The sequence below is a fragment of the Xenopus laevis genome, chromosome 8S (assembly GCF_017654675.1).
Source record: "Xenopus laevis strain J_2021 chromosome 8S, Xenopus_laevis_v10.1, whole genome shotgun sequence".
NCBI lineage: Eukaryota > Metazoa > Chordata > Amphibia > Anura > Pipidae > Xenopus > Xenopus laevis.
The window spans coordinates 76,100,559-76,172,647 of NC_054386.1; the positions used below are offsets into that span (position 1 = coordinate 76,100,559).

Sequence of the window (72,089 nt, forward strand, 5' to 3'; positions counted from 1 at the left end):
AACTATAACAAACAAGGGAAAGTCGTGCTCACCACTATTTTTTAAAACCATTAGGCGGGGGTGCAATGAGGGTGTGACCACAAAATACATATAGACAAATACAAGAGTCCTCTGCACTCAACCCATTATCAATATATTTAAGACAGAGACATTTTGTGCATACTGCTACTAAAAAATGCCTTTCTTTAAACTATGCAGGGGCTTGTGCCTCAAAGAACACTTCAAAAATTGACATGAACAGACCCAGGATGTGTCTAAGCTTCGTTTGAAGAGTCTCTTTACCCCTCCGCTTATACATCCCACCATTAAACTTTTTAAACAAGCTGTTGAGCGGGATATAACGAATAATCTTCCTTTGGAATATTCAAAACAGAACATTACACAGTTGGAACGTGCGGCTATTAAATCGCTGCAAGAAGATACAAAACTTGTTATACGCCCGGCTGATAAGGGAGGGGGCATAGTACTCTTAAATTATTCTGACTATAGGGATGAGATAATGAGCCAATTATCGGATAGAGATGTGTATAGAGGTTTGCCAAGGGACCCTATTGTTGGTTTCAAATCTCAGATTGATGCAGTAATTGATAAAGCATTCGATGATCAAATTATCAATATAACCCTAAGAGATTACCTGAAACAAGATTATTCCATTTGTCCAATCCTCATAAAAATAAAAATATGAAAAAACCTCCTGGGCGCCCTATAGTGTCCAGTAGGGGCTCTCTATTTCACCCTATCTGAATGTACTTAGACACCATACTTCAACCTGTAGTACAAAGTACCCCTAACTATTTGAGGGACACCCCACATCTGTTAGAATGTTTGAGATCTTTAAAAATTCCTAAGGAACAGAAATGTTTGATGGCTAGTTTGGACGTAATCACAGCTAAATGGAAGAGAGTAGCACAACACCATTTTTGTTGCAGGTGGGGAGCTTCCCTATTTATTTTTCATCCCAAGCAAATCAACGTTTCGGGGGGGTTTTCACCCACCCTTCATCATGACCTAGTTTGGCCTTTACACATGTATTCCACATGATGTTGGGGTTGAGGCAGTCAAACGTTCACTTGAAACGTTTGAATCCTATGAAGGACCCCCAATTGCATTTATATTGGAACTTTTAACACTGTCTTTAACAATGAATTATTTTCGGTTTGAAACCAATTTTTTTCTACAGGTTGCAGGGACGGCAATGGGGGCTGCCATGGCACCCTCATACGCCAATCTGTTTATGCATCAGTTTGAACAAACCGCAATAATGCCTCAATATGGCAGTAAGATACTCTCGCTACATCGACGATATCATTATCGTTTGGTGTGGCACGGAGGAAGAGTTCCATTTGATGGTTAGTGATTTGAACACACTTGAGGGCCCTGTTAAATTTATCTATGAAATCCATACTGAATGCATACATTTCTTGGATGTGGAACTTTTGAAGAAAGACGATCATATTGATTTCACTCTGTACCGTAAAAAGACAAAAATGTTCTTCTTCATTATATTAGTTGCCATCCAAGACCTATGATCAAATCACTACCCATCTCACAGTTCTGTAGCGTTCTAAGGAACAATTCAAACGCATTAGTGGCAGAGCATCAGCTACTTGAGAAGTGGGGTAGATTTAAAGAACGGGGCAGCTTTCTACATCCGCAAACAGGCAAGTGGTTTGCAATAAGACATCACATCACATGTACCACAACCCACGTAATTTATATGATCACATGCCCGTGTGGGTTATCATACGTGGGCAAAACTGATCAAACCTTACGCTTGCGAATGGATGGACATCGTTCTGCAATAAGCACAGCATTTCGTGATGGCCATACAAATAAACCGGTGGCTAATCATTTTTTTGAGGTTGGTCATAGGTTACCTACTTTACGATATATTGCGATTGATCATATTCCCCCTCCCAGGAGAGGGGGTGATAGATCTAAAATGCTGCTACAACGAGAAGTATTTTGGATTAAAAAACTGAATACCTTAGCACCAGCAGGGCTTAATGAGCATTGCTCTTTTCTCTGCTTCTTGAAGCAAAGATAAGGGCTACATCGTTAAACCTTTTGCTCTAATTGCAACAAATTTTGTGTATGCACAATATCTGTGATTTAGTTACAATGTATATAACGACAATGTTGTAGTGAGCTTGTTTCTTCCTTTTCTTTTTATGTGGTTCAGGTGGTGACTATTTTAACCCCTGGGAGGGGTGGAACTGCGCATCACATGTCCCAAGGGGCGATACGGGGTTGGGTGAGTGCTAATTGGTTTTACTTATTTATTGACAATATGTTTTATGGCGTGTTAATGGTCTTGATAAAGGTCTCAGGAACAGACCGAAACGTTGACCCATTTAAAGCTGTATTTAATAAAATGAACCTTTTAAACTAAACAAAAGTTCCCAGTGTGCACCTCACTTTTTGGATTTTTATATATATATATATATATACTGTACATATATACTGTATATATAGTCACTTGTTTTTTACACGTATAAGGGGAGGAAAGAACAATGACGTGCAGAGCTGCACAGTGGCAGAAAGAAAGGAAATATTCCTTTCTAGAAGGTGGAGTTAGAGTAGTGTGGGAGGTTACTGTGTGGGATGATGAAAAGGGTGTGTGACTTCATATTCTGGGAAATGGAAAGTTTCTGTACAGAACAGAACTCATATCCGTCCACTTTGCTGTGGGATAGGAGCCGTGTGTGCCGGGTTGGGAAGTGCCAGTGCCAATAAATAAGCGGGGCATTTCACTGTAGCCTGGGACGTGTGACTACAGGAATGGGGGGAAGGCAAAATCATATCATTTCAGCCGTACTGTGCCTGATCTCAGTGCTGGGCTGTACAGGATCATTCGCTGTCACTGCTCAGCAGGGTGAGTGCTTTTACACTTTTTCTTTTAACTTTAGAGGAAATACAGTTAAATGAGGGCTTGGAAATCATCTCCTACTAAAGACATGAGTTCATGGGCCCCTTCTTTTACCCCTGTATGTTCCAGCCATGGTGGGGCAGGTTTATATAAGTGAGACTAAGGCAGTAAACTCAGCTAGTTTTCATATTTATATCTTTACAGCCTGGCAAAGCAGATGCCCTGTATGTGAGCACAGAAACACTGAATAATTTGTACTGAAGTGGCACAAACATAAGAGGACAGTCCTTTCTCACTGTTTATATAGTAACGGTGGCAACTGTCACTTTGGGTGCAGGGGCTATTTTGTTGGGCAGCAGCACACAGCAGATTTAATGAGTCTGTCGTACTACAACCAAAAAATCCTCAGCGAGGGATGAGTGGGAACGAAGCTCTAGAAGTACTGATATCGGCCCCCGGGAATGGCTTCTCATGTCGGCTTCTGTAAATAGACTCCCAGAAAATAATGCAATATCCCTTCCTGGAGGTGGCCAGCTATCATCTTCTCCAGTAAAATTTTATTAACTGAAATGTATATGCTTAAAGGGGTGGGTCACTTTTACATTACCTTTTAGTATGTTAAAGAGTGGCTAATTCTAAGCAACTTTTCAATTGGTCTTCATTATTTATTTTCTATTTCTTTTTTATTTATTTGCTTTTTTCTTCTGATTCTTTCAAGCTTTTAAATGGGGCTCACTGACCCCATCTAAAAACAAATGCTCTTTAAGGCTACAAATGTATTGTCACTGCTACTTTTTATTACTCATCTTTCGATTCGGACCCTCTCCTATTCATACTCCAGTCTCTTATTTAAATCAATGCATGGTTTCTAGGGGAATTTGGACCCTAGCAACCAGATTATTGATCTTGCAAACTGGAGAGTTGCTGAATTAAAAGCTAAATAACGCAAAACCCACAAATAATAAAAACAAATTGCAAATTGTATCAGAATATCACTCTCTGCATCATACTGAGAGGGTTATTTATCAAGGTCCAAATTTATATCAATATCGGCTGCTATAAACTCCGATCTAACCCGCTCGGGTTTTTAATGCTTATTTATTATTAAATTTTCCCGAAAATTACCCTTATGGGAAAAGCTCAGATTTTCATGTTTTTTTTTGTTAATTTTACCTGAAAACTCTGAATTTTTCACTCGAAAGCTCAGAAAACATCGTGAAATTGCCTGAAAACCCCGACACAACCAAAAATCAATGGGACTTTTATGCAACCTCGACAGGTTTGAGATGCCGTGTTTTTATATTCTGACTTTTTAGCCCTCGGGGTTTAATAAATTCTGAAAAAATTCATGATTTTTTTAAAAGTCAGATTTTATAAAAAAAATCACGGATTTTTCGTATTTCGGGGAATTTGGGGTATTCTGAGCTTAGTAAATCACCCCCTAAAAGTTAACTCAAAGGTGAATAACCCCTTTAAATCCAAACCCTGTTTTATGCACAAAAGAAATAAAATTCTAAGCAGCTTTCCAGTTTATATTAATTGCACATTTTCAATGGTGCTATAAGGTTAGTACATTTAACTGCAATTGGAAATAATATCTGTCCCTTTCTGTTCCCTTTGCACTGCTGGTTCTGACTCATGGCACAGTGCATAAGAAGCAGCTGCTTAAGACCTAAAGGAGAACTGACACTTGCTTATTATTTCAAGAGTCAAAACCAGAGAATGGAAATAAATACGGCTCTTAACTGCAAGCCTTTGTATTCATTTTTAATGAATATATATATTTATTTCATTCTGCAAAAATACAGTATCACCTGTAATAAATGGGCAAAAGAATATAGTTTGAAGGAGAACTGCCCGAAAGTTATATTATTTCCCACATTTACAGGATGGACTCACTGTTGATTAAATGTGTATCCTTGGCAAGTGACACTTTTATATCTTGTGTAGACAACCTTGTATATATGGGGTACTTCTGCATCCATTCACGTCCATGTTTTTAAATATTAATGGGACATTCTCCCAAACAGAAACACTCCCTGGATACTGATAGGTAATGAATATAAGGGATATATGACATAGTTGAAACAAGTGCAGTGACATGTTAGAACTGAGACAGCACCTGCCATGACTAGAGTCGCTCAGCAGTCTCCTTCGGCAAAATAATCTCTTAAAAGTAATTGCTCTGAGATCATCATCTGTTTTTCATTATTGTATTTGTCTTTATCTAATTATAAACATATCTCAGAGAATCTAATATATTTTTATATTCTTCGGAATATATATTTAAATAGTTATGTACTTCCCTGGCCATTTCGTTATTTTCTGTCTCTGGTTTTGTACCTTTCAGCCCGAGAGCAATATCTACAAGCATAAACAAGTGTAATTCAGTGTACAAATGTCACGGCCAGCGCTGCAAACACAGTAAAAGATTCTCTTAAGAGTTTCTTCCTGTATGGTTCTTTTGATGTGCTCTGATCTGACCTGCTTCTATTTGTTCTAGAATATAGGATCTAATAAAATCATGTGCAAGAGAGATAAGGTGCAAAGATAGGTGCCTATTTATCACTGAGGTTTTCTTTCCCTTTATCTTTTGAAGAAAAAAGAAGTTATTGTTACAACTAGGTGGCTAGAGTGCTATCACACTAGGGTATATGCACAAAGGGTATATATATATACATCTATTTATAAACATGCCTCACGTCAAGCTTTTTATATGTATGTATATATACAGGTATATACATAGTGAATAAAGTACCCCCTCTTGTAAATTATAAGGATATTTAAGTTACCGAGGAGTTTCATGACCATGTAAATGACACCAGAACTCACCGTTTATAACGATATAATTTACATGATATTCATGGCTTTTGTGTATTATATATATATAATATATACTACAAGAGGTCCTCTGCACTCAACCCATTATCAATATATTTAAGACAGAGACATTTTGTGCATACTGCTACTGAAAAATGCCTTACCCTTTAAACAACACAGGGATTGTTTGTCCATATATTGGCCAGCTTAAATATATTGCAATATATGGACAAACAATCCCTGTTTTGTTTAAAGGGTAAGGCATTTTTCAGTAGCAGTATGCACAAAATGTCGCTGTCTTAAATATATTGATAATGGGTTGAGTGCCGAGGACTCTTGTAGTTGACTATATGTATTTTGTGGTCACACCCTCATTGCACCCCCGTCCTAATGGTTTTAAAAAATAGTGGTGAGCACAACTTTCCCTTGTTTGTTATAGAGAGAGAGAGAGAGAGAGAGAGAGAGAGAGAGAGAGAGAGAGAGAGAGAGAGAGAGAGAGAGAGAGAGAGAGAGAGAGAGAGAGAGAGAGAGAGAGAGAGAGAGAGAGAGAGAGAGAGAGAGAGAGAGAGAGAGAGAGAGAGAGAGAGAGAGAGAGAGATATATAAACATAAGGGCAGCACATCACCAAAATACACTCCTCGGGTGCATGTATACATATTTTAAAAAAAGACCAGCAACACTGAGATATTTTGTTGAAAAAACTCAAAATGTATGCATGAACAGCCAAGTGACGGTCCCTACTCGGACCTTTCTCAAAGGTCTCCAAATTTTTTAGTGGAAAAAGTTTCTAAGTCCACCCGGGTTCCCCACTCATTTTCTAACATATGGAACATAAACTATACAGTGGGCTCATGTTTAGGGCATTATAACAACTCTATTTTCTTTATTAAGGTTCCCTGGGCTTGTGTAGTATAATGTATTTGACTATGAAGATTTGGCGAAAGTTCGCCAGCGTTCGGCGCCCTGGACGCAACTTTGCATTTTAGTAAATTAGCATTGTCTGAGCAAATTTTTGACTGGCAATGGCTGCGGCACTGGCAAATTTTTTGCCACTAACTAAATTTACCCCATAATTTTTTTCTGCTGGATTAGTCAATTATGCAGATTTACTACAGTTTTGGTCACTTGAGCCCCTCTGTCTATTGTACTTCAGTGCCAAAATGTATATCAGAAAGAAGAAAAAAAGCTGTTATTTTATATATATATATATATATACATATATATATATAAAAATGCAATAGTTGACAGCACTCCAAGGAAAATACACGATGCTTGAATAATCAAATAGTGGAGGTTTTATTGAAATCCAACGTTTCGACTCCACACAGGAGCCTTCGTCAGCAGTGACGAAGGCTCCTGTGTGGAGCCGAAACGTTGGATTGTACTTCACTCAAACTAAGATATAATTAATCCTTATTGTAGGCAAAACTAGCCTATTGGGTTTATTTAATGTTTATACGATTTTCAAGTCAATTTAAGGTATGCAGATCCAGAAAGATATGGAAAGATCCGTTATCCGGAAAACCCCAGGTCCCAACCATTCTGGATAACAGGTCCCATACCTGTATATGTATATATGTGTATATGTTTGAGGTATTAGCAGATGTACATCACATTAGGCTGAACAGGTAGAGAATGTGACTCCCATAAGGCATAGTAGTCAAAGAGTACATCAATTCCCTCAGGCAGGTATACTTCAATGTGGTCTGGATCCCTCCCAGTGGAGTGGTCAGGGAAAAGGAGTCTAGCCTGACACCCTATCCACTGTGGTCGCTACACTAAAGGCAATTAAGAAGCCTTTGGGAAGCTATTCCCTGCTACAGATCCTTGATGGAGCACACAGCTGCTCTTTCTATATAATCTCTATAACAGAACTATCCTGTTCTAGCTAAACCTCATTCACGGGGTTCCCTGGTCCGAGACTTAAACACTAAAGGTGCTGTCCCTTTAGGGCGGTGGCTTTACTGAGCCTTGGTGTACTCAATGAGCACAACCAGTAGGTAAGGACACCAGCAGCCAAAGAGGAAGATCCACCCCTTTCCCGGCACTATATTGAAGTGTGGTAGGAAGTGGTCAATACACCTCTTAGCCAATAATACTGGTTATGCAAATAACTAACTAGATACATAAGGGCAAATTTATTAAAGGGCGAAGTAACTAACGCTGGTGAAAATTCGCCAACGTGACGTCATTTCAGGACTTCGCCGATTTACTAACGGGTGTAAATTCGCTAGCAAAGGAGATAGACTCTAGCGCTACTTCGCACTCTAAGGCCAGGTGAATTTTCGCTCTGGCGAATGGACTCAACTACGAAAATTCACTAAGATGCGGATTTTACTGAACGTTACCTCTTGCGCCAGACTTGCCTTCGCCACCTTAGACAGGCGAAGTGCAATAGAGTAGATAGGACTTCCACAAAAAAACTCTGGCGACTTTTCAGTTTTTCAGGGTGATAGGCTGCAAAAGATCGTAAATTTTTTTTAGGGTACCCAGCTTCCCCCTACATTTCCTTACATATGGCAAATAAACTCTACACTCAGCTCACGTGTAGGGCAATATAACAACTCTATTTTCTTTTATTAAGGTTCCCTGGGCTTGTGTAGTGTAATGTATTTGCTGCAACGTATACGTCCATTCAACGTTAACTTCCCACCGTATGCAAATTAGGCAACGCTATCGCAACTTCGCTTTGCTTGGCGCAGTAACTTCGTTTTAGTGAATTAGCGTTGTCCTGACTAATTTTGCCTGGCGAAGTATGGCGATGTGAGCGAAGCCGTCGCTGGCGAATTTCCATAGGTTAGTGAATTTGCCCCACAGGCTTTTGCGTATTTACTAGGGAGAAAGGGTATGCATGATGATTTTTCCAAAAATAGACTGCAGCAGTTATCAATTGAGTTCTCTTAAATGCTACATAGCAGAGCTTTATCTATCTGCATAATATTCCTTTTATCACTGCCAGGTTGGTCAGTATTCTTTAGGACAATGGCAACTCAAACTTGCCCTGTTGCTTTTGCTTTTCCAATTCTTATTGGGACCAGTGCAAGGTGATTTTGTTTGGTTTAGTGCAATATTTAGGCAAGTAAAAAACTGCACAAATTCACCCCATCTGCCAGTGCACCCTAATATTGTTCTTTGCGAAAGCCAGTATGACTAATTGACAACCCCGAAAAAATGTTTGTGGGATGTTTGCCGGACAGAACTTTGTGTGGCTCAGCTCTGGTACTGCTTTGGATAAAGCCAGATCTTAAAACATAAAATACTGTTAGTGAAGAGTTGGTTCATAGGTGATAGGTTAAAGCCTAACAACAGAACAATGGGAAGGTAACCAGATAGCAGCTCTCTAACACAAGATAAAAGCTGCCTGGTAGATCTAAGAACAGCACTCAATAGTAAAATCCAGGTCCCACTGATACACATTCAGTTACATTAAGAAGTAGAAACAACAGCCTGCCAGAAAGCAGTTCCATCCTAAAGTGCTGGCTCTTTCTGAAAGCACATGACCAGGCAAAATGATCTGAGATGCACCTACACACCAATATTACAACAAAAAAAATATACTTGCTGGTTCAGGAATGAAATTTTATATTGTAGAGTGAATTATTTGCAGTGGAAACAGTGGTATTTAGAAATAAAAACTACACCATAAAAATCGTGATAGAAACCCTTTAAATAAATGTACACGTACAAGAAAGAAACCAATATAGGAACAAGGTATCAATCCAACAAAACAATTATTCACTGGTAACATTCAATACATTTAGCAATGGATAGTAAAACAAAAAAACCTCCCCGAATATAAAAACAAACTCTACAATGCTGAAACTAGATAACCGTATTGAAAAAAGGAGCAGGCACATTCAAAGACCAATCTTCCAGACAGACTTGTAGTAAGATAATTAGTAGTTTATTTCGGGAAACAATGATACAGCCTTACGCGTTTGTTTCAGACACTTAAAAAATGAGCAGGCATTTCCTATGATTAATAATAGTTATCCGCTCCCTCAGCTGAAGGTTCAGGGCGGTGCACCTGGACTTCTTGTCGCAATTGGTGAGTTTTTACATGTTTAAGACCTGACAACTTCAATTTAACTGCTATCAACCAGTGTTCATTAATTTATTTGAGTGCTGAAACTAGAGCTGCGAGGAGGACCCACCTTAAAGTGCCAAGCTTGACATAATACAGGTATGGGACCTGTTATCCAGAATGCTCTGTATCTGGGATTTTCCATAATTTGGATCTACATACCCTAACTCTGCTAAAATATAATTTAAACATTTTATAAACCCAATAGGATTGTTTTGCCTCAAATAAGGAATAATTATCTTAGTTGGGATCAAGTACAAGGTACTATTTATTATTACAGAGAAAAATGAAATCATTTTGAAAAATGTTAATTATTTGATTAAAATGGAATCTATGGGAGACAGCCTTTCCATAGTTCAGAACTTTCTGTATAATAGATAACATACCTCTATAGCCAGGGCCGCCATCAGGGGGGGGGACAGGGGGGACAAGTGTCCTGGGCCCGGGCATGAAGGGGGGCCCGGCAGTGCTGCAGTTTTGAAAAGAGCCGGGTCCCCCTTGAGAGCGCCGAAGCCTGCGGCCATCCCGAACAGCCGAAATGCATAAGTGCCAAGAACAGCCGAAGAACCTGGAGCCACAAAATCAGCCGAAGCCAAACTCCTGAAGCGTTGAAAAGACCCGAAGTCACGAAAATAGCCAAAGCCAAAGTGGCGAAAAGACATGACGTCACGAAAACAGCCGAAATTGAAGTCCTGAAGCGGCGAAAAGACCCAAAGTCACGAAAGGAGGCGAAGTTTGAAGCCAGGAGTTCAATTCTACTGAACAGCAATGTTGGTTTTTTTTTTAATCCCCTGGCCACCATAGTATTATTTTAACATTCTATAGGGCCCTGCCACCAATGTTTTTTTTTAAAAATTGGGGCCCCAATTTTTTTTAACTTGTAAGGGGAGCTCTGGCGCCAATTTTTTTAAAAAAATATTTTTTGGGGCCCCAATTTTTTTTTAATTTGTAAGAGGGGCCCTGGCAGCAATGTTTTTTTAAAAAATATTTTTTTGGGGCCCCATTTTTTTTTAACTTGTATGGGGGGCCCTGGCACCAATGTTGTTTTTTTTAACTTATAAGGGAGCCCTGACCATCAATAGCTTTTTATAACTTGTGTGTGGGGGGGGGTTTACTTTTTTAGCGCTGATGTCTGTGTGGTCTTTGGGCGGGATGGAGTGGGGCTTGGGTGGAGTGGGCTGGATCTGGGGTGGGGCTTGAGCGCTAGTGTGGGCGGGGGGGCCCAAAAATTTAGTTGTACGGGGCCCCGTGATTTCTAATGGTGGCCCTGTCTATGGCAATATATACTGGTAAACAATAATGTATAATAACATGTCTATACTAGTATGTTTTGCAGCTCAGTTAGAATAAGAAATCCCAGAATGGAAGTTTTCAAACAAAAGTCACTGAGTGTAATCCTTGGTCAGTTGAAGCAACACATCGATCAACGTGTGAGTCATACAATATGAGTAGCATAAACAATAGCTTGTGTTTTCTTACAAATGTTGAAAGTTCAGTATGATCTAGAATCAGACGATGACATGAAACCAGCGTCTTGAAATGTAAGCAAGTACTATAGAGAGATACAGTATAAGTAGGATCTTTCTTACACAGTAGAAGAGTAAGGGACAAATTAGTTCAATGAGTTATATATTAAGAGAAGCTGTGTTGGATAATGGGCGTTATACCGCAGCTTGTGCAGACTATATGGTATACATTTGAAGCACTAGGGCTCTTACACACGGGTGTTTCTTTTACTTCGCTCCCCTGCGTTGCGATTTCTTCTGTTTAGCCGCAGGGGAGCGCATACATGCGTCTGTGTGAGTACACCCCCCTTGACAATAATTGAGTGCGTCTACTCCTGCGCTCCCCTGCGGAAGAAAAACACAGAGGAGCGCAGTAAAAACCACCCGTTTTGCATTTCCTCAATTTTAAACTTATTCAAGTTACGAATTTCAGTCTCCTGCCTCTTTTAAACCATTAGCTTTTGTGCCAGCACTTTACAAGCTCAAACACGTTAGAAATTCCAAGTGAAATTTGATACACCTTTATAATATCACAAAATAGTTCCTTGTCTTCTGGGCAATATCATTCATAAGGTATGCCAAGTAATGGGCCTTGGAGGTACTGTTGAATAAATGCAAGTTCATTGAAGGGTAAACAATGAAACCTGCTCCATCATAGGAGCAGATTACAATGTCCCTGTCACATAAGAACTTGCTGTCAGTCTACCATGACTGTCACTGTGGTAGAAATAACATTGTGCAGCAAAATCATCCTGTGATTTTAGTGGGCTGAGATATCTAAACATTCAGTGCAATAGACAATAAAGCTGCACCTGCACTGTATGTTCCCTGAAGGCACAAGTGGTGCAATGCTTAAATTATTTATGTCAATGAAATGGATGGTAAATTCTAAGGGCATTCGGTAGCTTTAAAAACATCTTCTGGCTGCATCTTTTCCATATTACTCATAAGTAAATATGAAACACCTCCATGGACAGCAGCAGGCTTTATGATGAGTAACAATTTCGGTTAATATCATGGTTTTGATCTGAGCATTATGTACTTCATTGGAAACATAACTTTTTTCTGTGTGTGTGCAACAAAGGCATTTCATCTGCCTGTAATATGAATCTGCAGGTATTTAGCAACAGTTTGGGCATTTACTTGCACATTATTGCTATTTGTTTTGGTCTACAATAAAATCATATGTTTCTGCATCTAAAACGTCTTTTGGAGTCTGTAAGGAACTTATGAGTTTCCCCCTAGAGCCTTGGCACTATATGCAACATCTGCATGTTCTCCATGGGTCTGTGTGGGTTTCCTCTGGTTACTCCCACAATCCAAACAGACAGACAGTTTAACAGTTTATACTGTGTGTGAATGTGATAGGCCCCTTATGGCTCGTAACTTGCACAGCCCAAAACGCAAGTGAGTACAAGCCCTTAGGCTGTGAGCTCCACTGCAGCAGGGAATGAAAACACTGCACAATATACTGGTGCTTAATAATAATAAAAAAAGAAACAAACAGTATTTATTTACAAATATATAGTAATATAATAACTTGCTATTAAGAGCACACATTTCAGGGGTTATTTACTAAGATCTGTTTTTTTTGGTCTGAGTTTTAAAGGGGAAAACACTATTTATTTGTGGAAATTTTTCAAGATTTATTAAACCCCGATGCTGTTAAAAGTCCGATATATATAAAAAAGTACTTCATCTGACACCTGCCAAGGTCATGTAGAAGTCAATGGCAGATGTCTCTGTTATAATTGGAAGATATCCTGATCTCAGTTGGGTTATGACTGAGAATCTGAAAAAGTTGTTTTCGGGGGTCAAAATCGCACGATTTTATCGAGTCTTCTCCAGCACTAGATTTTTTTCCAAGTTAATGTATTGATAAAAACGGTAAAAATGTGTATGGGGTTTAGTCAAAGTGGTTTTACTAAAATAATGAGAAATGTTTGGATTTTAGTAAATAACCCCCTTAGTGTTGACCTTTATAAATGACTGTCTGCGTGTAAACAGAATTTGTATGGGTCTTCTCATGGTCCCAAATCAAATAAATAAAGTTGGAGCAAGGCACTCTGTAAGGTCACGCACAGATCAGACCAAAAAGTAAAAATATGAACATTTTTTATTTATCTAAACATCTCACACCTAACGTTTCATGTCACTAGGACACTTAAGATGGCCATACACGGAGAGATCCGCCCATTTGGTGATGTCGCCAAACGAGCGGATCGCTCCCCGATATGCGCACCTTGAGGTGGGCAATTTCGGGCTGATCCGATCATGGGCCCTAGGGCTCAATGATCGGATCCTAAAGATGGGTAACGGGCGGTCGGATCGCTGGACTGCATCAATGAACAGATGCGACCGCAATCCGACGGGATTTTTAGTCTCGTCCGATCGACATCTGGCCGACTTTCGGCTAGATATCGATCGGGGAAGCCCGTCGGAGGGCCCCATACACGGGCCAATAAGCTGCCGACTTGGTCTGTTGGCAGATTTTATCATCCCATGGCCGGCCACCTATAGTCATAGGCATCTTCTCATGGTCCCAACCTACTTTGCTATATAATATTTTATAATGAATAATCCTCTTCTCCCAAGCCCTGAAGGAGGGCAAAGTTACATCAACAACTGATTGTACTTTGATTATACTGTCTGTACTATTAACCTATTCAAAAAATGTACTAAAGTTGCATATATAAACATATACTTATAAAAAAACATACACACATAAAAAAGATTCTTTATGAGATTTGCATTGAAATGGCATGGGGTGTTTTTTTGCTGCTCTTTCCAAAGTGATCCAATTTGCTTATTTTCTATTTAATTGGGTCTGTTCTGCTGTTGCTTGAAGAATGCTTTTGACTTGCAGCATTATCTATCCTGATGGTGGTGCCAATCTGAACAGAGGCTAAATGGGTTGCTCCTTACCATCCAATGTTCTTTTACAATCTTTAATACACACTGCCAAGGACAGTCAGACTTTACTATGGCACTTTATTTTATGGTACCATGGAATTTAACCCATCGGCATATTTATTGCAGAAATAAAAAGATGTTACTCATGTGAAGCAGTGTCCCTAGTGGTTATTTATCATGAAAATAGTCAGCTTGCTCAGAACCAAAAGTATATTCTGACCTATATTCTGAATACATTTGTGAAGTGGATTTGTTTTGTTACAAGTGAACTTTTCATTAGGAGGCCGGGAGCTTTGACATTGGGCTGCACAACAGGAAGTGAAGGCAGCCAAGGATATTTCCTTACTTTTAAAAAAAGATTCTTAGCAAAGGAATAGAAGTGATTCATGTAGCTTTTACTAAAGAATAAAGCACAATTCTCAATAGGAAATATCACTATTTTCCACATAAACCCTATTTTATTATGTTTCTCTGTCTCTTAGTTTGTACAACACCCAGAGAAAGAGGAAGGAAAAGTATAAAAACCATTTGTTTTTAATGACATTGTCTGCCTTGCTGGGATGCTTGTGGTTAAGTGACATGCTGTAACAAATGACTGTAAACTTCCTGGGCTTGAGTTCGTAACCCCCCCGCACATAAACACACAAACACACACGTACCATTATCAAATGCACCACTTCTGCCTACAGTATATACAGATTAAGAATGAGATGACTCCAGGGGGGAAAGACTGGACGTTGGATTAATGGCAGTGTATTCAGTGTGTTTACATTTATCCTAGGAGCAAAGCTGTGTGGTGTTGTATCTTGTAGGAATGCCCATTTGTATTGTTCCTGCTGTGGGTTTCAGCATCACCCAGGATCCCTACTTTTCTAGCTTTAGCCCAGATTCTAACCATGACAAGAACTAATGCTCTTAACACTAATAATAAATGAATGAATAAAATGAATAATAAATGATATAAAGCAATAGCCCACAAGGAGACGTGTGTTTACCCTGTGTGCTTGTGTGTATGTTTCACAGGAATGAGAATTGGTTTGGGATTGGCAGGGATTGCTCAGGGATAACAAAGATACCCTCGAACACACAGTAAGACCAGGCTGTTCCTTAGCACCTGGGTTGCTTGTGTGAAGCTTACAAATAGTTGCAGGTGACACTTTGTAAAAATTGACTTCGCATACATGCATCCCAATGCTACACGATAATTGCTGCTGGTGATTTATATGGAAACAGGTTATAATTAAGCAATTAATCAACTATACGTGTACATGGTCAAAAGGAAAAAAAACACCCTTACTGTCATGATACAGGCCTGTAATAGTTAATAAAACAGGCCAATGTATCATAAAAAACACATATTCCCCTAAATCAGGCACATAACAGGCCTCTCTTCACTAAAGTCTGGAACAGCCAATTAAGCAGCGGCCACAACCTATGCCCTTCTTCAAGCTCAGGCTGATAAGAGCCATTCCATATGGAGGGGGGAAGCCCAAGGAGGGAGAGCTTAAAGGACAAGTAACGTCAAAAATGCAGGAAAAATGCAGCATGTTGCGTCTCAACCTGCGTTCGGCGCTTACACGCGCCTGAGTGAGTACAGCCCCATTTGAAATAATGAAATGCGTGTATTCCTGCGCTCCCCTGCGGCTGAACGCCGAAAAATGGAAAGCAGGGGAGCGCAGGTCAGAACGCTCATGTGTAAGAGCCCTTAGTTAGTTAGTTACCCCTGATAGCCACACCTAAAGTCACATGCAGCCAGAAGTTCCGTAATTGTGACACTTACGTGTTGTTCAACTTTTATTGATTTTGCAGGTTATTAAATAATTGCACAAGTGCTTTGAATAATTCTTTCTAAAGACAGTTTCAATTTAAGTCTCACCAGAAACAGGCAGAAAGTATGTTCAGCACAAGCCCTATCCATTGTACTAATGCTGAAGGGGGTATACTGCCCTTTAATTGTGTAAAAGAACAATATCAGATGCTTTTTGTTCCATTTCTCATCTCATCTCCCTGACAGTCTATAACTGGTTACACAACCTAATGTGCAAGAGCTTTGTTATTTTACTATTTTATATTTTCTCTGATTCCTGGGTTCCCTCGGCGTGTGGCATCAAAAGACCATGTCTGACCATAGCCTTAAACTAAATGCTTATGCACAGACTAGAGATTGGTTCTATCTCAGCCAATGCAAAGTTGCATCATTACAGTAGTGACACACCTCTGAATAAGTGCTATTATTTATTGACATTTTTGCTTTTTTTGAAAAAAAAAAATCCATATGTTTTTATGAATGCAAAATGATCGATTGTTATTATTTTTGTAACAGATATTCTTCCTTCCCCAATTAATATCACCTGGAAGTTTGAAAATATGTTTACTTTGCGTTGGGAATGGAAAATGCCAGCAGGTTACCAACAATGTCAATTCCTCACTGATGTTATACCAAATACAAATCAAAAGGTAGAGTTCTTTTTTTCATAGTTCATATGCAATAACAAAGGTTTGTGATTTGTATCCTTAAGAAAACGGTGTTTCAGTGCTGGAAAATTATATCTTGGGAATCATGTTACTGTTGTACAAGTACTGTGTTAGTAATAGTCTCCTATGTCATGTCATGTCAATCACTAGAAAATCCATCATACTGAAGCATATCTTCAGCAGTCGCCAGGCTTATGAGCTACAGATGGGCTCATCAGGACCCATAAGCCTGAAAAAGAAAATCAATTAGACACTAGTTGGGACAAGAGTAATGACATATTTGGATACTCATTTTTCAGCACTTCCCATATGGCGTGAATATGGCTACCATCGGAAGGTACAAGGGGGGCTGTAGTTCAGGCACAGTCAAAGTAATGGTGGCTCTGTCTGCAGCTGCTTATAAGTTACAGGACCCTTTATAGTTCCTGGGGTGAACCCCAGCAATTGTAGGGTCAGTTTACGCTATAGCAACACTCCTGATTTTCAGTAAATTGATATGTTCGTTTGAATCATAAAAGCTTTGATTGAAAAAAAAATCATCTGCCTTGCTGGCTTTAGTTTTTTTTAGCAGAGAAACCGTCAAAAGCTGGTCTTAGCCTAGCCAAATATAACCAATCATAATTCATTTGGCTGCTTTTCTCATTCTTGTTGCTTTTATAAACTGTTTACATTCCTTCTATGACAATAATGTGTTTTGTGTTTATTATTTTTAAAGACCAAAACTCAACATATGTTCCGGACATTGGATGTTCACAAAGTGGATTTAAACAATCAAATTACCTTCAAAGTTGAAGCAGAATGTAACGGAACCAAAATCAAACCGGCAGAAAGCCATGTTTTGTTAATACCAGGTGAAATATCCAGAAGGTTGTTTTTCATTTAACCCATCTAGCAGTAATATATATGTATGTATATCTTAATTTATAGAACACTGCATGGATACACAGTACTGTACAATCTTTCAATGTAAAAATACATTATATTAAATATATATAGTATAACTATACACAGATTTAGTGTGGTAAGACATACAGAAGGAATGAGGGCCCTGCCCTGTAGAGCTTACATTCTATGCTGGTGGATAACATACATGCACAAATTAGAGGGCAAAAGTGCATAAGGTTTAGGCACTGGCCCTTAAGTGCCAGCACTGGACCAGAAAATGATAGGGTATTCCTTACACAGAAATTCAGGGATAGAATTCCAAAGGTACGGAGCGTCCGGCCTACCTCCCCCCGGGAAAATGCCCCTAACTTGTTAGTCACCCCTCCGTGCAGGTCCTCTCTTGCCGATTACATGGGCGCCATCTATGTCCGAGCGCTCTTCTCCCTGTGCTGATTGGCGGTTGGCGCGTGTGCCTGAATTTCATGAAGATCGGATGAAGATGGTGCCCGTGAACTCGGCAAGAGAGGACTTGCATGGAGGGGTGTCGCTATATAAATAAATGATGATGATGCCATCAATAGCCACATTTGGGTGGGAAGACCTGTTTCAGCTAGGGTCAGTTTGAGGTGGCGATTTAGGTCTGAATGTCAGCGGTTAGTGAATGGGTTTCTAAAGAGGAGATTTATCAAATTTAGAGGTTACAGTTTACCATCAAAAGATTCACCCACTTTCTAGTCATGCTTATGTGTATTTATCAAATGTTAAAATCATTGATAAATACTTCCACCCACTGATAAATACATTTCTAAAAATAGAGTAGAAAATGTTTGAGTTTTCCTGTGAGGAGCTCTAATCTCACATTTCGATAAATCTACCCCATAGACGGAGGGGGATTTTTGTGCTTGGAGAGGCTACTTAACCCTTTCCTTGTTTTAATTCTACCTCTCTGCTTATGCCTTGTAAACACAGGGCATATCATAAAAGGAGCAATTAATATGTTGTACTGTGTTAAGTCTATGATAGCGAACGCTCTGTTAGTACCCCAGTAATAAATAAACAAAATGCCAAGAGATATCTTTGCCTTTCACTAGTGGAGAGATGGTTATGTGTAGTGCTTATTCCTACTGCATAATAGACTGCTGCTTTAAAAACAGTGAAAACTGGGAAACTTATTATCTACAGTGCAAGGACCAGACATGGAGTTGCTTCAATTTCCCCTTTGAACGCCTAACCTAACCTTTGCTTAGCAATAATGAGGGATGTAATATTCATCATCGAAGGATTTTACACTGAGAACAGTACTAAACACTCGAAAAAATGCCATTTTAAGCAACAGATGTACACTAAAATTAGGCACAAAACACACAAACATTTACTCAATGCTTGTTTTCCTGGCAAACTACCCTTTTTGTATTCCACCAAAACACAATTAACTATATTTCGTCCATATTTTCATGTGAAAGCTTTCTGTTCCATGCAGACAGTGGATCTTTATAGATGTATGTTTTGGTTTTTTTTGGCAGGAAATAAAGTCTATGTAAAAAATTTTGCTTGCATTTATTTTGATGAGGATTACATGAACTGCACATGGGAACCTGTTGTGGATTCAGTGCCTGCTACAGACTATGTGTTGCATTACTGGTAGGTAAACAAAATATAAACCCCCCCAAATGAAATTAAGGGACAGATTTACTAAGGGTCGAATTTCGAAGTAAAATACTTCGAAATTCGACCCTCGAATTGAAAAAAAAATTGAAAATTGAATATCGAAGCCGAAGGATTTTTCACAAAATTTAGCCGTCGAACGATCAAAGGAAAATCGTTTGAACGATTCGAGTGATTTTAGTGTCCGATCGAAGGATTTTCCTTCGATGTACAAAGACTTAGAAAATAGTTGTAGAAGGTCTCCATAGGCTAACATAGCAGGTTTAATTTGGCGAAGTATTGAAGTCGAAGTTTTTTTAAAGAGACAGTACTTCAATTATCGAATGGTCGAACGATTTTTACTTCGAATAGTTCGAATCGAAGTCGAAGGTGGTAGTAGCCTATTCGATGGTCGAAGTACCCAAAAGATTACTTAGAAATTCAAACTTTTTTAACTTCGAAAATTCACTCCAACCTTTGTAAATCTGCCCCTAAATCTAATATGAGTTATTCTGTACTGGCAGCTTTAATGTGGTGGCACACATGCAGATACGGGGAGATTAGTCGCCCAGCGATTCACATTCTTGCTGGTGGGAATGCATTTCAGGGAGATTCGTTGCCTAAAGAAGAGAAGATTTGTCGCTGGGCTACTAATCTCCCCAAAATCTTCATGTGTGCCACCACCCTTAAATTAGTGATATTTGTAGGCACTTCTAAACTTAATTGAAATGACCTTCAAGTTTCAATTGGTGATGATAAAAAGGCCCAAGGCAAACTTCACCATTGTGCCGCTCTCCACCTGTTCCTAAATTACAGCTCTCATCTCATAATTTACAGGCCTTAGAGACAGTACAAAACATCTTTTGTAAAGTAATCGTTTTGATGATTTTATTATATAAATGTTTCTTTTTTCCTATAGGGATAAACAAAACAGCACTGCTTCTGAAGGGATTATCAATCCATCTGCAAAGTAAGTAAAGCACTTAAGCAAGGTATTTTTTTATAGCACAAGTTAATACTGAGTAACTTGGAAAACATGCATAATAAAATATACATATATATAAATGGTACCAGTTGGGAATGATTAAATGATGCTATGGTTGGGGTTAGAAAAAGCTGTTTAACCCCATAGTTTATTGTTTTGCCTTTGGGACTGAAGGTAATATCAATCTTTAGAGTACAATGTACTTATTTCCCTGAACTGTTACCTTGAAAGCCAGGGATATACTACTGCAAATTGTTATTGCATTGCCTTTGTATTTATCTGGACCCACTGAAATAGTGTATGATTTTATCCTGATTCTGGGGTTTCCTTCACTCCCATAGAGGTGCTTGTAATGATGCAGAACTTGTAGAAGCCATAGTTCTTTATATTAATACTCATCTTCCCCAAACCCCTTCTCCCAGTCTAAATTTGCCTGTACATGGGTGAAGAAGTCAGACTTGACATCAAGGGTTTATGGGGGGGGGACAGATGTCCTATATAGGGCAGCCTAGGGTGCCATGAATGAAATGATGGCATGCCGTCCAGCCTTATGGATGACCTGTTTTATTCCGGAGCGCTAGTGCACCAATATGATTACACACATACGGCCGATCCTTTGCAATGGAGGGCAAATTTGGCACTGAGTTCATGTGTGGTGGCTGAAAACTGAATGGCTGGTGAGAAATCAGATCACACAGTTGTGCCACAGCATTGAGACAGACCATAAGTTAATATACATTTGTTCCCATGTCAAGGGATACTTTTGCCAGTTAATTTCATAGATGTCTAGTTTTGAAGGGCTGAAGGATCATTGTTAGTTAGTTAGTTAGTTACGGGTTGAAAAAAGACAAAGTCCATCAAGTTCAACCCCTTCAAATGAAAACCCAGCATCCATACACACACCCCTCCCTACCTTCACATAAATTATATATACCCATCTCTATACTAACTATAGAGTTTAGTATCACAATAGCCTTTGATATTATGTCTGTCCAATAAATCATCCAAGCCATTCTTAAAGGCATTAACAGAATCAGCCATCACAACATCACCCGGCAGTGCATTCCACAACCTCACTGTCCTCACTGTGAAGAACCTCCTACGTTGCTTCAAATGAAAATTCTTTTCTTCTAGTCTAAAGGGGTGGCCTCTGGTACGGTGATCCACTTTATGGGTAAAAAGGTCTCCTGCCATTTGTCTATAATGTCCTCTAATGTACTTGTAAAGTGTAATCATGTCTCCTAGCAAGTACCTTTTTTCCAGAGAAAACATCCCCTCTAATCATTTTAGTTGCACTTAGTCTCTGCACTCTCTCCAGCTCATTTATATCCCTCTTAAGGACTGGAGTCCAAAACTGCACTGCATACTCCAGATGAGGCCTTACCAGGGACCTATAAAGAGGCATAATTATGTTTTCATCCCTTGAGTTAATGCCCTTTTTTATGCAAGACAGAACTTTATTTGCTTTAGTAGCCACAGAATGACACTGCCGAGAATTAGACAACTTGTTATATACAAAAACCCATTTATTGTATAACTTGCATTTATATTATTCTTGCCAAAGTGCATAACATTGCATTTATCAACATTGAACCTCATTTTCCAGTTTGCTGCCCAGTTTTCCAGTTTAGACAAATCACTCTGCAAAGTGGCAGCATCTTGCATGGAACCTATAGTTCTGCACAATTTAGTATCATCTGTATCAAATGCTTTAGCAAAATCAGTAAATCACATCCACTGCCATCCCAGAATTGAGGTCCCATATGACATTTTTCCTGGAATTCCTACGCGTACCTTACATACAAAACTGAGAGTATAGATGTGGTAACAAGGAAATCATTATTACTATCAGAAAAAAATGGGGAATTGTTCTAATAATAATTTAAGATGCAAAAAAAGTAAATTCCATTATCTGCCCGTGTACTATTCAGTGCAGGTTGGAGGATGGCTTGGCACTTCCTGCAAGTACTCACAAGTGCTAGGAGCTTGTATGAGCATAATAAGCTTTTTTATTCCTGCCAATGAAAAGGTAGTGGTCAGATAGTAAAGGAATGTACTGGGATGCAACTTAGGGTACATTTATGAACAATCACATTGCGATTTATTTCTCCAGAAATCTATAAAAATGTATGGTTTTCCATATATATCAAGTATAAAAACCACCAAAACTTCGAAGGTCGAGGTCCTATAGAATATAGGATTTTTTTCACTAGGAATCTTTTAATAAATACAATGACAATTGTGGCATGTGAGTTTAGTAGTTGTTTCAAAAACCTCTAAAACCTCTAAAGTCTGACCCTTAATATATAAATCTCCACATGTATCTGGGGTTGGCCATGTAAGAAATGTTCAATAATATATATATATATTGGGAGGTGTGAATGAGATATAAACACTATCTATTTCCATTCTCACTTTCAATTCTTTCCCCAATCTTTTTGGTCTTTAGGTGGCCAGTTATAATAAATATGCAAATATACAGAAATGTAAAATATGTAGCTGTAGATGTTCACTACATGCCTCAGATAATTTAAAAGGATAGGAACAACTTTTAAAAATGTAAAAGTTCTTCATCTTCTGCCATATATTTTTAGGTTTGATCAGTTATTGAACAGCGGAACTCCTTGCCAGCATTATATATATAAGGATGATATTCCTCTTGGTTGCCATTTCAAAACACTTTCTGTCACAAGTCTCTTTCTAATGGTGATCAGAGACAAATCCAACACAATTCGTCCTTTTGTAGCAAGTGTTACACCTGATGAAGTAGGTAAGTGTTACCCCTCATAACTCATGTACCAGTGTTAATGTTTCTTGCAGTTTCTAGCATTGGAATTCCTTAGGTGCATGACAGAGAGTAGGTCATGAAGTCATTGCTTTAAATATACTTGCAGCAACCTACTGGGCTTTCAAATAATGTCAATGGGAAGTGTGAGTCACAGCAAGCTTCAGGCAATGTTGGTTGAAATGCCAATTATGACTGCCATCAAAGCAGTTGCGTTTTAATTTAGTTACCAATAGTAACAACGGCTACTATAACTGTCCTAGATTTCCATTTGCCACTTACTGAGGAAATTCATTATGGCATATGGATAATGGGTTCTCCAGATAACAAATGCAATACCTGTACTAGAATTAGAACTTTTTAATTTATCATAAAAGGTTGTCTTGTGAATTTTACAAGTGGTGCATATACGGTCACACCCTCCCTGCAGCCTCCCTTTTATATAAAAATATTTGTAACGGTGACTTCCCTTTTGAGGTTATAAGGACAATTATTTTTAAACATAATTTAGGAAGCGAAGGCTTTTTCTAACTGATATTAAATTATTTTAACAATATTAGAGGTTGACTCCTACCTTCAGCCCCAGCAACTGTGTTCCACTCTTCTCCTGTTCTACGAGGGGCCCTGCATCATTGCACAAAACATTAGGGTTGATTTTATAAACATAGGTGCCAATAGTATCATGAAATAGGGGATTAATAGGTAAGTTTATTTTTAATTTCTTTCCAGACTGCTGTATTAGAGAGGTGGAGTGAAACTGCAAGCTTAGCAGCGGGGATGGAAGCCCTTGCAAAATTATTATTGTGTTTACATAAAACAATGACTCGTTTTAGTAAAGGAAAAAGAAAACATTGCATGGATAGAGCCACAATTTTATATAATCATGAAAATGAAAGTCATCTCAGGCTACACTGAGATTATTGCTGTTCTTAGAATAAAAGAATTCTGTACATACATGAGTCAATAGTGTTTTCAACAGAAGTTTGAAAAGAGCTAAACTAAGCAATAATAAATCTTATGAGAAATAAGCTGCCCATACATTGTATTCTATTGTAATTCATCATGTAACAGATGATGCATAAAACAAAACAGCCAGCATACAAATTGTCAACTCGATGACACAGTATATAAAGACAGTGTAATTAGTGCGCAGTTAAAGGAAATATAAATGGATTTTTAAGGTTAAACAAATTTGATAAAGATATGACAACATCCCTAAATTATTGACCAATAATCTTCTTTTTTCCCTTTCTCAGTAAAGCTAAGTCCTCCAGTCATCATCAACACAACAAGAGTACCCAACCATAGCATATTTGTGCAATGGACCACAACCTTTAAACCATCTTGTTCTTATATAGACAGTGAAGTTGAAATTACAAATTCAAAGGATAAAGAAGAAAAAAAAGAGGTAAGACTATAGCATATGTAGAGATTTCCAGCATTTTGACATCCAGGGTAATTAGTAGCTCAAGGGTATTCACTAAACGATTTATTTGTACCTCAATTCATTGCCAGTATGATTTGAAGTGCCTTGTCCCTGCCTCAAGTGCTTTGTCCCTGATAATTGCTGTGCACAACAAAACTACAAGAATCACCCAGTGCTCCATTGTCCTTATACACAATAATTCTAGGCACATCCCACAGGCAAATCATTGCAAATGGGAGCACTGGGGTGAAGTAAGTTCATGTGCTATTGACCAGGTACCAGACAGCACCCCCCAGCAAAGACCCTTACGGCCTCTGTTCCAGCTGGCCCGCCACAAAGAACAGTCACCTTAGATTAAAACATTAACCCCATATGTAATATAATGAGCTAAGTTTGCCCAGGTTCAACATGACCAGTAAATTCTACCTGCTGATTGGTTGCTATGGGTTACTGCCCCTGGGCAAAGTTAGTGCCCTTTATTACATAAACCCCTAAAAATGTTATTGCAAGGTGACAAGACAGCTTGGGAAAATCTAATTGCATTTAAAATATGGATTTTTTCTGGTTGGCTCCTCAACAACTTGTGCTATAAAATAGTCCTGCAAAAAGTTTCTAAACTTGTTCCCATTAACTATCCTGGCAGTACTGTTGCTCCGGTCAATATCTGGGTAATTATATTCCCCCATTATCATCAGGGCCGGATTTACATAGTGGGTGCCCCTAGGCCCAAGGTTGTTCGTCGCCCCTGTCCCCTCCAGGCGGACAGGAGCAATGGGGATTGGTGCATGGGAAATTTAAAAAATGGTTGTATCTCCAGCGCATCCCCAGTGTTTTTGAACCAATGTGGGTGTGGTTGGGAAGCATGCCGCCCCCCTAAAATCCTGCCGCCCTAGGCCCGTGCCTAGGTGGCCTTTCCACAAATCCGGGCCTGATTATCATTACTTTTCCCAAACTAGCAGTCTTTTCTAGTTGCATCTGGAGCTTAGCCTCCTCCTCACTTACATTAGGGGGTTTATAGCATACGCCTACAATTAATTTGCTTAACTCATTACAATCAGTGAGAGCTCCCCCTATAAGACTTCACCCCCTTCATTTTCTAACATCACCTCCTCCTTTATATTAGCCTTTAAATCCTGCCTAACAAACAGACAAACCCCTCCTCCTTATATTGCCTCTGTCCCTTTAAAACAGGGTATAACCGCTGATATTAACTGCCCAGTCATGCGACTCATTCTGCCATGTTTCAGGCACACAAATCACACCATATTTTCCCTCCAGCTTTTCCATTTTAAACATACATTTAAAGGACCAGTAACACAAAACAAATTTTATTAAAAAATCAATTCTACCCACACTAATAATAGAACTACCCTGAAGTTTATTAATATTAATGCTTTATTAAAAAAAATACTGTTTGAAAACACTGCTTCCTGTCTACTGAAAAACGGCATTAGGGTGACTCACTCTGTAGATCTGCCCTCCACATCTTCCCCCTAACCCGCCTTCTGCCAAAACATGAAGCAATGCAACTTTGGCAGAGGCAGGAATGTGTCAGTGATGTCTGCTATATAACAACGTGTCATTGTGAAGCTACTGCTGCAAACCACGTTGTAATCACTACTTAATGCAGCTTGTCACCCGCAGCTCACAGCCTGCCCACCTGACACCCCCCCCCTGCGCGCCTGCTCTCCTCCGGCTGGCTCTCTGCAGCTCGGCCGCTCTGGGCAGGATAAACCTGGAGGCGAGTAGAATGCCCAGAACCAGCCCCGGTAGAACACTGAGAAATGAGTGGCGACTTCTGGCAGCCATCCCTCCTGTTGCAGTGCGATCTCCACTGACAGCGGGCCAATGCGACTCTGTCAGGCTGAAATCAGCATCCAAATTAGCCTGGGAGCCCTCTCAGCTTGCACCGGGGCCCACTATCCTGGCAGCCTGTAGGTGCCTTGCCTTCGCCTCCTCCCTACACCAATCTCTCCACCACGCATTAATCTCCCTAAGCTCCTTCTTAACGTTGCTCGTGGCACAGGTAATATCTCTGAGAAAATTACCTTGGATGGCCTCGCCCTCAACTTTACACCTAGCACTCTACTTTGAAGTGCTAGGATCCAAAAAAGAATATTTGCTTTGGCCTTCTATAAGGATATCAACAAAATGCCAATCTTTCGTTGTAAAGTGAAGCCTTCTGAAATCAGAAGCTATTTACTTGTCTCATGCCATATACAAAGCACTGCCTTGATACCAAAAATGAGAGTTTTGATTCTCCCATAAGGAATCATGGGCAGAGACATGCAAATCATTCCTTTATGTCCCTTTGGCCAACTATGCATCCAGAACCATTGGTTTATAGCACAGATACAGCCTAATGGTTCAGAGGCATGTATCCAAACTTCCAGACAGCCTGTTTCGATCTTCATGCAGGCTTTTATATAAAGAGAAATTCAATGTGAACTCTGAGATACCATTGGATTAAAGTAAGGATAGTAGTGGTGCTTTTTGCACCCTCTCATCCAAGTGCAAAACAGGAAAGCACAAGCTGATGAAAGTCTCAGCAACAGAAGGAGTTATTATCTCAAAATTGGAAAATCTCCTTTACCTGAGAGGTGAGCCATTAGTCACGTGCCTAAAACATTTCCAGCTGTTTGTTGATGAATATTTTTTAATTTGACACTGGCACAAAAAACAAATTTCAGCTGACAGGAATCTGCACTTCTAGAAATATACATGACTTTTTTACACAGGCATACCTGATTCCACAGGTTCAATCTAATCATCATCATCATCATTTATTTATATAGCGCTGTCAAGATACGCAGTGTTTTATCTAATCCATGTTACCCTTAGGCTAGGGCCAGATGGGGCCAAAATCAGCCTGGTGAAACCCACAGCCCGATTTCAGCCTCAACCACTAGCTGAATCCTCTTTTCTTTTTGTGTCTGCAAGCCTTGTATTGCTCAGGTGTGAACACATTCCTCCATGTATGTACTGTATGTATGCACCAGAGCCGACAAATGGCTTCCAGAAGCAAACAGAGAAGAGGAATCAGCTAGCAGTCGGGGGCTGAAATCAGCCTTTAGATTTTCTGGAAAGCAGAGGGACATAAATTAGAATCCATCGTTAACATAATCCATTACCTCACAAAGGTACAAATTGAGGGAGGGGTTGAAAATGTAAAGGAAGGAAATGTATTATGCATAATCTATAGGTAGGACCACAAAACAACAATGTAAAATGAGGTAAGACTTAAAATCAGGGGATGTAAAATTGAGGTTCCACTGTATGTATTTTCAGAGGAGTACAACTGGTTAATTTATGATGAATAAGCACAGTAAAACAGTAAAATATTTTTGTATACATATAGAGAGTATCAGCAATGAGTAATAAAATGTATTTGTTTCAGCTGCTAAACGACTGCACCTATGCCAGAGAATTTAATGCTATACCAGAGCTAACATACAAAGTTCGGGTTCGGGTCAAACTATCAGCTAAAATCTCTCCAAGTTTATTGTGGAGTGAATGGAGCGAAGTACATGAAATTAAAGGTACAGTTGTATTGCAATGTATCCAAATTGCACTGAATTGCCTACACTTTAGCAATTATATTAACTTCACATTGACTGGAATAAGTTAGGAAAGCATCTATGTCTGACCAGTAATTAATTAATCATATCATATACAATATGAATATCAAAATTCCAGCTCCCAGTGTTTACCATATTTGACCATATACCGAAACAGCGTATGCTAAAAAAAAGTGCATAGTATTATAAAAGCCAACGACTATGGAAAAAAGCAAATAAATATATATATACAGGTATAGGATCCCTTATCTGGAAAACAGATATCAACTATGATATGATTGAACTATAGGAAAGATATCTGTCATGTAAAGTTCATGTAAATCAAGCAATCCCAATTTTACATGATTTCCCTTTCTTCTGTAATAATAAAACAGTCCCTAGTACTTGACAGAAACTAAGCTGAATAAATCCATACTAAAGCCTATTGAGTTTGAGTTGGATCTGGCACTCAGATGTGTACCTGTGGACCTGTCACCCAGACATAAAAAGCTGTATACTAAAAGTCCTTTTCAAATTAAACATGAAGTCCAAATTATTTTTTTTATTAATCCTTTCATAGCTGTAAACATATTTAAAAATCTCAGCTGTCAATCAAATATTGCCTGCCCCTCCTCTATGCCTTAGGCCAGGGGTCCCCAACCTTTTTTTACCTGTGAGCCACATTCTAAAATAAAAAGAGTTGGGGAGCAACACAGTTATGCAAAAAGTTCCTGGGGTGCCAAATAAGGGCTGTGATTGGCTATTTGGTATCTCATATGTGGACTGGCAGACTACAGGAGGCTCTATTTGGTAGTACACCTGGTTCTTATGAAACCAAAAGTTGACTCCAAGCCTGGAATTCAAAAATAAGCACCTGCTTTGAGGCCACTGGGAGCAACATCCAAGGGGTTGGGGAGCAACATGTTGCTCGCGAGCTACTGGTTGGGGATCACTGCCTTAGGCAGACAATTACTTTCACTTTCCATTCAGCACTTACTTTATGTCACTGCACTCCCCACATTCCCCCTTCACCCTGTAATTGTGTAGCCAGTACATGGGGATGCTAATCAGGTCCCCCATTCTGGTGCACAAACAAGATTTTGAGATGATGCAAAGCTTGCCTTAATAACAGGGTCCACAAAATGGTGCCTGCCTGCTTGCTATATTTATGAATTCCCTGACCCAAGGAAACATGATTCTTATCATTTTCATGTGATTAAAGTTTATTTTGCACAACTAACATGATAAAATAGCATTTGGAATTATTTATTAGGGTGACAGGTCCCCTTTAAATCATTTTAAGTAGACTTAAGGATAAACTCACAACACAAAGGTTTTTTTGTGCAAGAATAGGTTAATAAATATTTTTCCTTTAAATTAGAGTAAAAAGCACTGCCTCATATTTAAAGAAAAACGAAATCCTAAAAATGAACGAATATACTGAACTTATTACACCAGCCTAAAGTTTCAGCTTCTCATTAGCAGCAATGAACAATTCAAACTTGTCACAGGGGGTCACCATCTTTGAAAAATTCTGTAACACTCACATGCTCAGTGGGCAGCTGTTGAGAAGCTAAGCTTAAGGGGTCATCACAAATTGTCAAGCAGAAAATGAGGTTTGACTGTAATACAAGCCAATGCTACAAGGCTGATTATTAAATTATGATGCTGGTTGTACTATTTTCTGAGCTCCATGTAGTAATTATCTGTATTAATTACAAAACATATATTGTGACATTAATAATATATTCAGTGTACTGTGAGTCAGTCCCTAAGCTCAGCAGCACAGAGCATGTGCAGTGAATTAGCAAAAAAGAAGATGGGGAGCTACTGGGGCATTTTTGTGAGTACAGAAAAGGAAAAAGTGGAAAAATTCTTCTTTTGTGATGAAAAATCACGTGATTTCCCTACCCACCCCTAATCTACATATGCAAATTAGGATTTGGTTCGGCCAGGTACAAGGATTCGGCCAAATCCGAATCCTGTTGAAAAAGGCCAAATCCTGGCCGAATCCCGAACCGAATCTTGGATTCGGTGCATCCCTACTACATATGGCCACCTTCCTATTGTTTGCATAGTTCATGTAGGATTTTTTGATGCTAACGAATAATGTCACTTACTCACTGACCGCTGTTTCTATGAATAGGTGACACATCTCACTTCTCCTAGCTGTAGTCAAGGTGTACCCATGGTACTTGCTCCACTTCCCCTGTGTATCTGCAATAGCTTGGCAACACCCAATGCAATGCTTCCTTTTGTAGGATGACAGCTACCTTCATGGTGAACACATTGTTTAGCACTTCATTTTTATATTTTAAAGGTTTCTTCTCTTTATTAGAGAGTTTTTGAGCAAAGCCCTTCTCTGTAAGAAGGTCCTGCTGGGTCATATGAGACAGCAATATCAATATACTTTTTGTTTTTCTATTTATTTTAATCACTGGTCAACCAAAATATTTAACTTTTCACTTTTTTTGCATTACAGGTACTGGGGATCGTAACATCACATTTTATTTGTTGCTAATCCTTATTCCAATTTCAGTATCAATTGTGACAATTATCATCCTTATTTACCTGAAAAGGTAAGAACGAAATAGTGCAAAAATAGGAAAATGTCTCCATGCCATAAAAAACTAATTAAATACTTTTTGGAAATCGTCATAACTGCAACTTTTGTTGCAGTCTGCTCCTTCTTGGGAAAAAGGCCCAAATCAGGAGCAGCAATGTTGGTGAAACTTATGGAAAAAAGCAGAAAATAGGAAAATGTCTCCATACCACAAAAAACAAAAGATATAATTAATCCATACTTGTGGCAAAACAGTCTTGTTGGGTTTAATTCATGTTTAAAAGATTTTTTTTAATTTTTTTGATAGATGATATGGAGATCCAAATTGCAGAAAGACCCATTATCCAGAAGGTCCTGAGCATTCTGAAACAGGCCCCATACCCAGGGCCCGGCATCAAAAATCACTGGGCCTCGTACAACAACATTTTCTCTGCCCCGTGGGATAAAAAATTGGTGGCCAGCCCCCCCCCAAGTTAGAAAAAAACTTTGATGACCATGGTCCCCTGTAGAAGTTTTTTTTTTTTTTTAAATTGGCAGCCAGGGTTAAAAAAAACAAAAAAAACATTGGTGTACAGAGGAACTTATCTTTAAAATTCGGTGGGTGATCTTCTTCATTCTCCTCATCTTTTGGCGACTTCAGCTCCCTTTGGTTCAATTTCGGAGGCTTTGGCTCCCTTGCGGCAGCTTCAGCTCCATTTGGTTCCTTTCGGCAGCTTCGGCTCCCGTTCAGCGCCATTAGCATTGGCTTCCTTGAGGTGGCTTTGGCAAATTCTGCTGCTGCTTTGTTGATTCAAATTGAAACTTGAAAGCCACAGGATTCCATGATGACTGTCCCCCCTGTTCCCACCTAATAGTGGCCTTGCCCATACATGTACAGGTATGTGACTTGTTATCCAGAATGCTTGGGACCTGGGGTTTTCCAGATAACAGAACTTTCCGTAATTTGGATCTTCATACCTTAAGTCTACTAGAAAATGATTTAAACATTAAATAAATCCAATAGGCTGGTTTTGTTTCCAACAAGAATTAATATCTTAGTTTGGAGTACAAACGTACAGAGAAAAAAGAAATAATTTTCAAAAATTTGGATTATTTGTATAAAATAGAGTCTATGAGAGACTGCCTCTCCATAATTCGGAACTTCCATTATATATAGACAATGTAGATATGGATATGCATAAAACTTACACATTAATTGTGTTAATGTAGTGTAAATTACACTATTCAAATCCATGTATGGTGTTATCAAAGTATATTTAATATTTATCAAAAAACAGATATGTAAATATAAAATAAACCTGTATTACCGTATATATAAAGTTTGTTTCATATAAAAAGGTATATATTTATATGTACATTTCCAAAACCTTCCTTGTGCCCTGCAGATTAAAGATCATTGTCTTTCCTCCCATTCCTGACCCTGGGAAAGTATTTAAAAAGATTTATGGTGACCCAAGTGAATTGCAAGTAAGTTTTTCTTTTTTTTTTTTTATACAGTTTCTTTATCTCTTTACTTATTGAAACTTATAGCCAAAAACTGGTCCTGATCTTACACCCAACAGTTCAAAATATTTGAGATGGCCAGTGCAAAATACTGCATCCTACCAGGTGGACCAGTTGGGGAATGTCATAAATTGTAAAAAATTTGCACAAGTAAATTTGCATTTCAAATTTAATATTCTTCATTAGTTACTGCATTGCAAATTGTAGTTGCTCATTGCACATTTTTAAAACCTGGTTTTTGAAACAAAATATCAACTTTTTCATTTTGAAGTTTTATTGCATACAAGCAGGAACTATAAAATTCAACGTTTTTTTTCACTGACAGAAGTGTCTGCTAAACAGTCTTTAGGTTAGCAGAAGCTATAGTGAAAACCTGATTTGTGCAACAGAATAAAAATTCCGCATTTCTGATGTTTTTTCTATTTTCTTTGTCTATTATTTTTTCTATTAATGACTTTTGTTACATTCCCCTAACGTCCCTTATTTGCAGATTTGGGATCCTTTGAGTCTGTTCCTTGTCATTTAAAAAACACAATGCAGAGGTTCAATACAAGTAGATATTTAACACTTGTCAATCTGGGACCATAGCTTCCAAGCTGTCTCTTGTAACTAGGAAAACTGAGCTAAGCATGGTCTCAGCTGAAACTTGGCTTGCCCCACAGCCATTTAGATGAGTCATGTTATAGTAGATGATGATAAAATACTCTCTAAGGCAGTCCTTAACCTATTGCCCTCCAGATCCCTGCTCCAAATTACCTACAGCGTTTGATGGGATATGACTAACTAATTCTAACAACAGCCAGAATAGCCTTGTGAATAGGAAGACAAGATTGCTAGAGGATCTAATCATTGCATGCAGGCAGTGCTAATTAAAGACTAGTACTTATGCTGGGCAGTGGCAGAAAATGTAACTACTCTCTGGTACTGTAGACTTGCCCCTTTAGACCGGTGGTAGAATCACAATAAAGGATTATTGGATGGTTGTTTATGTTATGATCCTTCAAAATCAGAAATCACTTTATTGTTTACAGCTTTCAAAGTTACAGGACACTATTTTACTTCCGCACATTTCAGCTTGATGTTGTTTTTTTTGCCTTTAGTAAAGTAAAAGCAAAGAACAAAACCAGGTCTGCATGCTTCACTTTCATGCTGTCAGTAATTCCCTGTGAACTTTGTCCTGTTTACCAGTTCATTACTGCAGATGAATACACTGCTGAAATGACAAAATAGTTCACTTTCAGTCTAAAAATACATGAAGATAAACATGCCAATAAGCACGCAAATATATATATTTCCCTTCACGCCCACAGCACTTAATGGGGAACCTATGAAACAAGATTGTACGTATGTATGTATAAAACCAAAACGCTGAGGAAATGAGCTCTTTCTAAATTTAGCCTCTGAATTCTTTACATCTGTGGATGAAAGCAACTGATTTATTGAAGTGGCAATATACATACCTGTACTTAATACTTTATACAGAGTATAATTTTGCTTTCACACTTACTATTTTACCATTAATTACAGAGCTCTCCATAAAAATAAACCTTTCTATTGAATGTTTTGCCTTAGAGATTAGCTAGTGTCTATAAAACAGGGGGATTATCTGTGTAAATATAATAAAATATCTCTCACAATGGGAGTAGTTTTAATCTCCTTCTTTAGCTCAAGATCTAATAAAAAGCAGTCAGCTGTGTGCAGCTGTCAGGCTCTGTATAGCATTGTTGCTCGTCAGCTCTTGAGTAACTGTTTATTATGCTGGTTGTGTAAATGTCTGTCTCAGTTAATTGTGCAAATGCTAAATGGACCTGCAGAACATTATACTAACACAGCTGTAGGTCAGCAACATGGAGTTCCACAGATTCAGCCTTCTTGCCTTTGCAAATTTTCCTCAATCTCCTTACACACCTTGGTTAGGTGGGATCACCGCCTGTCTAAAGTGGATATGACAGTTAACTATATACAAAATATACTTAATCTATAAAGGCATTATAAAGGAATTCCCAAAAACAAAACCCAGATATTGAGGATTAAATACAGTAAAAATAATAATGGCTGCTTATGCACTTTTTGCTGGACTATTTGAGACTGTTATGATTTTATGAAGAAGTGGTCCTAGTGGTATGTATTTGCTTTAACCTCAAACTGCCCAGAAGATGACTGCATAAGGGTCCTATACAATTCTTTGGTGCAATAGTTATTTTGGTCTCTGGATTATGCTTAACCATTCCAAAGCAGCAGAAGTGAGGCAGCTCCACCCATATTCTACATGTTTTATGGGGAACGATCGAGAAAATTAATGAAAAATTTAATATAAGCTTCACATAATGAATAAGAAGCTTTCTAGATATAATCAATTGACAATTCTGTGCCATTTCTTAAATAATCACTTTTTTTTCTTCACTGTCCCTCTTTCCGCATCTGTTTCTCTGAAATATCTCTTCATGCAGGTATTGGGTGTTAGATTTTAATTGACAGTTAGATCCAATATATCTTTTAGGGGGAACTCCCTTTCCTAGCAGATCTATTGGAGCTAACACACATAAACACAAGATTTCTGATGATATTTAAAAGAGTTAGTAATACATCTTCTAGGCAAAATGAGCCCCCCTCCAAAGCCTATATTAAACTTAACTGTCAACCTCTCAACACCTGCTTGAGGACAGAATAAAGAGAGATGGATGCTGAGAGAAGGAGAGTGAAGATAAAACTCATTATTTCAAAAATGGGACAGAATTTTTAACTGAATAAATTTAGCGCTTTTTTTATATGATGAAGCTTTTATCAAATTTTCATGATGGCTCTTTTACATTTATGTTTAAATCAAAAGTAAGCCCCTCTTATAGGTTAGCTTGTCCCTTTAATGATAAGAAGGATGGGATTAAATTGGGAAATTAAGTGTGAAGCACGGACATAGGACCATCTTGCTAAATATGTAAAGATGAAGACTGATGGACAACTGGCTTGTGGCTTCTCTTGAAAACCGTTTTTTATCAAGTTAATCTTGCAAAGATAGTATACTGTCAGCTCTACATAAACTTCCTGTCTGAGCAGTTAATATCATAACCACTTCCTGCAGGAAAGGTGGGTGAAGCTGATTTAGGCCCTTTAACCCTTAAGCGCCAGAAAGCTGAATGGAGAACTTATCCAAGCGACAAATTATCACTGTGTAAAAAAAATAACAGTGGCATTTATATACAGTATATCCCATGTTTTGTCAGACAAACAGACAGGAATAATGTGAATGATGAACAATCACTGTAAAGGACTATTTAAACTTTTTGGTGTATTATAAATAAAATACAGTTTGCCAGAGAACAAAATCAACAAACCCCTGTTTGTTTGTATAGGAGTTCTCCTCTGTTTAACTGTGGCAAAGTAACTATTCACCCTTATAAATATAAACCACAACTAGGGGGTTATTTATTAATGTTCGATATTTTTTCTGCGACCGATTTGATGCTGAATATCCGAAAAAGTCAAGGTAAAAAAACTTGATTTTTTTAACGATGTATCATGCCTCAAAGCTGTTCCATATCTGAATTCGAAATTATTCCATCTAAAACCTTCTAAATTCATGTAAAACTCAATGGCAGATGTCCCCTTAACCATTTGAAGATGTTTTAACCCTACAAAATGTTCTGAGTTTTTGGGTTTGACACTGTTTTTTCTGCTATACTCAAATTTGAAAAAATTGGGGTTTTCGTGTGACAATTCGGAAGAATTGTGGTTTTTCCCGATCCTACTTTTTCACGTTTTTTTAATTGATGCATAAGAGGAAATCGTGGATTCTAGTTTGATCTGACTTTTTTTAAAAAAAAAAAAATCGAATAATTCGGATTTTGATAACCCCCCTAATGTAGCCTTGCCTCACTATATCACCCTCAGTATAAAATGCTGCACACAGATGCATGCAGGTGCAGAACCAACAGCAATCGCTGCTCACTGCAGTGAAGTGCTCCTAAAATAAAGCACAGAGGCAAATTTATCCAATGTTGAACTGGAGAATTCCATCATTAGTGCTCAGTAAAAAGTATAGGCCTCTTCCATTAGTGCCATGTGATCTTTTTTATGTGTAGTCTAGGAAGAGCTTGCTTACCTGGATTTATAAAAGGATAAACATGCATATAGCAGTAGGATTTATTAGAGTTTAAGAATAATTAGTCTTGTTGTACTTTGCCTGTGTTATCCCTCATGGCATAATACCTGTGTGAGTATATTTTCTATCTGATGTTGCTGGTGCATTATTATGTCTTAGTAAAGTTACACCTATTTATAACAAACTAGTTTACTATGGTTTGTTTTTTATGTGCTTAGAGATGTCAAGATAGTATACAGTAGCACATCATCTGCAGAAGTAGTCAGAGGCATTTGCTGCTTTCTTTTGCACACATGGGGTGGATTTCATCACAAATATGCATTATTTAATGTTTCCAATTGATCCCATGCCTGTCGGTGCATGGATAAGACAGGACACACAGGAGCAGATCTGCCTTTATACTGCTTGTGTAGATAACACCATTTGTGACCTTACCCTCAGCCCTTGTAAATATGCAACAAATGGGGGAAGTGTACACATCTGGGTATAGATTTTAATAACTTAAAAGTAATTCTTTTTATCTGTTTTAATCCCCACAGCAATGGATGAAGTATGGAAAAGTGAATGTCTCGAGTAAACCTGCCAAAGAAGAGATTTGCTCTGTGACTTTGGTAGAGACTCCCTTGTTTTCCAGTCAGGCAGAATGAAAATGAATGAGTGGAGTGACTGTCAATGCATCACTTGCACATGGAGCTACCTATTCCCACTCTCTCAATAAATAGCGTGTGTGCATTAGGAAAAATGTATAAATGTAAATAACACCCTGTTTTTTAACATCGGAAAAACAAATCAAAGATCCCTGTTAGTGACAAAGCAAGTTTGTATAGAAGACAATGTGTGTTCTTCAGTAATATTTTTAAAAGAGATTATTTTTGTTTACAGATATAATCTACAATAAATATAGATTGTTTATTGTTTGGACACCTCAAGTGATACAATCTATTTGGGCCAAAATATATACTGGGGTGCAGGTGTTTCAGAGAGAGCTCACAGTGCTATTTATTGGTAAAGAGATACTAGAATTGCATTTGGAGAGGGCTAGACAGCTCAGGCATTGTAAACTTGAGCATATAACTGCAAAAGGATGGGTCTGGATGATAAGATACACATTGTTAAAGGAGGGGTGCTTCGGAGCTACAGTATTACTAAACTATCACTAATAAAGGGATAACCATAATTACTAAGTCTAGAATATGGCCACAAATTGTCAAAGCCTGCTTCCAAGTAAATACATTTCTGTAGCTCTAGAGCAGTGATCCCCAACCAGTGGCTCATGAGCAACATGTTGCTCACCAATCCATTTAATGTTGCTCCCAGAGGCCTCAAAGCAGGTGCTTATTTTTGGGATCCAGGCTTGGAGGCAAGTTTTGGTTGTATAAAAATCAGATGTACTACCCAACAGAGTCAGTCCACATAGAGCTAGCCAATCCCAACCCATAACTGGCACCCCAAGAACTTTTCTAATGCTTATATTGCTCTCCAACTTATTTGAACATGGCACACCGGGTAGAAAAGGTTGAGGATCCCTGCTCTAGAGTCTTGATTAAATAAAGACCCCTACCTGCTCATATATTGCATCACTACAGTTTTGTTCTTTTGGAGTTATAACAAATACCAAACATGCTAGTAATTAATGAGATGCAAATTCTGATATCACTTTCTCTGTAAAAAGTACAATAGTTTCGGATCCTGCAGGCCTCCAACAAAAGCTGAGGTAGTATTACAATTACAGAGCATGAGATACCAAATTCTACATTAAATGTAATGCTATTACAATACTTAAAGGACTAGTAACACCACACAATTAAAGTGTTTTACAGTAAGCCTCAATTTTACATCCCCTGATTTTGAGTTTTCCACTTTTTCCACTGTTTTTCTGTGGTCCCACCAATATATAATTCCTATACAGTTCCCTAATATTACTTTTTCCCAGATTTACAACATATTTTCTGGATCTGTGAAAATCATACTGGATATGCACTTAAATGTAATGTTATGCTACTTTGGAATTCTGCTTGGTTTTCAGAATGTTGAAGTATTTAACCAGAGAGCCACTTGAAACATCAGGCTCTTCCAATCAGGCTGGTTCAAAACTGTATGGGTGGCAACCCTAGGGCTGCTATTCAAGACAAATAGGGAAATAAAGCACAGGTTTACAAAGTAGATATCAGATAAGCGGTAAAGACTACATATGGGATTTGTTCTTCAACAGGAAGATAAACAGGAGCAAAAAGCAATTTATGGCTCTCTACAGAACTAGAAAATGAAAACCTCTCTCATATAAATATGACACTTAAATTGTTTATTTGCAGATGCTTAATCAAAAGATACAGGCTTCATATGTTATAAAAGTTAACTTTGTAATCACTTACACTGGTCCTTTAAGATGTATCTACCAGCCTCCTTTAGTAGTGTTAGGGCTAGTCCACACGGGGAGATAGCGACGCGTTTGCGGTCGCGGCGACAAAGCGCCGCGACAGTCGCCGCGGGCGGCGCAGGCGACAGTTTTGTATGGGCGCCTATGTAAAAACGCCTGTGCTAACCACACGAGGCGATGCGCTTTTCAACAGTCGCCTGAAAAAGCCTGGCGAGGCATTTTCAGGCGACTGTTGAAAAGCGCATCGCCTCGTGTGGTTAGCACAGGCGTTTTTACATAGGCGCCCATACAAAACTGTCGCCTGCGCCGGTCGCGGCGCTTTGTCGCCGCGACCGCAAACGCGTCGCTATCTCCCCGTGTGGAATAGCCCTTAGTGTCACAAATACAGTGTCTTAGAGATATCTACTCTACTTCCCTCCCATTTTAGAAGTATACAGGAAAAGTACCCCGTACTTCCCAATTTTTACCAAATCAATTCAGATCAATTATATAAGAGCAATTAACTCCAGACGTATTTACTGTAATTAGTAAAAATTATTTTTTATAAATCTGAATTTTTTCACCCTAATTAATTATACAGAATCAATTCCAAGATGATAATGAATTCATTAACTATTGTCCATGCCAATTCCCTTTAGACTGTGTATAATGACTTTGTCTTCATGATATATGTAGTGAGAATTAGACCTCCCTGAGGTGTTATATAGTGATTAAATGAATTAAAAGGAGATTCCACAATTCCATAAATTGCAATGCAATAAATAAATTAAAAATCAGATCATGAGAAATTAAGTGACTGTGTGCAAATTAATTAGTATTGATCATTTGAATTAATTAATCATTGAGCTCAAAATTTATCAGTTGAACCAAGAACAAGGAAATTCATAGAAGGTGGATTTGTCCCATTAGAAATATCTAAATTTTTACTGCCTTTGGAACACCACAAAGACGGAGAAATCAAAGTACCAGAGACTGTGGTCTTGATATTTACCTTCCCTTGCTAATTTGTGTAGAACGGACTTCCTTAAAAAAACACAAATCCAAGGAAGCGGAGTTGAGATAAATAGAATTATGAGCGTAACTCATCAAACCACCACAGTTAATCCCGCTAGGTAATTGCTGCTAAAATCAATTGGTTAAAATAATTTTAACCATTAAAACAAATGTTAGTTTTGCTACAGCTTTCTCAAGGCTTGATAAATTAATTTATTTATTGCATGGCACTTTATGGAATTGTGGAATCTCCTTTTTATTAATTGAATCACTATACAAAACCTCAGGGAGGTCTTATTCTCGCTACATATATCACAGAGAAATTTCATGAAGACAAAGTCATTATACACAGTCTAAAGGGAATTTGTATGGACAATAGTTAATGAATTTATTATCATCTTGCAATTAATTCTGTATATTTAATTAATTAATTAATTAATTAATTGGTTATTTAGGGTAAAAAAATCCCTGTTTGATAAAAATAATTTTTACTAATTAGAGTAAATAATTCTGAAGTTCAGAAAAATATTTGGACGGCCCGGCAGGCATAGGAAAACCTTCACACAAACACCCCCCCCCCACCGCTGATTGTGCAGATCGTGTCAATTTAAAGAAGATCACGGCGGGGAGGGGGATTTCAACATTACAGAGAAAACACAAGCCCCCCTTTTCCCCAGGACCCCTGCTTCCTCTATAGTTACGCCAGTGGCTAAATTGCAAGTGGATCAACTTTATCACTGATACAAAAGTTTTTTCTTTTACCGCCATTGCTACACAGCAGCTTGTTTATATGAACTATAGTATTGTTTCTGAAGCAAACAGATCAGTTTTACCTGTGCAGGGCAACAGTACATGATATATTCATTACTTTATAACATTTTTTTTGGTGTTAATGTTCCTTTAAGATAAATGTTTGTCAAAGAGCAGTGGAAGTGATTCATAGGGTGGCCACTGGTTGAGGGAATAGAGTGTTAGTAGAAAATAAATGTGTGTGTATATTGTAATATACAATCAACAGCAGTACATGGCCTATACCTAGATTGACCTGATTAAATCACCAGCTGGACAATCTCTGGATGAACTGATAACAAGGCCCAAGCTGTATATAATTCATTGTGTCCCGTAGTTTTGTAGTGTCATTTGTATTCACTATCCATGTGGATCTTCTGCACATTTTTGACTGCCTGTGTGTTTCTGTTGTACTGATCTGTATATAAAAATGTACCTCCATTCTTCACATAATTGTTTGACATTGGACATGTAAATATCTGAGCGTTAAAATAAAAGATTTCTGGATTACTATTTTCTGTGTACTATAGATATATATATATAAAGGTTGCAACCTTTCAAATAAATATCATACTGAAAACTCGGGACAGGGAGACCACATCAGAATCAAGTAGGAGAATACTGAAGAAAATGAAAGAGCTGAACTTGGGTCCCTATAATTTGCATACTCTAGCCCATACCCATAAATGATAAATACGTAAGAAAAGACATCTCCCTTAGTCTTTATAGTTTTTGACTGAGTGACACCAATAGCATAATGCAGAGTATATAAACATATAAAAGTTTATTGTGGAGACATATCTAAGGATAATTGCCCCCCCCTTTATCAGTGTCACTGTTATAAATGGTTTATGGTTGTTTGTACTGTACAATGCAGTCTATATGCTAAAAAAACAAAAAAAGCATTTGACAATGATCCTTTACTAAACCAGGATAAAATACAAATTTAATATAAAAATAAATTTACTGAGTATATAATGTAAAGCCAAGGTTCTAACGTTCGCCAAGTGCCTCCACTAGTTGCTAGTGAGCAGAGTTTGGAACTGGCATAATTATTGATTGAGAACTACATTAGCATTCATTAAACATACATAAAAAATAAATTATCTACTTAAAAGTGTCAATAAGAACTCATGTTACATATTAACTACTGAAAGGAAAAGTCTAGTTTGTCTAGGCCTAGGTCATTGAGCTCTAAGCACTCATTTGCTTCAAAATACTGTGAAGCAAAAGAATGCTATCAAGGGCTGAAGTCAAAACATTATGGGGGTTCTCTACTATTGATGTGTGTCAAAATGCTGCAGCATAATTGTAGCAAGTACTCGGCTACATTTGTTTGTTTAGTAATGCATCTCATCATAGGAAAACACCTTTCCTTTCTTTACTGTTAACAATGATGTCAGATATCATTTCTACTGTCCAGGTCAATACAGGTAACCTCCATTGTAGTGTCTTACTGTTGTTTTTTTTACTTTTTGCATTATCCTTGTATTGTGTTTTAGGTTTTAAGTGGCAACAGGCTTCATTCTGTTTAATAATGTATTCTGTTTAATATATTATGCACCTCAAATTTGTATTTTTTTTCTTAGTGACAAACACATATTCTGAACACCATTTTCACATTTGCTCACATTGTAAGTATTTTTAAATGTAGAATGAAAGAAATTGGTATTCGCTGCACTTTCTAACCAGGTGTCAATGCCTAACGAAGTCCCTTTACCGAGAGCCAATATACCACTTGGTATAGATGTGCTGACAACTCCTATAAATAAGAAATTAATATAATGCTCAAAGAAGGAGACAAGAGAAAGGAGTATATGGCGTCGCACAATCTATTTCCAAAATCATGTAAGTGATTGTGTACTAAGACAACGTTGGAATCAACTAATTCATCGGGAATAAAAGAGTAAATCAATTGTGTTATATTGTGGAAAAACTTAGTGACTTTTGTCATTAATTCAATTGAATTAATAAAGTGAAAAAATCTTGTGGAAATTCATTGTGGAATAAAAAACTTAGAGTGCAAAGTGCTTGGTGTGGACATTGATACATGATTGAACCCAACGACATATGAACCATAAATGAGACACCAGATAAAATATAACTTTTAATGACTCCTAAAAATTCATAAATTGTATGGGGAAATGAATTGATAAAAACACTTCAAAAACTATTAAAAAACAAGGGTGGAGAATCGATCTAGTGTGTGGGTGGATGGGGATTACAGCGTAATTAAATCATTAGACTGTTCCCTTCCAGATCCTACATCCCCCAAATACCCTATAATGAATTGATAGTAGAGAAGGGGTACATAGAGAACACTGATGAGCAATGTAAAAGTGGTATAGTGAGTGGGTGGAAACGGTGTAAACAATATAGTAAGAGTTAATCTTTAGAACTCTCTCTTGAGGGCAGGTTTTGGAATGAAACTAAACAGTAACAGTATCCTTTTTGCAAGCGAGTAATCAAAATTGTGATATGTATTGTATTAAGGACACGTTAGCCTTGTGTAGTATGGTGATATGGCAATCGACCACAGTGCAGTATGGTGTGCAAAAATTGTTTTTAACCAACACTGTGTCCTCTCAGAGTCACCTATATTGTATGGCCTATATACCTATATTGTATGGCCTATTCCCTAGACACTAATAAAAAACACCTTGTACTGACCAAAAAAACTGTGTCTCATTGCAATGGCTACACGTGTGCTCGATTGAATTCCAAGCCCCCCAAGTATTGAATCATTCCTCCGTCCCACCTCCCTTTAATTTCTCATTCCCACTATTTATGGTTCATAGGTCGTGGGTTCAATCATGTATTACCAAGCACTTTGCACTTTAAAAGTTTTTTATTCCACAATGAATTTCCACAAGATTTTTTCACTTTATTAATTCAATTAAATTAATGACAAAAGTCACTACGTTTTTCCACAATATAACACAATTGATTTACTCTTTTATTCCCGATGAATTAGTTGATTCCAACGTTGTCTTAGTACACAATCACTTACATGATTTTGGAAATAGATTGTGCGACGCCATATACTCCTTTCTCTTGTCTCCTTCTTTGAGCATTATATTATTTTTAAATGTAAACAGCAAAATAAAAGTAGCAGCTAATATAGATTAGTGCATGCCACCCTCTTGTGGCCAAAGACTGTGTTCTGCTTCTTCTGAGAATTTTCTTTATTTAAGCAACAGTGAACAAAAGCTGAGTACGGGGGTGCCCAGCTGGAATGCTGATAAAAGTGAAATCTAAAAGCTATAGTTTATTTTATATGGATATCCCTGGAACTGCATAACAGAGAGAATGGTTCATATACTTTATCTCTAACCTTTATGTGATTGCCATATGCTTTGGAAGCCAATTTCGGAATCTTTTCAGAAACCAAAACTTGGTAAAGAACATCAAAATATAAAGGCCAGAAAGTGGCCCATAGCATTATCTAAAATGACACATTATTCTAATGCTTAGACTTGTATTCTGCATATTTGCATTTGGCAGCTAAAATTTTCTAATCTGACTGATCCCAGAGTGACTGATATGCATAGTACATGGATCACTTGGGCTCAGAGGGACACCATACACTTACCAATAATTGTATTTTGTACTGCATTATTGCTACATGCATGGCCAACTTGATGGCCATACATGTACCAAAGGATGGTATGTTGGGTGCTTTACGTACCCCCCAGTGATTAAATTCACTTGCCTTATCATACCTCCCAACATTTTAGAAATAAAAATTACCATGTTCATTTTACAAAATTGAAAGTTTTAACATTTTTCTGTGTTTTTTTCAGTTATTACAGCTTTGCTAATGAGGGTGAATTGCCCTTTAAGCTGCAAGTCACAGTTTTCCCAAGGGACCGGTTATTTTATTTTGTTACAATTACTTATTTGCTTACCTAGAAATTGTTACAAAAGTATCTTATCTTCTGCTGTGGCTGTTCTGGGCTCTCTGCCAAAAGCCAATTAAGTTAGAAACTTTGTTTCTTTTTCTGGCAGTTCAGTGCAGAGGAAAAAAGGGACTTTCCAGTACAAATGAGGGACTGCGGGTTGAGCTGTCAAAAGAGAGACTGTTCCAAACGGGACAGTTTGGAAGTATGGCCTTATTGATACCATGGGTCAAAGCCCCAGTTTTAGCAAAAAACTACACCGTCCTGGGGAATTTATGGGGTATTTTACCAGGGAGCAATCTTTTTTTGGCTAACTAACTATATTAGAAACATGGTTTATTTTTGCACAGCCTGTCTATTTAACCAGTTTTTTTATTTTTTACACTGAACTGTTCCTTTAAACTACCACGCCTAACATTCCTTTTGTGCATTGTCACTGTGGAGTAAAGCTTAAATTCATTATGCATGTAAGGCTATAGTAAAACGAGTGGCTTGTTACTATCACTATGAGCTTTACCCCAGTATACATGCAAATGAGACGTTGTATTCTCAGGATCTCAGCCCTCACATTGGTGTGAAGGCAGGATATTGTGCAATTATAACTGTATTTTATCACAATAAATGGGCACAGCGGTTTTTGCAACTTAACCGTAGAACTTATAATAAGAACATAATCCACGTATGAGTTCAGTGATTAGCAGTAACATATAAAATCAGTCGATAGGCATATACTCACAGCACCAATGGTTAATGTAATTCCCTGCAGGGTAAAAGAGAGAGAAAACATAGCATACACAGGAGTACTCCCAGCTTTCAGCCTTCTCCCTAAGTGGAGCTATCTCTGACACTTAGGGGGTTATTTAGTAAAATCTATTTTTTTTTCTCGCTTTATTATAAAACAAATTCAACCAAACTCTCCCGAATTTCCTTAATTTAGCAATAAAATTTGTTGAAACAATTGGTGCAACAAAAAGTCACAACAAAACTGAGTGTCAACTCGAATCTTGCAACTTTTTGGCATTGTCACTCCGAAAACTCGAATTTATCGAATTATTAAATGAAAATCAGCAAAAAAAGCCCTGAAACCATGGAGAATCCTGAAGGTAAAAAACATGTTCCAATTGTTAAAGGAACCATCTGACTTCTACAGGTTTTAGCTGGAATATTTTCTGAATTTGAATTTTTAGCAGCTTCATAGCATAATAAACCTTTTTATGTTTTTTTCCCTTTAACAATTCAAGTTTTTCCCCTTGAAAAACTCGACCATAAAAAATGAAGGCTTAAGATATAAGCCTCTTTAGTCTCTACCAGAGTCCTGCGTGGGTCTGTTTTTTCAGACCAGTGCCCAAACCCGTACCCGCTTACCCTCTTTCTGAAACCAAAGGAAATCCGCACAACCCTTTCCGCATTAAGCATTATGGAGTTATCGCTTTTATATTGTAAAAGGTAGATTTTCCCTTATTGTTCCCTAAATGGCCACCCCCACTGCAGTGAGTCGGGTACCCACAGGTTACTCGCACGGTGGTAAAATCAAATAGATTCAGTCCGAGTCCCTACAGATTTGCTGTTATCCCACGGGTACCTAACCCGATGCAGGACTCTAGTCTCTACTCTGACCAATTAGTACCCGGGATCCTTGTCCCACTTAATACTCCTGGAGTCTAGGCTGCTCGGTTAAAATAGCCCTGAACCGGTCTATCGCTCTGTCCATCTATCACTAGAGTGATCTATCAAAGTGAGTAGCCTATCAATTGCTAGACCTGGCCTTTTCTGGCTTCCACAGAAAACCCTTTCTGCCTACTTAGGTAAGGGATCAGGCAAAATGGACCCTGAGCCTAGACCCATGGCAGATTTCAAAATTAAAATGTAAAAAAATCTGTTTGCTCTTTTGAAAAATGGATTCCAGTGCAAAATTCTGCTGGAGCAGAACTATTAATTGATGCATTTAAAAAAAAAAACATATTTTCCCATGACAGTATCCATTAATACAACTTACTTTTGAAAAGCATAGATGATTTTTAACTCAGCTCCTTTAATAGTCAACTTTGATTTCTCAGAATCAAGGAGCTCTTCCATCTCAGAGATCTCGTCTTAACGAATGCCTTCATCCAGTAGTAATGGTTTCTTGAAAAAGACACAAAGACAATTGAGACATTAGGAATCAAGAATTAGTGGCATTGAAATCCTTGCTGAAAAAACTTATCTTTACATCTACACTGTTAAAGGACTGAGCCCAGACTGGCGAGAGAAGTACAGTACACCTTTTTCCTTGCTTCAGCTTTCATGTCATCTATAAACCTGAAGCCAAGAACACTAAGGCTGACGTTTTCTTTGTATTCAGATGGAGATCTGAAACTGTTGATACCATTTTATGATCAAATAATGTTGGGCTCATGCAAAGGATTTTTTTTTGTAAAAATGCTTTTTCTCATTACTAGTTCTAGAATTTACCCTTCAATTATGCATTTCATTTTGTAAAAAAATAGAAACATTCTCTTTCAATCTTTTTATGCGCAATCTCTGTGGTAGACCTATAACTAGGAACCTGCAAGACTGTAAGCTTATCCAAAAGAATATTTTTACTGGCTCAAAATGCGCCTAGTATGTCCTATTCTGTGAAGTTTGTCACTGTTTCAAAGACTCTCAAGCTAAAGCTCTTGGCCTCCTTTATCACCTATCTTTTCCAGATAGATTCTGGATTTTTGATCTTCTTCTCTCTGTTGGCTTTAACACTACCCTCAATGAGGTTGATTTTCTAAGTTGCTCAAGATGTGCTCATCTTCAGTTCTTCATAAAATACTCAATGGAATACAGAGCTGTACAGTGGAGTGCAGTTTACTAGCTCACTGGTGCCCCTAGGATCAGAGTTTAGGGGTGCAAGCTTGAAGGCCAATTTGAAAATAGCTGAGTAATGTTACTCATTCACAATGCTTGGCACCTGGTATTTTCAAGATAAGAGCACATGTTGTAAATTGGTTTGTAAATAACATGGATATATACCTTCTTAAAGTGGACCAATCACCCACACACAAAAATCTGTATAATGAAAGTCCTTTTCCAATTAAAAATTAAATCCGATTTCTATTTTTTATTAAAGCATTCATAGCTACTGTAAGCTCATTTAAAAATCTCAGCTGTCAATCAAATATTGTCTGTCCCTCCTCTATGCCTTAGGCATTACTTTCACTTTCCATTCAGCACTTCCTAGATGTCACTGCTCTCCACACATTCCCCCGTTCTCTTTTTTTTCTCCATTTAATTGTGTATCCAGGGCATGGAAATGGACATCGGGTCCCCCATTCTGGTGCACAAACATGATTCTGAGATGATGGAAGGCTTGCCTGAATAACAGTGTCCACAAAATGGCTCCTGCCTGCTTGATATAATTATGAATTCCCAGACTGAAGGAAATAAGATTCAAATTATGTATATAATGTAATTAAAGTTCATTTTGCTTGACTAATGTGATAAAATAGGATTTTGAATATTTTTTTGGGTGATGTATCCCCTTTAATATCACATCCAACTTGCTGTCTTCTTACTGAGAAAATGTAAATCAGTCAAAAAAAAAAATCAAGAAATGTTAATTTAAACAGGGCATGAGTGGAAAATAGTATTGCTGTATGTTGCAACCAATACATGAACGTGACAAATACATATATCTTTTCAACCCACTATGAAATGACATACTCCGTAACACAATATTTAAAATACCTTACATTATAAATAATCTGAAAGTCAACATTCATGTTTGTGCAGATGGTTATTTCTATTTTGGTGTGATTCTGGGGAAAATGCAGCAGTTGGTTTAAACCAAAAGATAATGAGAGCATTAGTGGGTTTATATTTTCATGCATGAGGCCCAGTCAGACACCCTGTCTAGCCAATACTACAAAAATATTAAACCAAAAACCATAGAATAAAGAAACCAATGAGCAAGTCCTTTCTAAGAAAAGCATCTACCAAATAGATATAAATAGTTTTACCCATTCATTTTTTATTTTTATTTTCTTGTTGGGAAAAGCAGAGCCACACACTAAACTGAGACCACATGAACAGGAATGTGCAGGTCCTGCCTTAAAGCTTCTCAGTGGTTAATGGTTGAACTATGGGATTCTGCATGGAGCTTCTGACACACAGTATTAGCTGTTATTTACAGATCTGAAGCTTAAGCTTAACTACCAATATGAAAAGAATAAAATAACAACGCTGTGCAATATGTTGGCGCTCTATGCATGTTTATAATAATAAAATGCAGTAACATAACAAGGTGGGGGTGGGCGCGGGGGTGTGCCGTGCAGCCGCTCCACCCCCACCGTGTCGATTTTATTTGCGGCTGCAGCTGGCTACAGCGGGCGGAGCGATCTGCTGGGGGGCCCGGTGGGGGTGTGGGTCCTGGTCCTATCGCACCCACTGCTCCCCCAGTAGTTACACCACTGATAAAATGTGTTTATTGTTGCAAAAGAAGCATCTTTAAAAAGGAAGAGCCACTGAATAAAAGCATAAATAATTCAAAAACCATAAAACATGAAAAACAAATGCAATTTGTTTTAGAATATTGCAATAAACATCATGCTAAACGTTAGTTATATCTTTAAATGCACTGTTTTGTTGTCGTTGTTGTTTTTTAGAGCAAAATACTCAGCTTGTTTGACCTCCGGTTGCTGTTAAACAGCAGCTTCCAGAATCAATCTGTGCAATAGAAAAGAACAAGAAGTAACCTGATTTCCAGTGCTCCTCAGGCATTGTAGATTAACTAAGGGCTGCAAGGTTGGGCTGCTCTATTTATTTTTGAAAGTAAAATTGGGATATTGGGTCCTAGGAATGGCACTGGGCATTGTTTTTAATTATATAATATTAATTTCATTCACAGATTAAGCCAGTGTGCACAGATTCAAATTCCTAAAACATTGTTTTGAAAATATATCAGTTTAGATTTGCATTCATCCACAGGGCCATTACTGAGACTGAGGGATCTCCATTTCATTTGCCAAAACCATACTCATCCATACTTTATGGTGCACTGTGATCCATCATTTTAGGAGAAACATTTCTTGTTATCTAGAGTCTAAAACAAGGGTGTACTGGTGCATTGTGCGTGGTGATGTGAAGCCTGTATGTGGGAGGGAGGGGGTTGGATACTTCTGTGTATCTAAATCATTCTCAGAGAATAGGGCAACAGAGAGATTCAACCTGGGAGGTATGTATGTAATCTTCCATGATATTGTATTCTGCATGGACACTCCAAGAACACCACTTGCCTTTGTTCTTCAAAGCAGTGTAACTTTATGGAGCCACTGCAATGCACAAAGGTATAAAAGAAAACTATTGGCACATTTCAGAAATGTGATCGTTGACCCTTTATTAAAAAAACACTTAAACACTATTCTACCCTTACGGAGAAGGAAAGGCTTGCAGCACTTGGGGTTGCCAAATGTTAGGCACCCCAAGTGATTGTATTGACTTACCCGAAACCACAGGCCGGTTCTCCTATCAGCAGAAAACTGCTGATAGGAGAACCACTTCCACGTGGTTATACCAATGAGCACCACAGAGTGATCCACTTCCGTCTTTCTCTTTCTTCAAATTTCCTGGGGCAAACGCATGCGCAGTTGAACGAAATAGCCAACTTTATAGTAAAATTTGGGCTTTTCGTTCTACTGTGCATGCGCAGCTGTGCAAAGAAGGAGGAAGACTCAGTGGTGCTCACTGGTATAACCCCCGGGCCGGTGCAGTTTTCTGCTGATAGGAGCACCGGCCTGGGGTTTCAGGTAAGTCAATACAATCAATTGGGGGTGCCTAACATTATGTCCAGAGCAGGGGTTCTCTTCACCATTTAATTGTGTAGCCAGTACATGGGGATGGACATCAGGTCCCCCTTTCTGGTGCACAAACTAGATTCTGAGCTGATGCAAGGCTTGTCTTAATAACAGTGTCCACAAAATGGCTCCTGCCTGCTTGCTATAATTAGCTCAGACTGAAGGAAACAAGATTCAAATAATTTATATAGTGTAATTTAAGTTCATTTTGCTTGACTGATGTGATAAAATAGGATAATGAATTATTTTTTTGGGTGACAGGTCCCCTTTGAGTCTTCCTTTCTGTTCTTAAACTTGATATTTCATAGTTACATAGTTAAATTGGGTTGAAAAAAGACAAAGTCCATCAAGTTCAACCCCTCTAAATGAAAACCCAGCTTCCATACAAACACCCCTCCCTACTTTCACACAAATTCTATATACCCATACCTATACTAACTATAGAGCTTAGTATCACAATAGCCTTTGATATTATGTCTGTCCAAGAAATCATCCAAGCCATTCTTAAAGGCATTAACAGAATCAGCCATCACAACATCACCCGGCAGTGCATTCCACAACCTCACTGTCCTGACTGTGAAGAACCCCCTACGTTGCTTCAAATGAAAGTTATTTTCTTCTAGTCTAAAGGGGTGGCCTCTGGTACGGTGATCCACTTTATGGGTAAAAAGGTCCCCTGTATTTACTTATGCTGGTTATGCACGGATAAATATTCTGGCTTTATTTATCGCTTAACAATTTTTAGTTGTAGATAGGAATCAAGAAAAGGGTTTTACATAATTTTGGTACATTCAACTGAGATGCACAGATATAGGCTAGAACTAAAAACTTACTTATTAGAAGTTATTTATGGTATTTAGGTCATTTTGGCATTAGAGGGCAGTCTACACTAAGGTAAGCATGCACATACATACAACTAACCAAGAACAATATAAATATAGCAAATCATTATATGATTTTTAGTTTGTTACTAAACAAATAACATTTCAGCTCCTGCAGTTTGCATCTGGCCATAAAAATATAATTACACAGTAAATACGCTTAAACACCAGTGACAACACTTTCACCGTACCATGCACGGTATCTGCCATTATCTGCACACATGAGCTTCCTCACCTACTCTGTGGGGCCTTCCTCAGGGACTCTGCTGGCCCCACAAGGGTGTTCTTTCCTCCCATCACACACAGGGGATCCCCATAAGAAGAACTGTTTTGGTTGGTATCTGCAGTTCCTGTAGAAGAGGTACCTCTCACACAGAACACTAAACTGGAACCGAAGCTGCTCATTTATCTTGCCTGCTCCTGCCTGTTGTTTCTATGATGAGTTTCAGTCTGCCATCACTTTAGTCAGCCAACTACTGAAAAGTACAGATAAACTTGTACCTGGGTCCAAACATTAATATATTATATATTAATATAATATCCATCTTCACTTTGGGTATTCCTATACCACCACCCTCTCGTGGTCAAAAACCTGAGCTAAAATTAAACAATATTTTTTTTTTTCATACTAAAAGATATTTTTGTAGTTCCCTGTGTGATACTAGTGGAACATAGTATCTGACATTTCTCGTCTGGGAGTGAGAGATAGCTGATATAGTCAGCAGAACAGTATCAGCTCCACTCCAGTTCTGTGCAGCAAAAAAGTCTGATTAATCAAAAGGAACTTCAGCAACAAACAGACAAGGGAGGGTAAATTCACTAAAGGGCGAATTGTCGCCAATGAACGCTTCATTTTAGCAGTCGCCTGGTCTGAGGTGGTGAAGGAAACTCTGACGAAATTCGCATCTTAGTGAATTTGCGGAGTTACACCCCTTTGCTAGAGCAAAAAGTGGGATGGAGATAGAATGCGAACGAACGTTATTGACGGTCCCGTTCGCTAGCGAATTTTCCCAAATCCCAAATTGGCGATGTCCCTGCGGATGTGATTTCTGGTGAAATGTCGTTAGTATTAGCCACTTCACCCTTTAGTGAATCTGCCCCATAGACTCCAGTATCAAGTATTAGTAGGTAAAAAATAGAAATTATTTTTTTCACATCAAATCTTCACACGTTTCTTGTGTTTCAACACTAAATCATAGGCATTAAGCTGTGAGCGGTAGATTAATAGTAGTTTACATGCCAGTATAAATGGCTAAATAATTAAAAAGCATAGAAGAAATGGCAGGCACTCACAGATCCCACAGACAGGTAAGTAAAGGACTGCAGACTTTATTTTAGGCAAAGAGTGGACAAACACACTGCCTTGCACGTTCGTGCACTCAGGCACTTAATCATAGGCTTGAATTTGCTGTGTTGGGTGGATCAAATGTGCTTTTGGAGCAAAATTTCACAATAGACAACACAAATAGACTAATAATGGTCACATAGTTTCATCTTTAGAAGAAAACGAAATAGATCAACCTCAGTTTTAAAATCATCACTCCTAGAGACCAGTACAAAGGAAAGCCCTTTATTCAAAAGAGAAATCTCACCCTGTGGTTAGCAGGTGGTTACTTTAATTGAAAATCACTTATATATAGTTACATAGTGAAGTGATGGATTCTGGGATTTGCCTTTCATGGAATGCAGAGGTAGTTTGAGTTCCAGACTTAGGGATGCACTGAAACCACTATTTTGGGATTCAGTTAAACACTATTATATAGGATTTGGCTGAATCCCAGGGCTGGGCCAGGTCAGCCGAGTGCCCCAGGCAACCCAGCTGGCCTTGCTACATGGTTCCCTGGTTGATACTAGTAGAACATAGGATCTGACATGTTTTTTTCTGGGAGTAAGAGCTAGTTGATATAGCAGAATAGTACAGGTATGGGATATTTTATCTGGACACACATATCCAGAAAGCTCTGAATTACGGGAAGGCCATCATCCCATCCCAATTTAAATGAAATAATTCACATTCTTAAAAATTATTCCTTTTTTCTCTGTAATAATAAAACCATACTTTGCACTTGAACCGGGCTAAGATATAATTAATCCTTATTGGAGGCGAAACAATCCTACTAGGTTTATTTAATGTTTAAATGGTTATTTAGCAGACCTAAAATATGGTGATCCAAATTAGGGAATGATCCCTTATGCAGAAAACCCCAGATCCAGAGCATTCTGGATAATAGATCCCATATCAGCTCCAGTCCAGTTCTGTGCCACAAAAACACTAATTGATCAAAAGGCACTTCAGCAACAAACAGATGTGCAATTTAGCATTCAGTATTTGAGGTTAAAAGGAGAAAACCTTTATTTCACATTGAAGTGATAGTTTCCCACTGTTGGGAAAAACATGATGGATTAGCCCATTTTTTCTCACACTTAGGGGGTTATTTATTAAAGTTCTATTTTGTCTGGTTGAACTTTTAAAAGGGAAAACACAATTTTAGAATTTTTCGTGATTTATTCAACTCCGATGGTGTTAAAAGTCAGAATAAAAAATTACTCCAACTCAGACCTACCGAGTTCATGTAGAAGTCAATGGCAGACGTACGTTGATATCCTGATCCGTGCTGTTTTGTTCAATAATCGGAAAAATTTGTGGTTTTGGGTGTCAAATCTGAAAAAGTCTGAGGTTTTGTCTTCAAATCCGAAAAAAGTCGCAGTTTTAGGCAAATTTATTAGAAAAATTTGTACAATTAAGAATTTTTCACAATTTTTTTTTTTACATACAAGCATTTTTCGGAAAAATGTATTGATAAATAGGGGGAAAAATGCAAGTGGATTTGGTCAGAGTTTTCAGAAAATAGTGAGAACCTTTTTGGATTTTGATAATAACTCCCTAAGTCCTTATTAGCAGGTAAGGTCTATAGGTCTCTAATATAACATTATAGAACTAAAGTAAAATACAAGCACAAAATAGATATCCTGGAGAATGTGGGAGTGGAGACTAAAACAAAGGCACACAAAGATTCAGCTTTAGGTTCTTCATACAAAAAAACATCATATACAAACTTTGTCCTTTTTCTATTCATCTTTTATGAACTGCATTTTGAGGGAAAAAAAACAGCAGCCTGCCCAAGCTGTGACTCAGGCATTCTAAATTCTGCCTTTCCTTCTTTATCTTATCTGCCTGCAGTGGCTGGCCTGAACAGCATAGATTGACTCCACTCAACCTTGGAACTTCAGCTCTTTTAATAATAATAAATCCTCACATAAATATTAAACTGAGAATGATATATATATATCAGCAATACATCTCTAACTTGGCAAAATTCTGCATAAAGGGGTAGCATTCTGTCAAAGCCTAACCTGATTCCTTGATTTGTTGCTTCGCTAGGTTTAGGTGTCCTTCATAGTATGGTCTGGAATGATACCTATTTCAAATATATAAAACTGGCAAACTTGAAGGAGTTGTTCACCTTTGAATTAACTTTTAGTATGACATAGACATTGGTGTTTTAAGTGGTTTTCATTTTTTGTGGTTTTTCAGTTATTTAGCATTTTGTTCAGCAATTTGGAGCAGCTATCTGGTTTATATGGCCTTGTTTAACTTAGCAACCAGGCAGTGATTTTAATGAGAGACTGGAATATGAAAAGGAGAGGGTCTGAATAAAAAAAGAATAAACCCTAATAACAATAATAATAAGCGTAAGCTCACAGAGCAATAGTCTTTTGGCTGCTGGGGTCAGTTACCATTTTAAGGATGGAAAGATGCAGGAATGAAAATATTTCATATAATGAAGACCAATTGCAAAGTTGCTAGAAATTGGCCATACTATGACATGCTTAAAGTTATTTTAAGTCAATCACCCCTTCAATATATTGTAGCCTTCCTAGAAATGTACATATCTGTGGATCTAATATAAACGAACGCATCACTTTTGTAATATTTCTAGATTATAAATAACTGGATATGAGATATATTTTCAGATATGTGGTCTTCCAGAATTACAATGTAACACACTTTTGGTGAATAGACTTTTGATTCTTGTAGAAAAACTCAGAAGCAGACATTTGGAAAGAATTCTGTCATCAGAATGTTTCAATTAGCTGATATAAATATACAGAGATGAAAGATATATAGGAATTCTGGAAGCCAAAGTTACAATCGCAAATGTATTGCACATTTTACAATAAATAATAACAATAACTACTGTACAGTCATCAGCGATTATTCAATGTGAAGTCAATTAAATGGAGTACAGCTAAAAATAGCTTGCATCATCTTTTATCAACCATAAAGAGATTGAAATGTCTCTGGCGGAAGAAACACGTCACTCATCTATTTTTAGATGACTGTTTCAACTGAAATAATAATTTGTCCCTGCAGTTATCACTAACAGAAACTATTGAGATTAAAGGTTAGGTCATGGTTCTCAGATATATTGATGATAGCATGCATATATATATGACAGATTGTATTGGTATCTGCATTCTCATTTTATAGTAGAACGTATTAAAGGGGTGGTTCACCTTTAAAGGAGAAGGAAACCCCCTGGGCGCAAAACCCCTCCCCCCTCCCCTGTGTTGCCCCCCCTCCCTCCTCCCCCCTGGCCTACCTGTCCCCCCTGGGCAAATGCCCCTAACTTGTTACTCACCCCTCTGTGCAGGTCTTGTCCACGGAGTTCACAGGCACCATCTTCTCCCACGAGGTCTTCTTCCTTCTTTGACCCGCGTCTTCTGGCGCATGCGCAGTAGGAGTATTTTCAGGTACGGATCTACTCCGAATACGATGAATGTCACAAAGTGAAATCGGAAAACATTGTGACATTCGGCGCAAGCGCAGTAGATCCGTACCTGAAAATTATCCTACTGCGCATGCGGCAGAAGACGCCGGTCAAAGCAGGAAGAAGACCGCCTGGGAGAAGATGGCATCTGTGAACTCCGTGGACAGGACCTGCGCAGAGGGGTGAGTAACAAGTTAGGGGCTTTTATCCCAGGGGGACTGGTAGGCCAGGGGGGAGGAGGGAGGGGTTTTGCGCCCAGGGGGTTTCCTTCTCCTTTATGGTAACTTTTATTATGTTATAGAATGGCCAGTTCTAAACAACTTTTCAATTGGTTTTCATTGTTTATTTTGTTATCGTTTTTTTTTAGTTATGTGCCTTTTTCTTCAGACTCTTTTGCAGCTTTCAAATGGGCAACGTTGACCCTTCTAAAAAACAAATGCTCTGTAAGGCTACACGTGTATTGTTATTGCTTTTTATTGCTCTTCTTTCTATTCAGGCCTCTCCTATTCATTTTCCAGTCTCTTATTTAAATCAGTGCATGGTTGCTAGGGTATTTTGGACCCCAGCAACCAGATTGCTTAAAATGCAAATTGAAGAGCTGCTGAATAAAAAGCTAAATAATGAAAAAAAAACACAAATAATAAAAAATGAAAGCCAATTGTAAATTATCTCAGAATATCACTTTCTATATCATACTAAAAGTTATCTCAAAGTTGAACAAGGTAGATTTACTTGCACACCTGCAAGAGTGCTTTAAACCATAAAACTCAGTTGAATATTTGCTTTTCATTTCTTTGAGGCACTATTCACCTATGGATAACTGAACTAGTGCAATTCTCTTATCTCTTGTCTCAGCCCGTTTTGAATCTGGCACGCACTGGGCCATGCATTTAAAGTTGTTTTTTTCTTTCCCTTTTTTGATTATAACCCTTCTGGGTTAATGCCATTTTAGAAAACGGTCCAGAAAATTGGTGCATTTAAATAGAAAAATATATTTCCGTTCAGTGTAATACAGTTACATTTCTATTGTACATTGGAAAAGTGTGGCACCCTGCTTTAAGATATCATTATGCCTGTCCCTGTCTCACCTAAATTTTAGTGAGCTAGATAACTGATTTACAGTTATCAAACGGTTACAATTTTAGACATTAGTTGATACATTACTCGGCCGTTTAAGGCACTATGGAGCATGTTCCCTAAGCTTTACTAAATTCTGTCATGCAGCAACTGTTACAATTTTATACATACACTGATGGCATCTCAAATAATTAAAAAACTATAAAAAAAAGAATTCATGAAAACTGCAATTACCAATTAGGTAGGGGTGCAATGAAGCTGTGCCACAAAATTCAACAGACAAATACAAGCGGTCCTCTGCACTCAACCCACTATAAATATATTTAAGACAGACCTTCTGTGTCTTAAGCTACAAAAAAATGCCCTCCCCATAACCACCCAATTCCCCACTTATTTTAAGAACTACTACTTTTAGCTCATTAGCTGTGCATGAATATTAAAAGAGATATGACCACCCCTATGTTCTGCAATTATAAAATAATAATAAAAGAGTATGGCAGGAAGTGTAGGACTAATTTGCTACAAAGCACATAAATCTTCCTTCCAAATACTGTTCACATAGGTACTTAAATTTTGCACCAAACTGCTGGTTGCATCCCAGTTGCGATTGTTGGAATGGCCCCTTGAGAAGGTGTTACTCTCAGCACTACCTTTACCTTATCTTACACATGGACTTTTTATGCATTTGAAAAGCAGGTTTGAGCATTAACTTATTGATTCCTTTATATTCTGCCTGGTTGTATTCATGAGCGTTCAAACTTGTGTTTTACTCCATTTGAATTAAAAATGTTATGCTCTTGCACTTGATTTGGGTTCAGAGATGAATGGAATAGATGGGTGCATTGCCCCACTATCTGCATATAATTACTTTAAACCAGTAAGTGCCTATATATATATATATATATATATATATATATATATATATATATATATATATATATATATATATATGTGGTCTTGGTTATACACGGACCAATACAATTGTAATATATATATATATTGGAATCGTATTGGTCCGTGTATAACCAAGGCCAACCAAGGGGCCTCTCCAATTGATATTAGGCTGAAAATCGGCCAGATGTCGATTGGGCAGGCTTAAAAATCCCATTTGGGTGAGAATCTTCTACAGGGTTGAATTCTCCTTTAAAGGGCAATTTCACTTTTATTAGCAAAACTGTTATAACACATAAAACTTCCAGCAATGTGTTCAAACTACATAACCTAACAACTTTTGTATAACATGGTAATTAAGGAGTGTGGCCATATAAATAGGCGTGGTCAAATAAAGTTGCCATATGCACATCCATTTTGTCCCTTTTGCCAGTGTTCAGAGGTATAATAGACCCGTTCATACAAACATACAAACACGCATTAGCACTTTGAAAAGAGCCAAGGTCACATAAGACAGGACAGTCACCTCGTAGTTCTAGCACGACAGGAAAGCACTAACCTACACAAACATGGAGGATTCTGGGAGTCTTCAGTCAGACTACATGACTAACATGACAAAATGGCAAGTGTGGGGCGGTTTTGCCTCGTTCTGCAAAGCTTCTGAGCCCTGCCCAGGTAGCATTTCTTATCCCCAGTCACCTTTCCACATCCTAGTGCCTAATGATTGCTTGGGGCGGGGCCGCCTGACATCAGCACAACCCCACGTGACCGGCTTCAGTCAGACTCCGGCTCCACCCTGCGCGGTTTCAGCTGCAGCCTTCAGTCCTCTCCCAATATGGCGCCTCGAGCTCGCTGAGTTTTTTCTCAGGCTTTCGGTTCTTGGACCTTTACCGAGAAATGGTCACAGTGTCGGACTGCAGCCGGATAGCCCCGTATAGACAGAGTCGTTTGTGAGCAGCAGCGGGAAGCCGCAATTCCCGCCCGCACCCCACCGCCAAGCCGGAGTAGGAGGCCTCGACGCCGCCCGTCATGGCTCACTCCCCGGTAGCCGTGCTAGTCCCCGGGATGCAGGTGAGTCAGCGCACGCTAAACCAGTTTACCAGATTCCTGCGTAAAGTTATCAGCCGGGAGACATTTCATGGGACCCGCAGACACAGGATCTTTAGCAAAGCCTGGGCACAGCTCGGCGATTGGTACTACCTGTAGTTATAGCCTGGGCAGAATTGCAAGGGCTGGGATCACCTGATCTCGGAGCTTGGCCATAGTCTGTACGTATAGCCTGCACTCTCTGCTAGTGTCATATAGAAATGGAACCTCAAGAACTGGACAGTGGCGGAACCAATAGCCGGGGCACAAGCGGTCTCTTCCACTTCCAGAGAGATATTTCTGTTTGTTACCTTGAATCTATGTTGTAGTTCTGGCACAGACAAGTACGGGTTTCCCTACCATCCCGTTAGCGCTGAACTTGTGTAATGTAGACATGTTGCACGGCTGTTACGTCATTAGATCAATGATATGATATCGCCTGTGCGACCCCTCAGCTACGACTTCCATGGACCGCTCAGTACCTGTGTCTGATGCTCAGGCAAAGGCGGCTGACTGGATTCTTTTTTGCATTGTCCAACCTTTGAAAAGGGACGATATAAAAAAAAAACCCCAGCCAAACTAATGTCACCAGTTAAAGCAGAGGTCCCCAACCTTTTTTACCCATAAGCCACATTCAAATGTAACAAGAGTTGGGGAGCAACACAAGCATGAAAATGTCTCTTGGGTGCCAAATAAGGGCTGTGCTTGGCTATTTGGTAGCCCCAATGTGGACTGGAAGCCTACAGGAGGCTCTACTTGGCACTATACTTAGTTTTTAAGAAATTAAAACTCGCTTCCAAGCCTGGAATTCAAAAATAAGCACCTGCTTTGAGACCACTGAGAGCAACATCCAAGGGGTAGGAGAGCAACATGTTTGCTCATGAGCTACTGGTTGAGGACCACTGAGTTAAAGGAACCCTAACACCAAAACATTTAAAGTATTTTAAAGGATGTAGTGTTGCCTTTCGCTAGTACAACGTGTGTGTTTGCTTCAGAATAGGGGTGCACAAAAGGTAGATCTGGATCTACCAGTAGCTGGTGATCAGTAGATCTGGATCTGCCAGTAGCTGGTGATCAGTAGATCTCAAGACGCTGTCAACAAACAGCTTGTCTAAATCACCCTCCTGTTTCATGCTTTTCATTCACTTATTTATTTTGTTAAAAGGAAAGTAAAGTCTAAAATAGAATAAGGCTATAAATGCTGTATTTTGAATGCTAAACATAAACATGAAGTTACTGCACCACAAGCCTAACCAAACAAACGATTTATGCTTTCAAAGTTGGCCACAGGGGGTCACCATCTTGTAACTTTGTTAAACATCTTTGCAAGACCAAGACTACACACATGCTCAGTGTGGTCTGCTTAGGGATCGTCATAAATGATCAAAACAGGGAAACAAGCAAAGTTGAGTTCTGCATGGCTGGGAAGTAAGGCGGGGGCTCCCCCTGCTGTTCATAAGTATGATTGTTTCCCTGCAGAGCAGTTAGGGACCGTCTGACAATTCCTATCCACAGCAGTAAATGAAGGGAGAATGTCACTGCATACAGTCAGGTTTTTTATAAAAATGGTGCACATTTTTTAATTAAAGTAAATTGGAGATAGGTTTTTTTTTTTTTTCTTTAAAGAAAGTTAAAATGGGATTTTATTTTATTGCCTTTACATTCCTTTTACGATAACATAATAGTTTTTTTTTTGTTAAATATAGCAATATACATATGAAGTGGAAGGGGGGGGGTGGATTGGCCGCTCCAGCTCTATCGGGAGCTCAGTCACCAGCGTTCCCACTGTAATCAGACTTGCAAAAAAATTTGGAAAGGCGGCACTCCGATTAAAGAGAAAAAGGTGGTTTATTGCAACAGGTCATAGACTGACATTGCCTTGGAGTGCCGCCTTTCCAAATTTTTTTACATTGCAATATACAGTTTCTCATAAATCAATATTTAATAAATATTTGCCGTGGAACTGAATGCTAACAATGCGTTATGGATGTAGATCATAATGGGACAATATCACAGAAAGTAGACCTCACATTAGCAAAGTATGGGCACTCCTGCTTTAGAAAAATAACTATTGTTCTTTAACAAGCTGCTGTGTAGCCATGGCGGCAGCCATTTAAGCACAGGATACACAGTAGATGACCGTTAAGTTCTGAATTATCCAATTTTATACTACAGAGCTTATCTGCTGTGTATTCTGTAGCCCAGGGGTCACCAATTTTTTTTTTTTTTTTACCTGTAAATGTAAAAAGAGTTGGGGAGCAACACAAGCATAGTCCCTTGAGTGCCAAATAAGGGCTATGATTGGCTATTTGGTAGCCCCTATGTGGGGAAAGGGGCTCTAATTGGCACTATATAATTACATTTTTATGCAAATAAAACTTGCCTCCCAGCCTGGAATTCAGCCTGGAATTCAAAAATAAGCACCTGCTTTGAAGACCCTGAGAGCAACATACAAGGGGTTAGAGAGCAACATGTTGCTCACGAGTTACTGGTTGGGGATCACTGCTGTAGCCGTTTCTCCTTTTTCAGCTTTGAATGGCTGCTACCCCATGGCTACACAGCTTGTTTATAAACTGGTTGTGTTTCTGAAGTGAATACAACAGTTTTACAAATGTAGGACAACAGTACATTATATTCTAATTCCTTATTTTATATATATATATATATATATATATATATATATATATATATATATATATATATATATATATAATTTTTTTTTTTTTTTTTTTGTTACTGTTACTTAAACTCCTGTTTTGGTGGGTCTAGACTCAGTGTAAATTAAGCGTACAAGTGCAGCTGGTGTTCTTGCAAAATACTGTAACTGTTCCATATCTAATGCCAAACCAGGGTGGTGCCTGCTACCCTCCAGTTATATATCTCCATGTCTTTGCTTTGATTCCAAATTCTGCCCACAATTGAAAGTCTCATATCTAGCATACCTCTATGCTTTGGCCACAATGAGTTTGTATTTGATTTTTTTTTTTTTTACACGTTGCAATGCAATTTGTTCAAGATTTCTTCCTCCTCTAGTAACATGAGACGCTCAAGGTTGCAATATGCAACTTACTGCTATGTCCGTTAAAAGAAAGAAAAGCCCAGTCTGACGAAAATGAGTCTTACAGTCACTAAATGGTCATGGTGCTTGTGGTCTGACACTTCAATTGTACTTTAACATTTTTATAATATTTATACTGAGATTTAATATTTTTCAGTGAGGAGCCTGAACTGAGCCAGTATCAAGTTCTCAATCCCTTTTACAGAGAGCACACATGTTAATCATAGCACCCACCTGAGAACATCACTGCTGGAATTATTGTTAGGGTTACACCTGTGTGCAACCAATGTTCTTATATGCAGTTGGCGTTGCCTTCATGTAGGATATTGTTACTAAGACAATATCAGTCCAGAACCTTGAGTTTAATTGCAGTGGAAAGAGATGTTTGTACGTAAAATATGTGCCTTCAAAAAGTGTGAGCATCAAGAAGCTCTTGGCCAAAGTTTCAGATAAGCTTCATGGTTTTAACTTAAAGGGGCCAGTCACCCAAAAAAATGATTCCAAATCCTAATTATCACATTAGTCAAGCAAAATTAACTACAATTACACTACATAAATGATTTGAATCTTGTTTCCATCAGTCTTGTAATTCATAATTCTAACAAGCAGGCAGGAGCCATTTTGTGGACACTGTTATTAAGACAAGTCTTGTATCATATAACCCAAAAAAGGTGCCTTTATTCTTTCACAACTATTAGTTGAGGTCTGACAAAGTCAGAACAACAAACAAAATTTTTTTACAGGAAAAGAAAAAAGAACCCCACCAATAGTACGTCGGTTTTTTTCAAACTTTTCGATCTCAAAGTACTCAGGAAAAGTTATTGTGGTTATAACGGCACTGGCACTTTAAAACCTTTTTTAGTACAATTTCTTATGAATTATTGTTGTTAAATAAGTAGGGTGCATCACCTATTAGAATTTTCCTGTCAACCTTAGAATCATAAGTCCTGTATCATCTCAGAATCTTGTTTGTGCACCGGAATGGGGGACCTGATGTCCATCCCCATGCCCTGGCTACACAATTAAATGGTGAAGAGAACTGGGGAATGTGGGGAGAGCAGCAATTTCTAGTGCTGAATAAAAAGTGAAAGTAATTGTCTGCCCTGCCTCTATGCCCAGGGCATAGAGGAGGGGCAGGTAATATTTGATTGACAGCTGAGATGTTTTAATGAGCTTATTATGCTTTAATAAAAAAAGGAATTTGGATTTCATGATTAATTTGAAAAGGACTTTTATTCTACAGATTTTTATGTCTGGATGACATGTCCAGATCCTCAGTATTATCATTGTCCTTTATAATGCATCAGCATACTGCACAGCCGTTTTATATAGTGTCCTATGTTATGGGCTGCTTACCTTGATGCTTCACAATTACATGAAGACTTTACAGTGTTAAGTATGTTAAAGTGTCCTGCCAATGCAAACATGTAAATAGATGGGGGGTCTTGTAGAACATTTTCTCAAACTTCTTTACCTCCTTTTTAGCTTTCTGCCTACCTTCTGATGATGCAGCTTTTGGTTTTCTGATTACATCACTTCTCTCTTTTAAAGTGGGCAGCAGGTAGCAGACTGGGTTGTGGCTTTGGCAGCTTGTGTGTAAAAATGTGGCTCAGGTGTGGATCCACATGATTACACCTATTCATGTATCTAATTTGTGTGCTCTTCTTAGCTTTCTTAATACTAGACCCAGTGCCTGTAATTAAATCTTAACTTATTCATTGTATCACATTCATTGTATCACAATCCCATGTTTATGATTTTTCAGACAGTTTTTAACTACTGGCAAAACTTGGGTAACGCTTTAAAATGTTTTGGCATATAATCAGGTACAGATATGGGACCCTTTATACGGAAACCTGTTATCCTGAAAGCTCGGAACTACGGAAAGGTCGTCTCCCATAAACTCCATTTTATCCAAGGAATCCAAATTTTAAAAAAATGATTTCATTTTTCTCTGTAGTAATAGAACAGTACTTTTTACTTGATCCAAACTAAGATATTCATCTTTATTGGAGGCAAAACCAGCCTATTTGATTTATGTACAGTTTACATGATTTTCTGGTAGGCTTAAGGTATGAAGATCCAAATAACAAAGATCTGTTATCTGGAAAGCCCCAGGTCCCGAGCATTCTGGATAACAGATCCCATACTTGTTTATATAGGTTTCTGCGTAAGCATGAAACATGGCAGACCTCAGTCATTTTTTAATTAACGTTTTATACAAAAACAAGGTTTTTGGTATGCAACATCTTTGCTGTTTCGTTGTGCGCTGCATCAATTACGGGTTTACAGGTATAAAAGGTGTGCTTAATTGCGGTTTGGTGTAGGAACAGGAACAATTACATTAATTTTATGGCCAGTGGAAGAAAGTTCTGAGCGTAATTACACATAGTGACATTAAACAATATAGACTCAAATGAAATACATTCTTATTGCTGCAAAGCAGATTTTAATGCACTGAAATATAAAGGTTATATTAAAGTAATCATAGGCGTCTAAAAAGTATAGTGTTGAATTACCTCATGTAAGATTTTTTTCACATTCAAGGTCAAAACTTTGCTATTAAACTGTGTGTAAAACTGTTTATTGTGCAGATTGTGTCTAGGTCAGATTCAGCACACAGATATTTCTAGAGCATTTTCTGTATTTTTTTTAGTATACCAATTCTTCTCCAGTAGAGATTAACCTGTCTAGTGCCAATGCATCATAAGGGCAATGCCACAAGGTGATATCTATGGTAGGGTATATGCTGGAATTTAGAAGATGCTATATATAGAGGTAAGAGAGATCGAGAAATATATATACAATATATATATGTAGATGGATGGTAGATGGATGGTAGATGGATCGATCGATATAGATAGAGATTATATATAGATAATATATATTATCATCTTCTAAATGCCAGCACATAGATATTACTGAGAAATATCTTGGTTAAAACACTCGTATCACTCAAAAATGCCATTCGGATGCACATTGATTGATTATGCGATTTGCATGTTTTATCCAAGACAATGCACATTAATGTCTATGGTAGGGTATATGCTGTCGTTTAGAAGATGTAACAAATATATTGCACCTTGTATCATTGCATTATCTCTACTTCCAGTTTGCCAATATATCACATGCGGTACTTTACTTGCAGATATAGAGAACTGCATTGCATTAAAGCTGTTTGAGGCTTTTGTAGCAGTTCTTTAGCATTACTTAAAGTGGACCCGTCACCCAGACATAAAAAGCTGTATAATAAAAGTCCTTTTCAAATTAAACATTATATCCAAATTCTTTTTTCTATTAAAGTATTCATACCTTGGCACTTCCTAGATGTCGGTGCTCTCCCCACATTCCCCCAGTTCTCAACCATTTAATTGTGTAGCCAGTACATGGGGATGGAGATCAGGACCCCCATTCTGGTGCACAAACATGATTCTGAGATGATGCAAGGCTTGTCTTAACAGATTCCACAGAATGGCTCCTGCCTGCTTGTTATAATTATGAATTCCCAGACTGATGGAAACAAGATTCAAATAATGTATACAGTGTAAGTAAAGTTCATTTTGCTTGACTGACATGATAAAATAGGATTTGGAATAATTTTTGTTGGGTGACTGGTCCCCTTTAAAGATTTTCTGTAAATCAGGAATCATTATGCATATTTAATATTAAAAGGGGTTGTTCACCTATGAAAAATCTCTTCAGTTTTCTAAGGCTGCCTTTAAAGGAGAAAAAAAAACCCTCCCCCCTACCCTGGTTAGACCCCCCCCCCCAGGCAAATGCCCCTAATTTTTTACTCACCCCTCCATGTAGATTCTGGCCTTGGAGTTCACAGACATCTTCTTCTCCGGTTATCTCCGTGTCTTGACGGAAGTTTTGGTGCAGTTGGAGTGAATTTCCGGTCCCGAACAACTGCGTATGTGCCGAAAGTAAAGAGAATTTCCAAAAAATTTTCGGAGATTTTCGTGACTTGCGCATGTGCAGTTGTTCGGGACTGAAAAATGCACCAAAACTTCCGTCAAGACACGAAGATTACCAGAGAAGATGAAGAAGATAGCTTCTGTGAACTCCGAGGCTAGAATCTGCATGGAGGGGTGAGAAAAAAGGCTGGGGGGGAGAAAGAGGGGGTGGGGGGAGGGTTTTTTTTATTACAGGTTGAATTCTCCTTTAAATGCAGCCATTAGAATTGATACAATAGTTGCTAATATTCCACGGATACTACCGAGAAATGTATACACTAATTCAGTGCTTTCCAACTTCTGTGGTACCGAGGGCCAACATTTTACTGGCCTATGTGGTGGAGGACCGATAATGGAAGTCAGTGTTGGCCACTCCCCCTTTTAAACCACACCGATATTACCACAAGAACTTTTAAGATCATTTCCACATTAACGGTGGTAGCACACCAAAAAACCAAATGGTTGGTGCTCACTGCAGGGAAATCACTCATATGTGAAAAACTGATTATAAAAACATACCCTTAAATCCATATGCCTCATCCTCCCCTGTGGATAAAACAACAACCCCCAACACATTATTAAACACCTTAGGGGCCCTTAACAACAATTTCCAAATGCTAACAAACCCCAAGAACAAATCCCTAACAGGCTTATATCCCACAGTTAGCGTAGGGCAAGCAGAGAATGGCACACACAAGCAGCACTGAGTAAGCAGAGAATGGCACACACAAGCAGCACTGGGCAAGCAGAGAATGGCACACACAAGCAGCACTGGGCAAGCAGAGGATGGCACACACAAGCAGCACTGGGCAAGCAGACAATGACACATGCAAGCAGCAGTGGGCAAGCAGAGAAAGCCACACGCAAGCAGCACTGGGCAAGCAGAGAATTGCACTGGGCAAGCAGAGAATGGCACACGCAAGCAGCACTGGGCAAGCAGAGAATAGCACATGCAAGCAGCACTGGGCAAGCAGAGAATGGCACACAAGCAGCACTGGGCAAGCAGAGAGTGGCAACACAAGCAGGACTGGGCAAGCAGAGAATGGCACACACAATCCGCACTGGGCAAGCCGAGAATGGCACACACAAGCAGCACTGGGCAAGCCGAGAATGGCGCACACAAGCAGCACTGGGCAAGCCGAGAATGGCGCACACAAGCAGCACTGGGCAAGCCGAGAATGGCGCACACAAGCAGCACTGGGCAGGCCGAGAATGGCGCACACAAGCAGCACTGGGCAGGCCGAGAATGGCGCACACAAGCAGCACTGGGCAAGCCGAGAATGGCGCACACAAGCAGCACTGGGCAAGCCGAGAATGGCGCACACAAGCAGCACTGGGCAAGCCGAGAATGGCGCACACAAGCAGCACTGGCAAGCCGAGAATGGCGCACACAAGCAGCACTGGGCAAGCCGAGAATGGCGCACACAAGCAGCACTGGGCAAGCCGAGAATGGCGCACACAAGCAGCACTGGGCAAGCCGAGAATGGCGCACACAAGCAGCACTGGGCAAGCCGAGAATGGCGCACACAAGCAGCACTGGGCAAGCCGAGAATGGCGCACACAAGCAGCACTGGGCAAGCCGAGAATGGCGCACACAAGCAGCACTGGGCAAGCCGAGAATGGCGCACACAAGCAGCCACTGGCAAGCCGAGAATGGCGCACACAAGCAGCACTGGGCAAGCCGAGAATGGCGCACACAAGCAGCACTGGGCAAGCCGAGAATGGCACACACAAGCAGCACTGGGCAAGCAGAGAATGGCACACACGGAGTGAAGCAGAACAGAGCTGGAGACAGGGAAAGCTATCAGTCTAATATGTACTACATACAGTGACACAGTGCTGGTTCCCCATTAGCATTTTGAATAAGGTGTGAACAGATGAACAATGTGGACAGTTTCAGTCTGGGTCTCCAGTATGAACAGTACAGGGTTTTATGATGTGAACAATAGAGGTGTCACAGGTGTGAACAATACATGGGATTTGAGGTTTAAACAATGCAGGGGCCAGTTCATCTCTGTAGTGATACCTTTTAAATTTTACATATGGTAAGCAGACACAGCATGTGGGGGGGCCACAGAAGGGGGGGGTCGCGGGCCACATGTGGGACAGTTGGACAGCCCTGCATTAATTGTTTGAACTAAATGTAGCAAATTGTAACAGTTTGGAATTATCCTGGTTTACTGAGCTGCCAAACTAAAACCCCAGAGACACGGACATTAAACTAACTTCAATTTTGTGAAAACAGTAAAAAAATAAGGATATTTGCTTGGATATTTTTTTGAATATACTTTGGTTTTTTGGTGAAATGTTGGCAACTCTGATGGTAAGCACTTTTTAATAGCTAGGTGTTTAGTAAATTACTCTTTCTAAACAGAATAGCAATCTGCTTTTTGTCCCCATACCATTTTTTTTGTTGCTTTATTTATTGGTTATCATCCAATTCATTGCCAGATTTCATTACAATAGTAACATAGTAAGTTAGGTTGAAAAAAGACATATGTCCATCCTTTGAACTCTATTTTAACCTGCCTAACTGCTAGTTGATCCAGTGGAAGGCAATAAACCCCACCTGAAGCCTCTCCAATTTGCCTCAGAGGGGGAAAATCCTTCCTGACTCCAAAATGGCAATCAGACTAGTTCCTGGATCAACTTGTACTATGAGCTATCTCCCATAACCCTGTATTCCCTCACTTGCTAAAAAGCCATCCAACCCCTTCTTAAAGCTATCTAATGTATCAGCCTGTACCACTGATTCAGGGAGAGAATTCCACAGCTTCACAGCTCTTACTGTAAAAAAAAACCCTTCTGAATATTTAGATGGAACCTTTTCTTCTAAGCTGGAAAGACCTACTGTTAAAGCATTAGAGAGTTTATTATATGTATTTATACATAGTTATATCACCCCTTAAGCACCTCTTCACCAGCGTTAACATCCCTAATTTGACGATAGCTAAAATTTTCCATACCTTTTACCAGCGTTGTTGCCCTTCTCTGGACCCTCTCTAATTCAATAATGTCCTGTTAGAGCACTGGAGACCAAAACTGTACGGCATATTCTAGATGGGGTCTTACCAGTGCTCTATACAGTCCCGTGAATCTATGCCCCTTTTAATACAGCTCAAGACCTTATTTGCCCGTGATGCTGCTGACTGGCATTGCTTGCTACAGCCAAGTTTATGATCTACAAGGACACCAAGGTCCGTATCCATTATGGATTTGCCTAGTTCAGTCCCATTAATGGTATAAGTGGCTTGGATATTTTGACATCCAAGGTGCATGACTTTACATTTATCAACATTGAATCTCATTTGCCACTTGGCTGCCCAGATTACCAGTTTGTCAAGATCATGTTGCAAGGATGCCGCATCCTGGATGGAATTAATTGGGCTGGATAGTTTTGTGTCATCTGCAAACACTGATACATTACTTACAGTACCCTCCCCATAGTCATTAATGAACAAGTTAAATAAAAGTGGACCCAATACAGAGCCCTGAGGGACCCCACTTAGAACCTTACTCCAATCAGAGAATGTCGCATTAACAACCACCGTCTATACCCGATCCTGTAGCCAGTTTCCTATCCATGTGCAAATGACTTAATTAAGCCCAACAGACCTTAGTTTAGAAAGCAGTCGTTTGTGGGGCACGGTATCAAACACTTTGGCAAAATCCAAATAGATCACATCTTCTGCCCCCCCCCCCCCGTCCATCATCTTACTTACCTCATCCTAAAAAGCAATCAAATTTGTCTGACATGACTTAGCCTTCATAAAGCGATGCTGATTGCTGCTCATAATGCCATCCACTAGGACAAAAATTTGAATGTGATCCCTTAACAAACCTTCAATTAATTTGCCCACCACAGATGTCAAACTTACTGGCCTATAATTGCCACGCTGAGATTGTAATCCCTTTTTAAATATTGAAATGACATCCGCTTTTCTCCAATCCATAGATACCATACCAGATGAAAGCGAATCTGTGAAAATCAGAAATAGGGGCTGGTCTAAAACTGAACCAAGCTCTCTTAGAACCCGGATGTATGCCATCAGGCCCTGGAGCCTTGTTTACATTAATTTTTATTAAAGCTTTATGGGTCATATCCTGAGTCAGCCACTGACTTGATTGAGCTGAGCCATCAGTGTGGCTATGAAGTGAGCCTGTATAGTCTGATTCCTATTGTATACGCTGAAGAAAATAACTTATTTAGCACATTTGCCTTTTGTATATCTGTTAGAACCATACTGGTACCATTATTTAAAAGCGCAAAATTCTCAACCCGCATCTTTTTACTATTAATTTACTTTTTGGGGTTAGTCTTAGACTCTGTTGCAATGAACTCTTCATTTCCTTTCTTTGCCTTCCGGATTGCTGTTTTTTAGAGTGTTTATATTCATTAAATGCAGCTTCTGTCCCCACAGACTTGTAGTTTTTAAATGCCTTTCTCTTCTTTCCTATTAACTTCTTTCCTTCTATATTAAGCCACATAGGGAATACATTTAATATAATTTTAAATGACAACCATTGCTGTTCTGTGTTTTTAGCTGAAAACTTAATGCCCCAGTCAATGCTCTGAAGGGCTGCCATCAAGGCACTAAAATTAGCTTTTCTGAAATTCATGGTTTTTGTTGCCCCAGTGTATATTTGTTTTTTTGCACCAGACATTAAATTATATAAAATTATGGTCACTTTTACCCAGGGGTTCAATGACTTGCACATCTGCTATAAGTTCTGGATCATTTGAGATCACTAGATCTAGAATAGCATTTTTTCTGGTAGGCTCCTCAACAACCTGTATCATAAAATTGTCATGCAACAAGTTTATAAACTTGTTCCCATTAACTGATCTGGCAGTACTGTTGCTCCAGTCAATATCTGGGTAATTAAAATCCATGATTATCGTTACTTGCCCAAACTAAAAGCCTTTTCTATTTTCATCAGGAGATTAGCCTCCTCCTCCTCACTTACATTAGTGGGTCTATAGCATACACCTACAATTTGCTGGACTCTTTACAATTGGTGAAGTACTCTACCCATAAGACTTCTGCCCTCTTATTTTCTAACATAACCTCCTTCTATATATAAGCTTTTAAATCCAGCCTAACAAACAGACATACCCCCTCCTCTGTCCCTCTGAAACAAAGTATAGCCGCTGATATTAGCTGCCCAGTCATGGTCATTCAGCCATGTTTTGGCCACACCAATCACATCATATTTTCCCACCAGCACCTCCAGCTCTCCCATTTTACCAGTCCAACTCCTTGCATTTGCAAATATACATTTAATACTGGTACCATATTGAACATATGACATGTGCTCCTCCCTATCCGAATACATTGCCTCCACTTGTGCAATCAACATTTTGTTACCTGTGTGGTGGTTAAAGGAGAAGGAAACCCCCTGGGAGCAAAAACCCTCCCCCCTCCCCTGTGTTGCTTCCCCCTCCCTCCTCCCCCTGGCCTACCTGTCCCGCTGGGCAAATGCCCCTAACTTGTTACTTACCCCTCTGGGCAGGTCGAGTCCACGGAGTTCATAGACACCATCTTCTCCCAAGCGATCTTCTTCCTGCTTTGACCGTCGTTTTTGGCGAATGCGCAGTAGGAGCATTTCGCCGGTACGGATCTACTGCGCATGCGCCAAAAGTCTCGACGTGAAATCGGGAAAACTTTGTGACTTTTGGCGCATGCGCAGTAGATCCATACCGGCGAAATGCTCCTACTGAGCATGCGCCAAAAACGCTGGTCAAAGCAGGAAGCGTCTGTGGACTGGACCTGCGCAGAGGGGTAAGTAACAAGTTAGGGGCATTTGCCCAGCGAGACAGGTAGGCCAAGGGGGAGGGGGGAGGGTTTTTGCGCCCAGGGGGTTCCTTCTCCTGTAAGAGCTTGGTAGTTGGGGACAAAATGCTTCATCCCCAAGCAACAAACTGACAAGCAATTGCACTTATGTTTGCCCTAGTTAAAAGTTGGTGACCACCACCCCAGCTGTTTCTGCACTTAAAAAGCTCTGGCTAAGCCTAAGGAGAAATGCAGGCCAAAAACCTGCTGTTGCTCTCCTCTTAATTGTGCCTGCACCCAAATACATTGCCTCTGCTCGGGTGCAAGATTTTGCATTTCACAATGAAATGCGCCGCATCTGCCTGCACCCAAGTGCAGGCATTGTAGTGGATTCTCAGCCTGCATTTCTCCGTTCGGTTATTAAAGGTAGGGAATGTAGTGGTATCTTTCCAGTTCTGGGCTATGGTGGTGGCCCAAGGGTGGCTATACATGAGCAGATTTGGTCATGTGAAATGACCGATTTTGGACAAACCAATAAAGTCTATTTGTTATATTGATGGAGGGTAAATAATTGTTAAATTTACAATTGTTTCAACGGTTGATC

General features: G+C 38.8%; 2 protein-coding genes and 1 long non-coding RNA gene across 5 annotated transcripts in view; 2 read left to right on the plus strand and 1 right to left on the minus strand.

Annotated features, from left to right (window-relative positions):
• The first annotated feature begins 2,615 nt into the window (after positions 1 to 2,615).
• Positions 2,616 to 38,509, plus strand: LOC108700553 (interleukin-13 receptor subunit alpha-1). Of its 2 annotated transcripts, none has more exons than XM_041575101.1 (11): positions 2,616 to 2,875; positions 16,515 to 16,648; positions 17,382 to 17,517; positions 19,075 to 19,192; positions 20,115 to 20,165; positions 22,775 to 22,950; positions 24,222 to 24,373; positions 27,789 to 27,930; positions 30,431 to 30,527; positions 31,897 to 31,978; positions 36,653 to 38,509. In XM_041575101.1, exons 1-11 carry the CDS (start codon positions 2,782 to 2,784, stop codon positions 36,758 to 36,760), a joined length of 1,290 nt encoding a protein of 429 aa, XP_041431035.1. In that variant the 5' UTR covers positions 2,616 to 2,781; the 3' UTR covers positions 36,761 to 38,509. The 2 variants fall into 2 exon arrangements, with proteins under 2 accessions (XP_041431035.1, XP_041431036.1); XM_041575102.1 differs by lacking the exon at positions 2,616 to 2,875 and adding an exon at positions 11,037 to 11,203.
• A 6,406-nt stretch (positions 38,510 to 44,915) lies between these two features.
• On the minus strand, positions 44,916 to 58,307 carry LOC108700172. Of its 2 annotated transcripts, none has more exons than XR_005963888.1 (2): positions 58,171 to 58,307; positions 44,916 to 46,295 (listed from the first exon to the last, which is right to left on the minus strand). It is a non-coding gene; the product is annotated as an uncharacterized LOC108700172 (long non-coding RNA). The 2 variants fall into 2 exon arrangements; XR_001932960.2 differs by having other exon boundaries at positions 58,138 to 58,277.
• A 109-nt stretch (positions 58,308 to 58,416) lies between these two features.
• The window catches only part of stk26.S (serine/threonine kinase 26 S homeolog), a 50,144-nt gene continuing 36,471 nt past the window's right edge, over positions 58,417 to 72,089 (plus strand). The window contains exon 1 of the mRNA XM_041575100.1: positions 58,417 to 58,682. Within this exon, the coding sequence (XP_041431034.1) occupies positions 58,641 to 58,682 (42 nt within the window). The 5' untranslated portion in view covers positions 58,417 to 58,640. The remainder of the gene's footprint in view (positions 58,683 to 72,089) is intronic.

Bases quoted from the DNA above. Each gene is read 5' to 3' on its own strand.
- LOC108700553 (XM_041575101.1), top strand. From the start codon at position 2,782: ATGGGGGGAAGGCAAAATCATATCATTTCAGCCGTACTGTGCCTGATC. The intron at 17,518-19,074 runs GTGAAATATCCA...TTTTTTTGGCAG, and splicing joins CCATGTTTTGTTAATACCAG to GAAATAAAGTCTATGTAAAA. The intron at 24,374-27,788 runs GTAAGACTATAG...TATTTGTTTCAG, and splicing joins ATAAAGAAGAAAAAAAAGAG to CTGCTAAACGACTGCACCTA.